Source organism: Typopeltis vanoorti, chromosome 11 (genome assembly GCF_054136105.1).
Source record: "Typopeltis vanoorti isolate ZY-2024b chromosome 11, IOZ_Tvanoo_1.0, whole genome shotgun sequence".
NCBI classification, from domain to species: domain Eukaryota; kingdom Metazoa; phylum Arthropoda; class Arachnida; order Uropygi; family Thelyphonidae; genus Typopeltis; species Typopeltis vanoorti.
Window position 1 is genome coordinate 48,309,321 of NC_143559.1, and position 72,089 is coordinate 48,381,409.

Consider the following 72,089-nt stretch of genomic DNA (forward strand, 5'->3'; position numbering starts at 1 on the left):
CTGCGGGAAAAACTTGCAGTAGATTTTCTGCGTTTCCATCTCAGCTATCACTGATTCCTCCAATTTATAAAGGCTACAAGCACGTCACTCGTTACATGGTACGATGCCCCATGCCCGTGAAGGTGTTTCCTGGTTTCCTGGTATTCTTTCCAAGCAGTGTATATATTACCATATATATACACGAACCGGCCACTGAACTAGAAACCGTTACGCAGATGTAAATAGACGTCACTTACGCAGCATACAGGTAAAATGCTTGGTCACGTGCATAAACGTGTGTTCTAGCCAATTATTTAAAAATACCGCTGGTCAGTAATCGTCAACAATGTTGATCACAATGGGAAAAACCAAGCATCTTTCGAAGTTCGATAACTAGCTTAATGTGTGTGCCCGTCTGGCTGGATTCACAATTTGGAAAACAGCAGAGTACATAGGTTGCTCAGAAGGAGAGATATCTCTGGTGTTTAACCAGAAGTAAAATAGTCCAATTTGCTTGTCACAGATGCATAACTACAGTCCTAAGATGGTCTGACAGGGACAAACTCCCTGTTATCTAAGAGGGCTTGTACGGACAAACAGAACTTCTTGAGCGATGAAACTGACCGCAGCATTTAATGAACGCTGTTTTCGACTCATATCTCACAGAAATATGGGCAACGAAATAAAGACGATCGGTATTGGTAGTCGCATGCCTATACAGAAACCACTGTTGTCTGAGAAGAACTGGAAAGTTTGTCTACAGTGATGTCTGGAATATGGTGGCTGGACAGCAGCAGACTGGAAAAGAGTCATGTTGTCCACACCTTCGGTAAGCAGAGAGTCTGAAACAATAGACCATGAAACAATAAACCGAGCTTGCCTTGTAAACTTAAAGTTCTGAAGGTGGAGTCATGTCCTGTTAGTACGATTTCCCTAATATTGATGAAGATCGAGTATCCTGCAGAGAATATCTGGATATTGTTGCTTATCAAGTCCATCATTCAATGTTCACTTTTTTATTCTTAAGGCGCCAGTTGTTATATGGACAACAATGCTACTGTCCATCGCGCAAGGATAGCTCAGAAGTGATTTCTGCCAAATCTGAGAGCCAGTTAAAAGACAGTTTGGTGAATGCCTGGTATATTGTAGACTTTGATGGAATCCAACACCTTGTGGACTCTATTCTCAAACCGCAGATGTGCTGTAGGGATGAAGACGGTCCAAAACGGTATTAAATAGATGATTCTTATTGAATTGTCAGTGCGTGTGTAGTTCCAGGTTCAAAACTCGTTGAGAAAAGGATTTTCGCCCACAAAAATTCTCTTTCCTATGTATATATTCACAAAAACGGTTTGAAATATGAAATTAGTTTAGATTATCGATGATTTTCTATTGCTTCGTTTTTTTCTAATGAAAAAATGTTTTTGGGAATGCGATAAGAAAATTATAAAAATTTATTCATGATTCGGAAGAATTTATGAAATATATCGTCTGCCATTTCAATGCAAAATTGTGTAAATCAAATTTTTGTTTACATCACAGTTGCCAGAACAGCTTTTATATTCACGGTGTGTTATGTGCGCGCGCAATAGTTTCCCTTTGCGCTTTATCTTTAGCAATTTAGATGTTCTTCCAGGTCACCTTGAAAAGTGTTTGAATCAATAAAACGTGATTAAAATAAGTTATCCTTTTTGTTATAACACTAAAGTTCTTTCGTAAATAATGTAACCAAATTAATAAATATTAATATTAATAAATACATAATATTATTCGATCTCTATGTGAAATTTGTGAGGTTGAAATATATTTAAAAAAAGATCAACATTATGCAAGAAGTCCATCTGATTAGCTAACCATCATTTATAACCAAATAGCCATCTGACATACGTCATATTTTTTAGAAGTTATCTTATATATAATAAATAAACTTCATCGCCCAGTTGTAGAAAGATCCTTTTGTTGATAACACCATGGCTTACATTTTGGACGGAATGGATTTGAAAAGCACAAGCTCATTGAGATTAGCTATCACGTGTTCAGTTCTATTTGTGTATTTCATTCTTCATAGTTTTAATACAAACGCAAAGTACAAAAATATATCACCAGAATCACGTGGTTTGCCCGGTGTTGGTTATTTTCCATTTCTTAGCCGATTTCAACACCGGGATTTTCAGAACATTGCTAAGAAATATGGAAATATATTTTTGTAAGTCAAACCTTTTATTAAATAGTCGATAACAGTTAAACAAAGAAACATCAAGGACTCAAAAGAAAATTAATTACTCTCTCTACTGTTTCATTTTCTTATCAGTTTGTTTAACATTTTTTCAATTTATTAAGATGTTTTATTTCTTTCTCTTTCACATATTTTATTTTTTGTTCCTTTATAATCTAATTTCTTCGATTTCACAATTTTTCGTTCATTTTATAATTTTATGCATGTATTATATAAATAAGGTAAGTAAACAAATTATTTGACCAAAAATAACAAAATCGGCTTCCTTTACCGATGTATGGCAAGTATGGTGCACTAAATTATTTTCGTCGTAGTTCACAAAACAGCTACTATCTTTTGATTTAATACCATTAAGCGTATTATACAAGAGTGAATGTAATAAAGCAATAAATAGCTGTGTTTAGACAATATCATTTGGTATCCAACGCACATATTTGTGTTTTTTTTTGTTTTTTTTTGTATAAATCAGTAACTGTCTGTTAGTCGATGACATGAAATTTAGTACTTACCAAAAACGCATAAAAATTATATATTAAATTAAATTAAATTACATCAGAAAGTTTTATTTTTAACAGAAGAGGTAAGAGATTCTAGCATCAGCATTTTACTGATCAACTAACATCCGGTTTCTTCCAGACAATTTTTCTCACAAACTTATAAAAGTGGAAGATTTATATTTCTTCAATCATTTTAATAACTTCATAAATTTAAGGCAGTAACAATTAAGTAATTGCTTCAACTAAGGATTGCAACCAGAATAATTTAGTAAGAATACAATGAGGAAGGTTCGATCTACTGCGTAGGCAAAATCACACAAGACCAAAACGAATAAAAGCGGGATATAAAGAAAATAGGTTATTTTTAAGCAAATTGAAAACCTGAAATTATAAGCAATAACATAAATGAGATAAAAATAAATTTTATCACTGATTAAATGTATATAATAAACATAAATAAATCCCTTAATGCCTTTCATTCCCTAAAGGGAATAGGTGAGATGGTTTAGCGATAAATAAATTTCGGAATCCGGAGGGCAGGCAGTCTATAATTAGCCAGTCACAAGTAGCCGGGCAAAGACTGTTAATGATTTTAATTGATATCTTGGGAAGAGAGCACCGCTACTGATGCAGACTACATTATTTTTTTTCTGCGAGCAGTCAAAAAGTAGGTCCTCTCGTATAACATCAGCATAGTCTGCGAGGTTAGCCTAGTGGCCATGCGCTTCGCAACCATATGCCTGGAGAAGGAGTGTCTTAGGTTCTATTGCTGTAGACGACGTGAGGCGCTTAAGGATCTTCCTCAGCCATAGCAAAGTTAGCCGGTCTTGGGCATAGACAACAGGTTTTCCCCCAGTTTATCTGGGGTTTTTCGTCTCGCATGCAGGCAAACCGGTCCCGTGAACACACACACACGGATACAGTCAGGAATAGTTACGACAATCCCTCCAACTATAGGTCTAAATTATCAGCTATGCCGGTCCCGAGCCCGGATTAAAATTGGGGGGTGGGAGGAATTGAGGTGGTGCCGTACCTCCCCGTAAAAGAGGCTCACGGCCGTTGAATCACAATATGAAATGAATGAATGAACATCACCATATAACACGGACTCATGGGCCTTTGTTATTAATCGTTTGCGTGTGCCTCTCAGTTCCAGACATAAGCGTGTCTTCCCTTTCCCATTTACTAAATTTAAGGCGCATATAAGATATCATTCGTCTGCGTAACCTCAAATCAAATAAAGCACCACCAAAAATAAATGCGTGCAGTTAGTATTATTGAATGAAAACAGCAGATATGATGGAGATCTGTTTCAGTTTAGCAATGCCAATATGAAAATACCTATAAAAAATAAGCAAATTACTTCAAAAAAATTTAAGGAGAATTTTGATACACCATTCAAAACACATGACAGGACATGACCTCAAGCACGAAGCAGGAGTTGGCTTCCTACTTAACAAAAGAGGTAGAGAGGCACTGTTAGACTACAAACCAGTCAATGAACGAGTCATAACAGCACGATTTCAAGCAAAACCATTTAATGTATCAATAGTCCACATATATGTATCCAATCCACATCTGACAGCACAGATGAAAATTCATCGAAGAAATGTCAAAAGTGCCAAAGAGAAACTTCACCAACAAAAATATTCACGGTAATTTTTCATCCCGCATACATACAAATCGGCCCTTCAGAACACACGCAATTTACAGACAAAAATTACTAGTTGTGGTGGTGTTGGAGGTGGGCGGTAGATGGCGTTGATTCGTAGTAGAGGTAAGGTGTAGGGACAGTTGAAGATGTCCTCCCGCGATGAGTCTTCGGACTCCTTGGAGGTATCAGGAATAATAATAATAATAATAATAATAATACTTTAAAAGATTCCATTAATTAAATATGATTAATAATATATTTTAGAAGAAATCTATAGGTTAATTGCTCTTAGATTGCGTTAACTATAATGAAAATATATTTAAGGAAAAAAGCATAGAAACCCAAGTACTTTACTGTAACTTTTGCTTAAGTAAACCAATCAAACGTTTATAATGAATGATGATACATTCTCCATAAAATGACTTATTTATTTCTTGGTATGGAGGTTCCTCCACGTCCTTATTGGGGAGAGTTGAGCCCCCGGTTTGACTGCTTGCGGGATGAAACTGTTCGCTGGCAGTAGGGTTTTTTCTGCCGGATAAACTGGCAGAAAAAACCCTATTGCCAGCGCCCAAAACCGGCTAACTTGGCTATGGTTGAGGAAAATCCTGAAATTCCTCACGTCTTCGACGGGAATCGAACCTGGGACACTCCTTCCCCAGTCATATGGTTGCAAAGCGCACAGCCATTAGGCTAACCGCGTGGACCTCATACTAAATGACGTGCAATGAATTTTCGCCCGATTTCACCATAACGCACTTGGATCAAAGTTTTTTGTTTACTAATTTTGCATTTCTCTTCCGTATCGCTACCATTTTCTAAACTACGAAAGGTTAGTAATTATACAGAGAACGTTTACTTAACATGGGAACATTTATACATACATGGACTGTATTGCGTCGTATGAACGTAAGTATATATGTACAGCATGTATGGGATGGGGAACATCTAGAAGAACTAGGTTTAGAAATTTTCTGATCTTTATTTTAAAGGAGTAAAAATCTTCTTGAAGGCTGTAAGCACGTGATCACCTGCTGTCTTTTCCAATGTTTAGGGAGGTTATAAGTTGTAAAGGATTGCCTTCTGAGATGAAGAGATGTGGTGAAGAGATGTGGAATGACTGTCCTTTTAGATGTATAAGAGTGTGGAGTTATTCTTTATTCTTATTAGTGCAGACCGCTGCGGGTTGGAGATGGAGTTTCCAGAAACAAGTGAATTATTATATTAATATGTCATTCAAGGTAGATTTGTAGACTGTTCGGTTGCGGTGATACAATATTCCGTTAGTTTGAATGAAATTGTGAAGTATAATATGACATTCAATGAATACTGAGTACACCTTTCTCATGTTAAAGGAGCTGAGTGTCAAAAGGCAGACACTAATTATAAGACATTTCCATTTATTGATATCCTACTGTTGTTTGTCGAATGCCTACTTCTATAAGATATGATTTCAGATAATAGCCACCAGAAAGGCTCATTTCTAAACAGCTCTCTGTTAATTTTCTTTCCATTTTCAAATTTTTGTTAAGATTCGTGAGAACGTGCCATACTAATCTTGGGAATCGGACTCATCCCCCCCCCCTTCTGACTTCACACCACATCTAACGGTGTTATGTCATTACTAATATTTTATAATCAGAAGTCTAAAGCTTAAAATATATTAAATGAATTAAGTTTCTTTTTACTATTTAAAAGGTAATGTGATCGAGTGTTACACAAACAATTTTTAAAAGCTATTTATCTGACTGAAATACTTTTCCTTGATGTTTCTTTTAATGTGAAAGGTAAGAAGTGATTTTGGTATTTTCAGATTTTATTGTGGAATCCAACATCAGGCCTATCTTGTTAGGGGGAACTGAAACCACACGCATATCCATTGCTTGGGCTATTCTACTGCTCTCTGCTTACCAAGATATTCAGAAAAGAATAAGGGAAGAAATACTAATGATTTTTTGAACCTGTACGTTTATCGCCAGAAGAGAAAAATAACATGCTATTTCCGTCCACTACGTCATAAGTGGAAGCTAATTAACATAAAGAAAGAACGGACAAACGAAGCTAATTTGAAGCAACCCCTGTCTTTCATTTTGTACGTGGACCATTCAACATAAAAATATACTTTCGAGGGTTAAATTATCGATGGTTAAAATGTCTGGGAACTCCCCTCCATTTTCGGACGTTGCTACTGATAGGTATACAGCACGATATCCCTCTAAAATCTGAAATAATATATATTTCAGAGTCAGTCTCTTCTGGAGGGTACTTGATTCAGGGTATCTGAATTTTACATTAAAGGAATTATATGATTCGAAACCCTACTAGAATTTGTTACAACACTGGAATTCAATTTTAAAATAAAACGCATACATCAATTATTTACTGAAGTCACAAAACATTGTTAATTTCTTAAAGCATTTGAATTCAATCTCCAAATCACTTCAGTATTTCATAAACGTAATTTTATAGTAAACTTGAAATTTTCTTTATCAATTTTTAATGCTTATTTTTAGTGCTGCGACTGACGTTACTGTTTGTGGATATAACATTCCGAAACACTTGATTGTAATAATGAATTTATGGCAAATATACACTATTCCCGAATACTGGGACAGGCCTAATCAATTCCTACCAGAAAGATTCCTCACTGATGATGGAGGAAAAAAACAGTCATTCCTTCATTTTACATGCCATTCACTGCAGGTAAGATACAACAGTCTTTAGGTAGAAACTTAAAAATGATTATAAAAAGACAATGCTGAGATAAAGATATTGATATATGCAAAATTACTAATCGCAGAAAATATGAAGGTGACAATTCGGTCCTGAAAAGCAGCGACAACAAAAACGAAACCTAAATACCAAGATTTTTTCAACATAGACAATCTAATGGAAAAGATGTTAGCATTTAGTCATGAATTTCCACCACCGCAAGATAACGTAATGCTTACTACATTCTGATTGCTTTATTTGATGGGATATAATTTCAAGAAAGAGATCTGGGAAACCCTAAATGATGGGTACAGAGTCTGATTTCAGCGATACTGAACATCGTTTTAAAGATAAAACTGAAAACTTGAGTGCGCATTCCATGTGCGTGACAGTGGTGCAGAACTCGTTGTCGTACTGAAAGAAGAATAGTCCAAAATATCCGATTCGTAATGTTAAAAACTAGTGAACAGAATGATTAGAAGTACAGAAGGTGCAATAAAGTCCAAAAGAGGTTGAACATACTATTGAGGTGTGTGCAATTTCCTCTAATGTACAACGCTATGTGAGTCAAGAGTTCTTCATCGGGAACTTTAATTATTTACTTACTTATTCGTCTTCTCTCCTGTCTTTTGCATTTCAGAATTTCGTAAGATATGTCCAGTCCATCTCAATAATTCTTTATTGGATATCTTTTCCGGCCATTTTATGTGTACGATTCTTCTTAGACATTTACAAATACTGTATTTTCCTGACTGCTCACTCACGTACTGTTGGTGAGTTAAGGATTTCTTTGTTCTATTTTTATTAAGTTTATATATTTTCGGTATTTTTATTTATTTTTAAGAAACGTGAAACGTTTTGAAGCCACTTCAGGCATCCAATGAGTAAAGCCGTTGTGTCACACCGGGCGATGAAATTCATCTCCAACCTAAAGACAATCAAAAACATTCAAGTCCACGACGGGAATCGAATCCACAGCCTGGTGGTTGGATAGTAGGTACGCTAACCACTCGGCCAAAACATAAACGTTAAATATAGTTTTTTTTTTTAATTCCTTTTTCAGATTTTTCTACTTATATCCACATTTTATCTTAGTTATCCTTAAAAAAGTCTTGAATGAAAAGAACTCAGAAGAATTACAAAGACTACATAACCAACATAGCTCAGGTATATTACGAGGTCTAGCAAATATTCTCGTGAATTTAGATAAGTGAAAGATATTCGCTTCAACACCATCAAGTACAATGAGTCACACACTTGTTACCTTACACTACTGAAGGCGAAAATTAATGTTTAATTTTCGCCTTCAGTAGTGTTCTCTGTTATTGTGTATCAGCCCGGATATTGAACGAAAGATGATAGCCAAAATATGGAATTTAGTAGAATAAATTGTGTTTTATATCTGCTTAAATCACAAACACGTGATACTGTAATAATATCATATCGGATGGAGAGTTTATCTTAAACAATGATGCAGTTGTATTTAGTTCAAGATAATAAAACGAAAATTCCTGGAGAAATTTGGAGACATTCTACCCATAAATCTGACAATTCATTCATTCGATTCTTAAACAAATATTACGCATTTATGATATGTGTGTTATATTATTGTATATTATTATTATATTATATAAATACATATAAACTTGTTATATATGATTATAAAAAAATAAATGTGCTGATTTTAATGTTGTTCATTATAAATTACGTTTCTATTTTAGGAACACGGAAATGTTCTGGAGAACGTCTAGCCAAGATAGCAATATTCTTTTATCCCCTCTCTGCTTCTGAAATACGAAATAGGAATGCCAGACGAGGACATCACATATCACGACCGGACCTTAACGATACGTGATCAAGGTGACCTAGATCTCAGTTATAACTCAAAGAAATTCGAAGTTTGTGTTTTTCCCATAAATGGATAATCTGTAGGCAGTATGGGAAAATAACTAAATATGTTTCCTTGAATTTAAAAACAAAACTTTAAAATATCGCAGAATTTTAATTTTCAGCTTTGAGGAAATGCTTGTCGGAATTTGATCTGGCACATCAAGAATATATTTATACCTGATATAAAAATTCATAGTAACATTTCGAAGAAAAAACATAAAAAGTGAACAAATAAATTTACTGCTTACATAAAACAGATACATCTTCCGAATTCTAATTTTTCTTTTAAGATTACATTTATCGTTTGTTGTTGTTGTTGTTTTTTTTTTTCATTTCAAAATATTTACTTTTATTCTAACAAAATGATTTGAAATGCGAAATTATATTGGAATAACCATTTGTTCCCATTTTCTTAATAACTGAACTTTTCTTTATTAGCAAAGCGATTCAAAATTTCAGGCAAAATTAAGTAAATCAAATTTATGTATACCCTTCACATACCAAAACTGCTCTTATTTTATCAAGGTCACCTTGATATTTTTTTCAAGGTGACCTTGGGGGCTTTCTTTTACGATTAGTTTTATCGTTTTTTTGTTTTTTTCACAATACATCCTTTTATTCTGCCAAAATAATTTTGAAACGAAATTATACTGGAGTAACCAATTGTTCCCATTTTCGCAATAATTGAACTTTTTTTATTAGCAAAGCAATGCAAAATTATAATAAGTCACTAATTCTATCATTTCGATGTAAAATTAAGAATTAAAATTTATGTGTACCCTTCATGTACCGAAAGGACTCTAATATATACTATTAAGGTCATCTTGATATTTTTTGAAGGTGACCTTGGGTACTATTCAAATTATTATAAAGAGATTAAAATGGGTTTTCCTTTCTTTTATAACACAGAGATGGATTCATGAATAGCACAACAAAATTGATAAAAAGAAAATGCAATAGGTTAAAGTATTCGTTTTTTTAATGAAATAGCGAATGTAGAAATATATTTAGAAAAGCATTAAAGATATGAACACAGTATTTTTAACAGCTAATGTTTATCTAACACAATGATATCGTGTTGTCTAAAAGACGTCATGATTATGTGGCAGTCTTAGAAATGTCCAAGTTGTTTTAAGTATGAAAGTTATTATCGCTGTAAACTAAATATACTCTGGTTTTCTGAAATATATAAATATATTTTTATTCTGTATACTATCACTGTATATATTAGAACCTTGACGTTATTATTATAAATTGTCATGTCTAATAATTAAGCGTGAAAATGTGGAATAATCATTTTTACTCCCGTGGAGATTAAGATAATATTTGAGGATGAAGATGGGGTAAGGATAATTTCCTTACTGGGAATTATTCCAAAGTAAAAATATGCGGAATACATTTCTAATACAGAAACTTAGCCTTTGTATTAGAGATATATTGGCTTTAAACAACACAAACGGAGATTCTACGCATGGATATCACCTGAAGTGCAATACAGAACTCAAATTGACTATATACTTGGACAAAGAAGATAGCGAAGTGCAATTCAGTCTGTCAAGTCTTTTCAACGTACAGACTGTGGAATCTACCATGAATTATTAGCGGCTACGATACATGTGAAATTACGGAAATGAAAACAACACAAATGTCAACGAGATATGATCTTCGAAACCTATCGGCCGAATACAATATTAGCATACACTACAGATTCAACACTCTCGATTTGTGTGAAAGCGAGCCAGGTGAACTCTGAGAAGAGATTAAGGATATAATTAAAACAGAAGCAAAGAAGAATATTTTGACAGTTTGAAAGACGTTTAAGTGGCCATCAAAAGATGCCATCAAAGCTTCTCAGGAAAGGAAAAATTGAAGGCCACGGGAAATATTCAGGAAGTAGTACGGCATTTGAATGCACGGTTTCGAAGACAAATCAGAAGAGACAAAGAAAAAGACTTTAACCAGGAATGCCAAATAGAAGACCAAACGAAGAAAGAAAAAAACAATAGATCTTTTCAAAAAGATCAGGGAACTGACAGGGAAGTTCAGCGCCAAGGTGACATTATTGAAAATTAATGTCCAAGGAAGATATAAAGAGTATATAGAATCAATGTATGTCTCTGTACAATGTACGATGCATGTCTCGGTAAATATTTCATCATGGAGTGTTTTAATTATCATAACTATTACTTAATTATTCCACTTCATTCATTTAGAAACATAGGGCCTTGACCACAGATCTTCATCTCTCTCCATCTGTGTCTATTTTTTCTTTCCAGTCCTTCGAAGCACTTGTTCTATCGTTCTTCACCAGCTCATCTTTCGCCAACCACTCCTCCTGGTTTTGTTTTTCATGTTTTCTCCCGGTATGACTTTGGCCGTTACAATAGTCAAACTAAATTTAAAATTTAAAAATATCCAATTTATCAACTCAGCCCTCCATCTCATGCCAGTATTAATTTTATATCTAGCAGAAGAGCGAGTTTTCAACAGAAAAATGATCGTCAGTCTTTAGCTTAAAGATTTTTTTTTAATTCAGTACATGAAACAAATGTATATTTTCATTGTTTCAGATAATTGATACAAGGAGAAGATTCATTTGAATAATTTTTCTGTTACCTTTCATGTGTGACAAATTTTTCAAGTAACTCGTTTTGGATTATGAGCAGAGTTTTTTCAACCATATTTAATTTCATTTTAAAACTTGAGAAAACTTTTCTTAAATTTTGACTGAAAAAAAAAATTAAATGTTCTAGTTTTAATGTTCATTTTGAATTTTATTTCCATTTTAGGAAAACGAAAAGGTCCGGAGAACTTCTAGCCAAGATATATTCTGTTTCGTCACCACCCTGCCTCAGAAGTACGAAATAAAAATGGCAACAAAGCCTACAGATATCGAGACTGGACTTCAACACTCCATAATCAAGGCGAACTTGACCTCGGTTATAAGCTAAAGATATTCGCAGTGTGTTTTGTTCCTAGAAATAATTAAACTGTAAACAGTATGGGACAATCACTCGGGATGTTTTACAGAACCTCAAAACAAAATATCATTAAAGAAATGTGCAAACACAATCTACAATTTTCACTGATGTTACACAGTAATTAATTCTACTCCCTAACATCAGTAAAAATAGACAAATAAATGTGCATTTTTTGTCGGAATATCGTACCTCGTGAACTAATGGAATGTTTCGAGAAACGTCTAACTTCCTTTTAGATTTCTTTGGTCTCTCCTTATGCATATATTAATTTTATTCTGAACGAGATACCATTGAAATTCAGAATTTCAAATATTTATTAAAATTTGCAGAGACACCATTTTTTTTGCCCATTTTAGTGACAAACGTTTGCATAACAATACTAATGATCTTATTAGAGACCAGGAGACCAGACCTGCGTGCAATAGTCCGAGTGATGTCATATCAAGGCCTGTAAACTTGCAAAATGACTTCCTTGTCTTTACTTATTAAGATAACTTTCAGCATTGCAATTACCTTTCGAGTTGTATTTGCAATCTTGGCATCAATACATAAACGACTGGATCACAGAAGACGTATTTCTATAAATTCATGACATGGTATAATTAGAGAAATATAAGCCATCTGAGTCTGATTTTCAGATAATAATATTAACAATGATATTGAATAAATGGAATTTTAGTTAGAGTAATAATCAACTTCATTTCCAAAGCAGCGATTTTTTTTTATATTGTCCTACGAGAGGTTGGTTCGTCAACCTATATGCATTAGTACCGCATATAGGGAGAGAATTAGGAAACGAGGAACTTGTTCGCTTTGGATTTGAAGTCCTGTGAATTGTGTTCCTTGGGAAACACATGGTAAGGAAAACTGTTTCAAAAAACAGCAACTGCAGAAGGAATGAAGTAGGAAGAGAAACTTATTCTGTGAATATGGAGTTTGACTGTGAAGGGATTGTTGCATGGTACTGCACATGTTTCAATGCATTTGTTGAGATTATTGATTATAGTTCTGATAAACATTTACCACGGATATTGCGAATCCCAACCCCATGTCGATTTCGTTTTTCCATGACGCTTACCTAGAGATGTGTAACATAGGTGAGCAGATCCCCTGTTGAACGGAATCAGCGGAATCCACACTGATGGTCGTTTATTAGTTGAGCACTTTCAAGATAGCATAGACGTTAACTGACTTAAGAGAGGACTGAAATGAGAGAGGGGGGGGGCAGTAGGTCAATTCTCAAGGATCTGTCAGCCTTCTTGGGATTAGGTAGGTTGGATATGCTTAATTTCCAGGATCAGGATAGAAGCGTGTGGGAAAAAAAGCATAAAGTGGCGACATAGAATACACGAAAACTGTGGTTCACAAATCTTCATGTCAATTGGCGAAATGCCATCAAAGCCAGGGGACGTTTTAGTAACACATTTGTATCTAAATTTCTATTAGTACCTAATTATTCTCAGGCAGTGCAGTTCATTGAAACGAGGTTTCAATGAACTGCATTCAAACATTGCATTGTTCAGAAAGTACAAATAACTCTACTCACCACAAACAGAGGTCCAACGCCAAACCAGCACCATCCCATCACACCTCTGAATTTCATAGTTGGGGTTCCACACTCTAATGAGAGATGTTCACCTGGTATTCGCCATACACTGACCATCTACTCGGTAGAAGGTGCAGAGCGATTCATCGATCTATAACAAAATTTTCCACGTTTCCACATTAGACCTTCCGTGCACCACTAAAGACAACGCTGCGTGTTGAGGTTCGTGTAATGCGGTGCTTGCATATTACGGTGTCGTACCATGGAAACCCATGTTCTGAGCCACGGTTCTCAATGTTTTTTAACTATTTAAGAATGCCACTTGTCGGTGATCATCAAGAGTGTTGATCATAATAGTAAAAACCAAGGCACTTTCGAAGTGCGATAAATGGCTTATTTTGGGCGCCCGTGTGGCTTGAAAAGCGCGGAGTTCATAGGTTGCTCAGAAGGCAAGATATCCCGAGTGCTTAACCAGTAGTAAAATAGTCCAATTTGCTTGTCTAGGATGCATAACTATGATATGACAGGAACGAGATCCCTGTCGTTTTAACGACAGCGATCTCGACAGACTTGTGTGCGGAACTTGACTGCAGCATTTAATGAACGCTGTTTTCCACTCATATCCCACAGACATATGGGCAAAGAAATAAAGACGATCGGTATTGGCAGCCTATACAGAAACCACTGTTTTCTGCGAAGGACTAAAAAGTCGATCTACAGTGATGTCTGGTATATGGTGACTTGACACCGGCAGACCTGAAAAAAGTCTTGTGGACCGGTACCGACAGTAGGTGGAAAATCCTGCAGAACCCATGAATGATGAACCCAGCTTGCCTTGTAAACGCAACTCAGAGTTCTGAAGGTGATGCCATGTTCTGTTATCACGGAACGAGTTCCCTAATATTTCTGGAGGATCGAGTATCCCGCAGATATCTGAACATTGTTGCTGATCATCAAGTCCATCCTTCAATGTTCACTTTTTATCCAGAAGGTGCCAGTTGTTTCATGGACGACAATGCTACTGTCCATTGCACAACAATTATTCAGCAGTGATCTCTCTCTCAAATCTGAACCAGTTCGAGGACTGTTCGGTTAATGCCTGGTATATTGTGTACTTTGATGGAATCTAACACCTTGTGGAATCTATTCCAAACTGCAGATGTGCTTTAAGAGTGAAGCAAGTCCAACACGGTAATAAATAGAAGTTTCTAGTTCACCTGTCCGTACGTGTGTAGTTGCAGGTTCAAAACTCGTTGAGAAAAGGATTTTTGCTCATAGAAATTCTCTTCCCTATATATTGACAAAAACAATTTGAAATATGAAATTATGTTAGAATTTCGATGATTTTCCATTTTTGTTTTGTTGTTTTGCAATAACAAGAAAATTTGTTGGGAATACGATAATAAAATTATATTAATGATTTGAGAGAATTTATGAAATATGTGTCCATCGTCCTGCTGTTTCAATGCAAAATTATGTAAATCAATTTTTTTTTAAATTTTTTTTGCATGACACGTGCTAGAACAGCTTTTATCTACATGGCGTGTGTAGATAAAATAGTGTAGATCATCAATACTTTCCCTTTGCGCTTTATCTTTAGCAATTTGGATATTATTCGAGGTCACCTTGAATCAATAAAACATTATTAAAATACGTTATCCTTTCTGTTATAACAGTGGACTTTCGTAAATAAGGTTACAAAATTAATTAAATGAAATATATAATATTATTCGATCTTTATTTGAAATCTGTGCGGTTCAAATATATTTAGAAAAAGATCAAGGTTATAATTATGTAATCATTATGTTAACCAAATACCCTTGTATCTAATAGACGTCATTGTTTCAGAAGTTATCTTATATATGATAAATAAACTGCATCAAGCAGTTGTAGAAAAATCCTCGTGTTGGAAACACCATGGCTTACGAACCGGAAGGAATCGATCTGAAAAACACAAGCTCATCGATATTAGCTATCACGTGTATAGTGCTTTTTGTGTATTTCATTCTAAATATTTTTAAAGTGAACGCAAAGAAGTATAAAAATATACCACCAGGACCACGTGGTTTGCCAATTGTTGGTTATTTTCCTTTTCTTAGTCGATTTCAACACCGGGATTTTCAAAGCATTGCCAAGAAATATGGAAATGTATTTTCGTAAGTCAAATCTTTTATCAAATACTTAGTTGAAGAAAGAAACATCAAGGACTTAAAAGAAAATGAATTATTTTACCTACCGTGTCATTTTCCTATCAACTTGGATAACATTTTTTCGACATTTTAAGATGTGTTATTTCTTTCTCTTTTACTTATTTTCTGTTCTTTTATAATCTAATTTCTTCTATTTCACAATTTTTATTTCGTTTTTTTATTTAATTTTATAATTGTATGTATATATTGCATAACTAAGGTAAGTAAAACAATTTTTTTTACCCAGAAATAGCAAAATTGGTTTTCTTTACAGAAGTGCCAATTATGGTGCAATAAATTAGTTTCTTCTTAGTTTATTACACAGCTGCTATCTTTTGATTTAATATAACGTGTTATACAGCAGTGAATGTAATAAAGCTAAATAGCTGTGTTTAGACATTAATCCCATTTGGCATGCAGCACACATATTGTAGGTGTGTTTTTTGTGTTTTTGTTTTGTATAAATCAGTTGCTGTCTGTTGATCGATGACATAAAATTTAGTACTTACCAAAAGCTCATAAAAATTATATATTAAATTAAATTAAATTAAATTATCTCAGAAATTTTTATTTATAAGAGAAGAGGTAGGAGATTCTAGCACCAGCTTTTTTACTGATCAACTAACATCCGACTTCTTCCACCCAATTTTTCTCACAAACTTATAAACTTATAAAAGGGAAAGATTTATATTTCTTCAATCGTTTTAATAACTTCATAAATTTATGACAGTATCAATTAAGTAATCGCTTCAACTAAGGATTACAACCAGAATATTTTAGAAAGAAATACGATGAGGAAGTTACGTTTTACTGCGTAGATAAAATCGCACAAGACCAAAATGATTTTAATGGCGTATATAAACAAGATATGGTATTTTTAAGCAAATTGAAAACTTAAAATCATAAGCAATCAAATAAATGAGATATAAAAATTAATTTTATAACTGATTAAATAATATTATAAACAAATAAATCGCTTAGTGCCTTTGATTCCCTAAAGGGAATAGGTGATGTGGTTTAGTAATAACTAACTTTTGGAAACTGGAGATCAGCCAATCTCTATCCTTAACTAGTCACAAATAGCCGGGCAAAGACTGTCAATGATTTTAATTGACATCCAGGGAAGAGAGCACCGTAGCCATCTCCTATTCCCTTATCTTCATGCATTATATTTTTGTCAGAAACAATGTGATTTCTATAGAGGATTCCAAGCAAAAATAATTAAATTCCATGCGAAATGAAATGTAAAGAGATTTAATTAATTGGTTAACATTATATTATTAGTCAAATATGAAAGACCTTACTAATAAAATAATCACTGTTCAGTGTTACGTATTATAAAAATATTAACCTGTTCTGTTCAGAGAGAATAATAAATATTATAAATACAAATAGTGTAAATGATGTTATTAATATTTAACTCAATGTAAGTTATTATTTAATTATAATTAAACTTTGGGAATGAAATTTTTTCGAATTTGTACTGAAAGTCAAAATTTGATATTTCTGTGGTAGTGAGCAATAATCTTAAGAAAGATAATTAAAAAACCATCGACATTAAAAGGCATGGCTTACTTTTAGGAAAAGCTTAGTAACATGGAAATTTAATATATCAAACAATATTTTAAAATATGAGAAAAAGGCACTTATGAGATATCATTCGTCTATGTAACTGCAAATTAAATAATGCACACAAAAAATTAATTTTATATTTAATCAAATACGTGCAGTTAGTATTATTGAATGAACATTGCTAGGAATGATGATATCAATTTCAGTTGAGCGTGCCAGTGGAAGTGCCTATAAAAAAAATAAATAAATAATAAAAAAAAGAAGAAGAAGAAGAACGAAAAGAAAGAGAAGAAGAAGAAATGACATTAAAAAATTTAAAGTGAATTTTGATACATCATTCAAAACACGAACAGTCTTCTAAGGATGACGAATTTCGGATTTGTACAGAGTCGGAAGCTGGACTGGTGAAAAATAGCGTCTCAATAAGAAATGATACTTCCTAGTTTCATTAGAGTTTGGGAAAGTTATACGTGGGATATATTTCTACGCAGAACAAGTAGAGATAAACGTTAGTCCAAGAAGATCTTGTGAAGGAATCAACAATTCGATTAATTGTAGTTTTTCGATCAACTGCGTTTCGATAAATTGTGTTTCCAATTAACTTCTGATCGGTGAATTGGTTTTTCGGAGAACTGCCTTTCGATTAATTGCTTTTTCGATTAACTGATTTGCGATGAATTGTTTATTCCATTATTTTTTTTTTATATAAATTATCTTTCGGTAAATTGTCGTTCGTTAAATTGTCTTTCGATAAATTATTTTCAGTGAACTCTACGGATACCATCATCATCATCAAAACTGTTGATAGCATTATTGGTCAATGTAAGAGATCCTCGGTTGGAAAGCTCGAAAATAATCGTATATGATCGCACACATACACAGCAAACATGGCCGGAGAGAAAGCAAGCTAACTACCCAATTACAGAAGATGTAAATTAGACCAAAAGATGACAATTTACTAATCTGAGCAGGTGTCGACACAACACGATTAGACCCTGGAAATGGAAAGAATAATAGCCAAGATAAAGTGGTGCAAATTCATAACTGATGGGCTTCGGATGGTCTTTGTATTATTCCTGTATATCGCAATGTTCTGCTGATGAGTTTGCATGTTTTGCTAGATAAAAAAAAAATCAACTTTCTCTGTATAAAACCAATTGAAAAGGTTTACTATCGATCGCCATTAATTTTGGCACCGAGGTGAAGGCGATTGGTGGGTACAATCATAGCAAACTTTGTGCATTTTTTGTGATAGATGGATGGATGTTTGTTAACGTGAGTTGAGATTAGTTCCATCAATAATCTGAAAGCATGGCAGTATTTATCCATTAAAAAAAGTTATCATCCTTAAAGCAATATATAATTTACACTCTTTCGGACTGTCATAATTAGAAGCTCAGACTGTGAATAGTTTTCCATTCAAAAATATTATTCATGTATTACCTTTGCTTATGTAACATTTTAAATCTGCAAAACTGTCAGTCTATAGAACACATACAATTCACAAAAATATTACGTATTTCAGCTTCAAGGCAATTTATTTATATTATTGTTCTGTATTAAAGTTAAATGAAAGTATTTACTAAATACTACAGACGATATTATTCATAAGTTTTATTTTTTCGCTATGAACGGTTTCAGGATTTATCTCGGACAAATGCATACAGTTGTCATTGGTGATTGTAAAGTGGCCAAAGAAGCGTTAAACTGCACTGAACTGCTTGCCAGGCCACCAAACCAAACTTTTAATTTGATACCCGGAAAATTAGGTAAGTAAAACCATTAAAAATGGCTCCAACTACGCTAGCTGTTTGTTCGTCTATATAAATGTCATAAATTACTAGCTAACGTTTATTAATACGTTTTAGTTAGTAATTTGTATGCATATCATATATATAATTTATTTATTATGTAAATAAATATTATGTAAATAAATCTAATGTAAAGAAGTATTTTGTTGGTACGTGTGTGACGTTTCTATGCCTGTGTTGTGCTCTTAGTAGAGTTTTGCTTGTAGAATGCTCCAAATGGGAACGTGCAGTGGCTTCTAGGAATGGAATTGCTCAGAATCATGAGGACGTGACTACTGCCTGTTGTTGGTGCATTTGACGCGAGAATGAATGATGCTTCTTCAGATTCCTCTGAATAAGCATTCATTCCTAGAGGAGCTGAACTAAGGCGCGATGATGTTCTTGGCATTGGTGTCTGTCTATTGTAGTGTCCAGAATGCACTTGAAACAATTTGTCAGTCTGAGGTGGCCCTCATCACCATTGCAGACATGACTTTGTTTGAACTCCAGTGCCTGCACTGTAAATCTTTCATCCTGTTGTTTGTATACATTAACTACTTGTATCTTCTTCCCACTCGTAGTCTTCATGAGTGCACTAATTATATAAAGCCTGTGCTTCCACTGGCTGAAGGTCCTTCAAATTGAATGATTAGACCACTGATGTCGACTTTGTAGTTGTATGATGTGAGCCGTTTTTTATGCTCTGAGCCTCGAACTTTCATAAGGAAGCTCTGATGCTGCTTAGCTCTTAGAAAAACCTGTGAGAAAGACTTGTGTTGTCAGTTTCTTCTTCATCCTATGCGGGCTATTGAGATCCCTGTCTACAGAATGTCTGGAGACAGGTATTCCCTATAGTAACTGCGGTTGTTCGTCTTTAGCTGTTTTTCCGAATTATATCCTTGCTCCCCCTCTTCGTTTTTTTCATGTGATTTTGCTAATTTATCTATTTCCTATTTCCTTTTCTCTAAGATTGTATTTAAGCGATTTACACAAATGATTTCCAAAAGCAGTTTCGTTAGCGGAATTGACTTTTGATTCTCACTATTTGGGTGAACGTTTTGTACGTGAGCTGTTTGCCCTTTCCTGATAGTGTGGCATCTTCATTTGGATTTGATGTCTCGTGTTTCTGTTTTCCTAATCCATTAAGATTGTAGTATCGTTAGCTGGTTTCTCATTCTTCAGTATCGGCATGATTTCTTTCCATGGCCTTCTAAGTGGCACTGAGCAGTAATGTGAAAGTGGAAGGTACTCCGTCTATTTCCGTATTTATTATTTTTGGTATGGCGATTATTGTTTTGTTACCGAAATAACCTAAAGCCGGTCTTCTAAAACTCTTGATGTAAACTAACTCAGGCTTCGTGACCGAGTCCTTCAGCGTTCGGATTTTGCCTGTCTCTGCGCCGTGTTTTGACACTAATCTGGGAAGCATTTGGTGACTTATTTCCGGTGGAACATTGGACAGTGTTACTTTCCTGGACGCACGAAGTTCAGTGAGATGTTCACATGGCATACACCGATGTTTACTCCTTTTCCAATTAATGTCTCGTACAACAATGCATTATTGAAATAGAAGGAGAGATCAAATATCAATAGATCAGATACAAGACAAACGACAAATCAAATCAGTAAAATATGGAAAACAATAAAACAAAGTATCCAATTAACTAAAATGACTGTTATCAATACAATGCTGTATGCAGATAATCAGATTATATTACAATACAACGAAGATGACCTTCAAAAATCAGTTTATTTTTCATCAGGCTATAACTGAATTTATTTATTTGTTTTCTTTTTTTTATACATACTATATACAATTTGTATATAGCATGTATAAAAGTATGTATATGCATATTTTTGTATAAATATATATAGTAAGAGGTCAGCGCAGATTTTCAGTACTCGGTGATGAGATAAATAAACGAGATGTGTAAGCTGCTGAAACCAATACGATTCCAACATTGTTTCTTTGATTTTTATGATGAGACCAATCAATACATTCTAGAATAAAGAGAACTTGTATGTACCCAGAAATTTCACTAGTAGTGTGTGGAATAGGGTGTAGTGTCGTGCGTGTATATTCCGTATAAATAAATTCTTTCGTGTATAATTCTTTATGTTTATTCAGGTCTTGTTTCATATAATGGGAGCTTATGGAGAGAACTGAAACGGGTATTCAGTTATAGCCTGAAGAATGGAACTTTCATGGATGAAGATGAGACACAGGTGAGATTTTTTGTCTTCACGTTTTATTAAAAAATCATATAAATATTTCAAGCCACTTGAAATATTTATTATAATCAATCAGATGGTGAATCTGGTTAAAATTAACGGAGATAAATTTAAAAGATATTTTTCAGGTTAGTTTAATATCACAACTATTTATGGGTGATCTTGAAAAGGCCGATTTAATTCTTCAGTAGGCTACTAGGACGATCTTTACAAGCCACATAAACTCTTTAAATTATTTATGAGAAATCTAAGAGTTAGGATTTGAAACTTTATATAATACATACAATTAAAGTAATTAACTGTGGTGGCTTTTCGTTCTTCTATCTTTTGCTATGAAATGGACTCAATTCAGTTATAATACCAAAACTATCACATCCTTTAGAGTAGAATACTGCTGTTCTAGCGCATGAGACAAAACCACCACTTATACTATTTACGCATTAATATCACGATAAATGAAAATATGTCTGAAAACCAGTAATTGCTTTAAAAGCTCTCCTTTTAAAGAATTTAAGCAGCAGTTATCTGATGTTCGGTATTAGGTTGCCTTTGAAAACAACAATAGTTACACTTTATATTATTATCTGTGATGAGATTAGGATTAGTTTGAGTAGTAATTCCAACCAGATCACGCATACATTTCTCCACAAAGCAGTCCGAATTGCCCATGCTGTATTATATTGTTCAATATAATGACAATGTTATTAGTTTAATGATAATAATGTTAACGTTATTCAGTATAATATCTCTGTTTTCAAGATTGTTAAAATCAAAATATTTTATAGGAAGAAATATCACTGTTTCTGAAGAAAATTGCTGAAACTAAAGGAAATCCCTTTGCGTTCCAAAAGTATCTGTCTAAAAGTATTAATAACATCATCTGGCATGCTACTTGCGGAGAAAGATTTAGTTACTGGGATCCTAAAAGAACAGTTCTCGATGACGGAGTTGCTGCAATGAGCAGAATGACCTACCAAGGAGCAGTGTATGTGTTTATACCAATCTTACTCAAGTTGTCGAAACTTCTCAATTTTGGGACATTTGCGAAATTTACTCCTCCAGTTGCACAACTCAATAAAAAGATTAAGTAAGTGGGTGGACTATCTTTAGAGGTATTCGAATATAAACGTTTTTCAATAATAATATACATATCTGTATCTAATAGATTTTAAAAGTACATAACGAATTACTTTCTTTAAGAGAAAAGGTTGAAGACTTCAAGAACACTTCACTTTTAGGAACAGGAAAATTCATCGAAGAAATGTTGTCAGAAATGCCAAAGAGAAACTTCGCTAATAAAAATATGCACGGTAAGGCTTTGCTCTTAGACTTCATTAATTATAATGAAAATATATTGAAGAAAAAAGAATAGAAACCCAAGTACTTTGCTGTAACTTTTGCAATAAGTAAACCAATCAAAAGATTATAATTAATGATGATACATTATCAATAAAGTGACTAAATGACATGCAATAGATATTCGCTGATTTCACTATAACGCACCTGGATCAGTTTTTTCCTTACTGGTTTGCATTTCTCTTCCGTATCGCTACCATTTTCTAAACTAGAAAAGGTTAGGAATTATACAGAGAACTTTTACTTAACGTGGGAACATTTATACACACATTGGACTGTATTACGTCATATGTATGTGTGTATATGTACAGCATTTACGTGGGGAGGAACATCTAGAAGAACTAGGTTTACAAATTTTCTGCAGTCGATTTTAAAAGGGGAAAAATTTGCTTGAAGGATACAAGGAGGTGGTCACTTGATGTCTTTTCTGTTTTGGGTTATAAGTTGTAAGTGATTGCCTTCACAGTAATGAAGAGATGTGGAACGACTGTCTTTTCAGATGTATAAGAGTGAGGAGGAGTTATTCTTATTAGTGCAGACCTCTGCGGATTAGAGATGGAGTTTCCAGAATTATTATATGAAAGTAGTAGTGGGGTCACTCTGAACAAGATCAAGATCAAGATAAGATAAGGATTCGTGACGTGATTGGCTGATAAGATCATTGATGTCATTGGTGATCTGCTGTATGATATGATGAGTGTGGAATGTTTGGAATTTTTCTGGGGAACATGTGTCATTCACGTGACGTCATGTATTTTTGTTCATGTATGAACTTCTGGGTGATGGTTAGATATAAGATAGAGTATGAAATGTTTGGAATTTCGCTGGGGGACACCTGTCAGTGACTTTAAAATGAGGTTTTTGTTCGAAATTGGCATTCTTGGTAATGATTAGAGATTGTAATTCTGGGGGATATTTGGTCAAGTGTTGGGGTCTTTGGTTCGATTGTGAAAGTGTTGGAAAATATTTGTCTATGGGTGGCAGTACGAACTTTCCAATATAAGTGTGTGGTATTTCGTTCCTCTTATTGACTATGGGAATTTTCAGTTTAGAGTCAAGAGATGGTATCAGCAATTACACATTTTCTAAATAATTAACTACAGGCTATCATTGGTGTCCCCAACCTGGTGTCCCCCCCTCAAACACACACACACACACACACACACACACACACACACACACTTTTTTTTTCTTTCATGTTCACATTTTCTAAAATAATTAACTACTGGAATCTCAGTTTTTACTGCTTCTAGGTCATGTTTAAGATCTTAAAAACTTCATTATTTTTCTAATTAAATGTTACCTTTATTAGACATTTTAAGCAGAATAAATATTCTTAAATATGAAGAATGCATCAGCGACACCTAACTTTGTTCATTTAAGTTTACAAATGCACATTTATTTGACTGAAATATCATTTATAATTATATTCACAATGAAAATTAGAACCTGTAATTATATAGAAATATTTCACAAGATTTGTCTTTTGCAATTTTCCTGAAGAAAGAAAAATTCCAAAGGATTTTGGGTTCGCTCATTTTTTTTTCTACTTTACAGGATACACAAAACAGCACAACACACATGGCCTGAAAGAACGAATTGCAGTAAATAACCTGAAAACGCAGTTGACTCTTGTTCCTTATAGGTTTCTGTCTGTTTCCTTAATATCATTCGCACTGTGGCTCATGGCTATGTTTTTTCCCACGGTTGTGGTTGTTCTCTACTTAGTGACATCTTTCTGAACTTAAAGTCACCGCTATCCTCTTCTGTTAATTTTCACAATGTATTGCGACATATTGCACTAAGACTTGGTAATTAGCAATTGTAATTTTTTTTTTCTTTCATGTTCACATTTTCTAAAATAATTAACTATTTCTTTTGGTTTTTCTATTCTAATCTGTTGGACATATCTAATATAGTAACAAAATTGTCCCTATTTAATTCATTTTGTACTTTATCCATTAAAAAAACACAATTACATTATTTGCTAGGTTCTTTATAGGTTTCTCTCCAAAGTGACATCATTGAATTTAAGCGGAAATGCGACGTTTTTGTCATGAATATGTTTGACTTCCTGTCAGCAGAATTATGGGTGATGGGTAGAGTATGGATTTCTGACAAGTGAGATGAGTTTTTTTTGTTGTTGTTGTTCGCTTGTGGCATTATGGTTTTTTTTTTTCATTCCCATCATTACTTTCACAGTAGTGATATACGTATATATATTTTTCACTCATTTATTATGTTAGGTATTTTTTCTAACACAAATTAATAATTATTAATTCTTATTTCAACTGAATATTAGGTTTGGTACTATAATTTTCAACTTAATTCCTCTGTTACAATTTCCAGATTATACTTTAGACGCCCGTATTTTTCTTTTGCTTTAGTAAGTGTTGACTGAAAGGAAATGAGACAATTGGAAGTAAAGTCACCGATATTCTATTCTGTTCGTTTTCACGCTGTAGTTTGACAGTTGCTCTAAGACTTGCACTGATAATTTTTTTTTTACATTTACATTTTCTTGTATTATGATGTATTATGACCTGTGTTAATGATTCTGTTTAAAGATTTCTTTGTCACCGATTTTTACACATATGGTCTCGTATAGATTTAATTTTCTAGATCTTGTTCATTAGTTTTTCCTAAAGAAATGTTAACTTTTTTTTACAATAATTAAACAGAATTGCATTAAAGTATAAAGTTATGGTTTTATATATCAACTTCTAAAAAGTGAGTAAAAATTTCACTGTGGAAAACACATCAACAACACAAAACTTTTGTTCATTTAAGTTTACAAATGCATATTTTATTTTACTGAAATATTATTTATAAGTATATTCACAGAGAAAAATTCTAACGTGTAACCTAAATCACAAAACATATATTTCACAAAATTCAGTTACACTCTTAACATTTTCTTATGAGTTCAATAAAGAAAATGTTCATTACTCACTGTTTCTTGATTGCATTACATCAATATGCAAAAGAGTCTTAAGATCGGACTTAATAGGAAACACAGCTCCATACATCTGATATCAATAGAATACCCTGAAGACGAGGTACCATATTTAAACATCCTAGAGTACTGTGTGACTATAATTTTTTGTACTCATTGTCTGCAAACTCGCACAATTCCATTTCTTGTTCGTACTTTGTACGAACATTAGGTTAACCTGTGTTTTCATTACCCCAAAATTTGTATTTGTGTTATCTGCAGGGTAATCTTTTTTTTTCTATACCAAACGTTTCAAGAGTTTAAGGCATGTTTTTGGGTTAAATTATCTGCTGTCTCACTGTAAAATCACTGAATTCTTAAAGTCGTACTTTAATTCCAAACTGATGAACAAATACACCAGTCTGTTGGAGACATCTACAGCTATAGCAATAAAATTGTCACTATTTAATTCATTTTATACTTTACTCATTTCAAAAGACACAATACATTATTAGTTGTCACTTCTGTCTTTTTTTGTTCTCCCAATATAATAATATGGGTTGTCAAGTTTTGAAAAAAAAAGTTTAGATTGACAGTCGCATGTTTTTAAACTTGTATCATGTACAAATGTATGAAAAGAAAAGAAAAATGTATCTTTGTCTTTATTTTCGAAAGCAGCATAAACGTTTTCTGCCTTTCTTCTTGTTGCATTGTACGAACATTAATTTATCCTGTCTTCTCACTCCCCAAAATTTGTATTTGTGTTATCTGCACAGTAAATATCTTTTTATTTTCTGCACCAAACGTTTTAAGAGTTTTAGTAACATGATGGGTTAAAATAACTACTGTCTCTCTCTCTCTGTAAAACATCCAATTCTAACAGTCGTACTTAAAGTATGACTGTTATGTTCTAGTCTGGTGTAGGTATCTACAGATATAGTAACAAAATTGTCACTTTTCAGTTCATTTGTATTTTATTCACAAAACCCACAATTACGTTATTTGCTATGGCCTCTGTTTTTAATTGCCCCAGACTAGAATAGTATGGGTGTTAAAGTTGTGAAATAAGTTTGGACTCGCAGTCACTTGATTTTAAACTTTTGCAAACTGCATCGAGAGTTTCTAATATTACTTGCTCTTACAGCCTTTTGATGTTTTGAAGTGTCTAGTTCTGTCACTCATATGTCAAAAATTGTTGGGTTGGGGGAAAAAAAGTTCATAGGAAATACGACATTGGGAAGGGGGGGAAATAGCATTAGATGGTGGAGGGTGACAGATTAGTCGAGAGGGGGGGGTGATGGCAGTCTTCCCTAGAATGACCCCCTCCTCCCTCTCTCCTTCACCCCCCTCCTTCAGAACATAGCTGCTCATTCAAGGGAGATGTGTCACCTCTCCTTTTGCAGATATCTATTAGTGATGTCACTTATCTCATACTGATACTGATAACTTCCGAGCCAAAAACAAAAAAAATCACTACTGTGAAATTAATGCTAGGAACGGGAAAAGAAAAAAAAACCATAATACCGCATGTGAACAAAACAAAATTCATCTCACTTGTCAGAAGTCCATACTCTACCCATCATCCATAATTCTACTGACAGGAAATGAAACATATTCACGAGAAAAAATCGTCGCATTTCCACTTAAATTCAATGATGTCACTTTGGAGAGAAACCTATAAAGAACCTAGCAAATAATGTAATTGTGATTTTTTAATGGATAAAGTACAGAATTAAATAGGGACAATTTTGTTACTATATTAGATGTGGCCAACAGATTAGAATAGAAAAACCAAAAGAAATAGTTAATTATTTTAGAAAATGTGAACATGAAAGGAAAAAGAATTACGATTGCAAATTACCAAGTCTTAGTGCAATATGTCGCAATACATTGTGAAAATTAACAGAAGAGGATAGCGGTGACGTTACTTCCCATGATGTCACTAAATAGAGAACATCCACAACTGTGGGAAAAAACATAGCCACGAGCCACACTGCGAATGATATTAAGGAAATGGACAGAAACCTATAAGGAACAAGAGTCAACTGCATTTTCAGGTTATTTACTGCAATTCGTTCTTTTAGGTCGTGTGTGTGTATGTGTGTTGTGCTGTTCTTTCTTCAGGAAAATAGCCAGACAGACAAATCTAGTGAAATATTTCTAGTAATTATATGTTTTAATTTTTCATTGTGAATATACTTGTAAATAATATTTCGGTCATATAAATGTGTATTTGTAAACTTAAATGAACAAATTTAGGTGTCATTGATGCGTTCTCCATATTTAAGAATATTTATTCTGCTTAGAATTTCTAATAAAGGAAACATTTAATTGGAAATATAATGAAGCTTTTAAGATTCTCAAACATGACATAGAAGCAGTAAAAACTGAGATTAGTTCATTATTTTGAAAATGTGAACATGAAAGAAAAAAATTGGGTGCGTGTTTAAGGGGCAAACTAATGATAGCCTGTAATTAATTATTTAGAAAATGTCTAATTACTAATGCCATCTCTTGACTCTAAACTGAAAATTCCCATATTCAATAACTGAAACGAAATACCACACACTTATATTGGAAAATTCGTACTGCCACCCATAGACAAATATTTTCCAACACTTTCACAATCGAACCAAAGACCCCAACACTTGACCAAATATCCCCCAGAATTACAATCTCTAATCATTACTAAGAATTCCACATTCGAACAAAAATCTCATTTCCCGTCACTGACATGTGTCCCCTAGCGAAAAAATTCCAAGCATTCCCTATTCTATCTTATCTCTAACCTTTCATATGTTCCACGCAAACTCTTTTCCACGGAACACCAGTGTTCCGCGAGTAGTTCTCCTGGAATTTGTCATTTTAGTTTTCTAAGCATTTTTCATGAATAAATATTTTATAGTGGAAATATTCTGAGGAGAATAACATTCATGAATATGTCGAAAAGCTTAGACCGAGGTCACCTAATAACATCTTTGTGGCAAATGTTAGAGACCAAGCCGTCTATTTTTAAACATTGAAGCATTCCTGAATTATCGTTAATTTTCAGAGATCGAAACCTTTCAACATTTGGGAAAGGGAATACCACTGTTTAGGACCGGTCATAAAAATTGCCTGCAAGCAGATTATAACAGTGGGTGGTGTATCCTCTGTTCTCAAAGCTGATGAAAATGACATCTGTGTAGCAAATGTCGGTGACCAAGTGGCATATTTTTAAACATGGAAATATTCATGAATTATCGTTAATTTTCACACATCGAAACCTTTCAGCAATCAGGAAAGAGAATACCTCTGTTTATGACTATCCTAAAAATTGTCTGCAAGCCGATTACAACAATGAAGAAGGGGACGTATCTGCTGTTATCAAAACAGATAGAAATAACATCTATGTTGCAAATGTTAGTGGCCAATCAGCAAGGAAGTATAAAGAAAATTTTTCCCCTAAAATTAAAGATCAAGGTAGTCTGTATCCGGTTCACAAATCTAGTAATACTGAATATTTTCTTCACAAGTTCGTATTGTAGGGTGAAAGTTTTGAAACCATAGTGCCGTAATTTTTTAAAAGTAATAGGCCTGCAGACTTAAAATTTAATATGAATAAGAGACAAGGGACTTTGTTTATTTTTGGTATTAAGAAATCTCTTATTGAAGCTGTTTGTGATGTAACAGATAGTGAGTCATCCAAATTAATTTAATGATGTTTATGTTTAATTGATGTTTAATTAATTATTAATTAATTATAAAAAATCATCTAAATTAACAATTAATTATTAATTAATACTTTACAAAATAACCAAGGTGTTCCATAAAAATTTCAGGATTTGTGCAGTGTTCCATCGTAGGAAAACTTTGGGAAACACTGCCCTATCTTATCTCTAACCATCACCCACAATTCCATATGCCAACAAAAACACATAACGTGACGTCAATGACACATGGGTCCCCAAGCGAAATTACAAGGATTCCATACTCTATCTTATCTCTAACCATCACTCACAATTCCATAAGCAAACTATTATGCAGAAAGCCATACGTGAAAAAAACGTGACGTCAATAACGTCCCCCAGCGAATTCTGAACATTCCATACGCTATCTTATCTCTAACCATAACCCACAATTCCATACGTGAACTAAAACACACGACGTGACGTCAATTACCCTTTTTCCCCCGGGAAATTCCAAACATTCCACCCTCGTGACGTCACACAGCGAATCACACAATGACGTCAATGATCTTATCAGCCAATCACGTCACGAATCCTTATCTTATCTTGATCAGAGTGACCCCACTACTACTACTTATATGTCAGTTCAGGTAGATTTGCACTGTTGGGTTGCGCTGATGTAATTTTTCGTAAGTTAGAATGAAAATTTGTGAAGTATAATAGGACCATACAATTAATAATGAGTACAAGGAATTTCGATTTACTGATATCCTACTGTTGTTTGTCAAATTCCTACTTGTAGACGACATGATTTCAAATAATAGCCACTAGAAAGGATAATTTCTGAACGGCCGTCTGTTAATTTTCTTTCCATATTTCAATTTTTTTTAATATTCGGGAGAAAGTGCCATACTAAACTTGGGAACAGATCACCCGGTGCGAGTTACACCTAACTCTTAAAATATACTAAATGCGTTTAATTTATTTTATTCGTTAACATTAGAAATAATGTTATCGAATGTTACACAAAACAATTTTTAAAAGTTATTTATCTTGACTGAAATACTTTCCGTTAATGTTTCTTTTACTATGAAAGGTAAGAAGTGATTCTGTTGTTTTCAGATTTTATTGTGGAATCCAACATCAGAGCTATTTTGTTAGGAGGAACTGACACCACAAGCACATCGATTGCTTGGGCTATTCTGCTGCTCTCTGCATACCCAGATATTCAGAAACGAATAAGGGAAGAAATACTAACTACAGTGGGCATGAATAGGAAAGTGACTTATTCAGACCGAAAATACTTGCTTTACACGCACGCATTCCTTATGGAGGCTCAGAGATTCACAACGATAATACCAACGGGTGGTTTTAGATAGTAAGTATATACTTTATATTTAAAATTAAATAATTAAATTATATGAAATTCAACAGATTTATATATTTGGGATTCATGCTGCTCTAAACTACATATATCACATCGATCTCATCGACATGGAAGTATTGACTATAATCTGGAAAAATATATAATTCAGAATCAATCTGCTCTCGAGGTTGCTTGATTCGAAACATCTCAATTTTACATCACTAACAAAGGAATATGATTCAGGTTTGGAAGATTCAGGTCACTGAACGAAATCCTACTAGAACATGTTACATACACACACAATGGAATTCCAGTTTTAAAAAAAAATCGCCGTACATCAATTATATACCGAAATCACAAAATATTGTTAATTTCTTAAAGCATTTGAATTCGATCTCCAAATCACTCTAGTATTTCATAATCGTAATTTTATAGTAAACTTGAAATTTTCTTTCTCAATTACTTTTAGTGCAGCAGCTGACGCTACTGTTGGTGGATATGACATTCCGAAAAACTCAACTGTAATACTGAATTTATGGCAAATACACAACGATCCCGAATACTGGGACAGGCCTAATGAATTCCTACCAGAAAGATTCCTCACTGATGATGGAGAAAAACTAGTAATTCCTCCATATTACATGCCATTCACCACAGGTAAGATACGACAGTCTTTAGTTAGAAAGTTAAGAATGATTATAAAAAGATAATGTTGAGATAAAGATATTGATACATGCAAAATTACTATTCGCAGAAAATGTGAGGGTGACAATTCAGTCCTGAAAAGCAGCGACAACAGAAACGAAACCTAAATACCAAGATCTTTTCCACCTAGACAATTCGATGGAAAACATCTTAGCATTTGGCCATGAATTTGGACCGCCACAAGATAATCTAATGCTTGCGACATTCTGATTGCTTTATTTCATGGTTTATAATTTGAAGAAAAATATGTAGAGAAAACCTAAATGGTGGAGTGGGCAAAGTCCGATTTTAACAATACTGAACATCATTTTAAAGATAAAACTGAAACCTTGTGTATGCCTACCATGTGTGCGATAGTGGTGCAGAACTCGTGGTCGTATTGAAAGGGAAGAATAGCCCAAAATATCCGATTCATAATATTAAATCTAGTGGACAGAATTATTAGAAGTACAGAAAGGGCAATAAGGTCCAAAAGAGGTTGAATATACTACTGAGGTGTGTGCAATTTCCTCTAATGTCAATCAAGATTGCAAAATGGGGTATTTTAATTATCATTACTTGCTTATTCCTGTTCTCTCCTTTGGGAGCATAAAGCCTCGACCACTGATCTCGATTTGACTATTTTTTGCCTCGCTGTTAATCTGCGTCTGGTTCTTTAAATTCTTTCAAGCTCTTTATAATCCTCTCCGCTGGCTTATCTTTGGTCTTTCTCTCTTCCTGGTTTGTGATTTTCAGATTTTCGTAAGATATGTCCAGTCCATCTCAATAATTCTTTATTGGATATCTTTCCGGTCATTTCATGTGTACAATTCTTCTTAAACATTTCCAAAGACTTGCAATGAGTCGCACACTTGTGACCCTGCGATTCAATGCTTAATTTTCGCCTTCAGCGGTGTACTCTGTTATTCAGCATTAGCCCGAATATTGAAAGACGGTGATAGGCGAAATATGAAATTTAGTAGGAGAAATTATGTTTAATATCTGTTTAAACACACACACATATGATGCTACAATAACATCATAGTAGGTGGAGAGTTCGTGTTAAACAAGGATCCAGCTATGTTAAAGATACCAAGAAATTTTATAACCTTGGTTTTAATCCTTTTTCCCAAGTAAGCAAACAGACAAATAAGTCAAGTTTATTCCTGAACGTGGTTCAAGACTTATGGTGGTGGTGCAACACCAAGGCAACTTGATGTTGCACCACCACCATAAGAAGTTCATTAGTTCCATTCTTAAACAAATATAACGTATATATATATATATATATATATATATATATATATATATATATATATATATATATGACAAAATGATTTAAATGAAAATTATATTCGAGTAACTTTTGTTCCCTTTTTTTTGCAATAACTGAACTTTTTTTTATTGGTAAAGCGATGTAAAATTATAATAAATCACTAATTCTGTCATTTCTCGTACGTTATATGAATTTCTTATAAATGATTATAAAAAATAAATGTGCTGATTTTAATGCTGTTCATTATATTTCCTGAAATGGAAACCATTTCAGGAAAACGGAAATGCCCTGGAGAACTTCTAGCCAAGATAGTCATATTCTGTTTCATCACCTCCCTGCTTCAGAAATACGAAATAAGAATGTCAGACGAGGACATCCCATACCACAACCGGACTTCAGGGCTACGTGATGAAGGCGAAATCGATCTCAGTTACAAGCCAAAGGAATTCGAAGTGTGTTTTGTTCCCATAAATGGATAAACTGTAGACAGGATGGGGAAATAACTAAAGATGTTTCCCAGAATTTAAAAACAAAACTTTAAAATATCGCAGAATTTTAATTTTCAGCTCGGAGGAAATTCTTGTCGGAATTCTGATATTGTACATCAATAATGTATGTATACCTGATGTAAAAATTCACAGTAACACGTGTTTTGAAGAAAAAACATAAAAGGTGAAGCAATAAATTTACTATTACATAAAACAGATACATCTTCCGAGTTCTACTTTTTCTTTTAAGATTACATTTATCGTATTTTTTTTTTCAAAATATTTCCTTTTATTCTGACAAAATGATTTCATGTGCGAAATTACATTGGAACAACCATTTATTCCCATTTTCGCAATAACTGAACTTTTTTTTATTAACAAAGCGATTCAAATTTATAATTAGTCACTCCTTCTGTCATTTTCAGGCAAAATTAAGTAAATTCAAATTATGTGTAGCCTTCTTTTGACTTTATTATTATAATGTGTCATTTCTATGGAAATGTGGAATAAACATTTTTACACCCGTAATTAAGGTAATACTAGAGGATGAAGATAATGACTCTGTATATATGAAAATTAAAACCTTCCATTAAATTTTAAAAATACGAATTGCATAAAATGTAGCATATATAACAACTCGGTTGGATACTATGGATACCATACACTATACGTGACATCTGAAATTACAAGATCTGTAAGTCAGGATCGGGATCTTTATGCAAGGTCTGTCAACAGACAGACAGATGTGGGGCTGGCTGTAAATAATTCCTTTCCAAATCAAAATACACTATTTGAACAAAAAGATATCAATGTCTTATTCTATCTTATCTTTCTTTTCACTTGAATAACTTTTTAATATATTTCTGTACGTAGGTGTTAATTCCATCTCTTTAATTTATTTGAATAGTTCTTCTTTTATAGTTTCATATACTTTAGATCGCAATAGTATTCATTGTTTTAATTTTTTTTTATTTCCATGCGTATTATGTATATTTTATAAATCGAAGGTGTTCATTGAAATAAAAATATTTTCTGAAATAACAAAATTGTCTTTGTTTCCTGACGTATATCAAATAATATATTCAATTTTTTGTTTAAGGAATACCACAAAGCCACTACACATATTTCTGTTTGTGAATGTGTTTTCTCATATGTATATATATATCTACGGTTGCTGTTTAATATCCTATAATACTGAGCTTACCAAAAGTGAATAAAATATTATTATTAGCGTCATTTCGTTACAAAAATAGCAATACTTATAAATGTATGTAATTAATTTTCCAGTAGGCATTATTAACTGCCTAATTGGCGCGCGGAGCTCTTTGCCGTAGCCCGCAGGCCATTTTGAAAATAACTACTTAACATTAAAACGCCATTAAATAAAACATAATTTCGATGAAACTTGCGGGCCACTAAGCTATACTGCGGCATTTAGAATTGTAAGATGCTTTCCAGATTCACATGGAACGCTATGCATTTGATTCTTTACATAAAATCCTATAAAAATAAATATTAAATAGATATGCTTCTTCAGCCATCTACCAGCGTCAAGCGGTACTAAAAGACTAGTACTAACGTCGCAGGTAGATGGCTGAAGCAGTAGTTCGTTCGAGTGCGCTGTCTAGTGCCTTTCAGGTACATCGCAATGGTTCTCGATACTTTGTTATTTTCATATAAATACAAGAGGATCTCATCCACAATCAGTTAGTCGTGAACAGTGTGATATTCGTGTATAAGCGCACGCAGGTTCGTCGTGTCAGCCATAGCCTATTGTGGTTTTATATTGCCAGACTTTTTTCATTAGTGTGAGACATATTCAGTGGATAATAACCGTTACATGGCCATTTTGGATCATTTTTTGGGTTCACCTTCCATTACTATGAGGTCTACGAGTAAAACGCGTAAATCAAGTGATTCTTGTCGGGTTTATAATGAAAAGTGGACCAATTTGTACTTTTTTGCGCCGGTCGACGATACGCCAGTGTGTTTAATTTGTCGTGATTTAGTGTGAGTATCAAAAAAACAGAATATAAAATGACACTATGAGACAAAAACATGCGTCCAATTTCGATCACCTTCAAGGGTGACTTCGTGTGGACAAAGTGAACCGTGTCCAAATTGATTTAAAATGCCATCAGGGTACGTTTAAAAGGCAGAGGGAAGAGAGAGATGCGTGGGTCAAAGTACGTTATGTAATAGCTGAAAAAATTGTTAAAAAATCAAAAGCCTTCTTGGACGGCGCGTTTGTGAAAGAGTGTCTCATCGCTGCTGGGGACATTCTGTGCCCAAATAATAAGGAAGTGTTTAAAAAAACGAGTTTGTCTGGGGTAACTGTAGCACGACGTGTCGAAGAACTTACCAATGACATTGAAGGAACTAAAAAAAAACGGTCGTCCGAGTTTACGTCATATTCACTTGCTTTAGATGAGAGCATAGTAGTGAATGATACAGCCCAACTGGCTATCTTTGTCCGTAGCATTGATCAACGATTCAATGTGACAGAAGAACTGCTAGCGCTCGTACCTATGAAGGGAACGACGAAAGGCACTGATATTCTTGAAGCCGCCAAGAAAACGCTCCAGCGTTTCGTTCTCAACTTGATCAACCTCGAGGGTGTGGTAACTGATATTGCCCCTGCTATGGTGGAAAGAACGAAGGGGGTTGTTGCGCTGCTACGGAAAGAACCGGAACTAGAAGGAAAAGATTTCGTCCATTACCACTGTTTAATCCAGCAGGAGAATTTGTAAGCGAAAACTATTGGATTTGAGAATGTCATTAAAGTTATTGTAACTGTCGTCAACATTATTAGGGCAAGAGGATTGAATCATCGTCAATTCCAAGAGTTTTTGACCCAAGAGTGCGAAGCGGATCACGGCGATTTGGTTTATTATAGTGATGTGCCTTGGTTGAACAGAGGGAAGGTTCTTAAAAGAGTCTTTATCTTAAGGAGTGAAATACAGCATTCATGCAAACAAAGGGGAATTCGATTGCGGAATTTGACGATCCGAAGTGGATGACAGACTTTGCCTTTGTGGCCGACATCTCGTTGCATATGAATGACCTAAATACGCGGCTACAAACCAGAGATCAACTGGTGCACGCTCTGTCTGAGCACATCAAAGGTTTTGTGGCCAAGCTCAAACTTTGGGAGGCACAATTCGTAAAAAAATTTGTAACTCATTTTCAGCTTCTCGCTGAGTCCAACTGTTCGTCTCTTGATGAACACGCTACAAAATTATCCGTGTTGCGAAGTGAGTTCGATGAGAGATTTTAGTGATTTTCGTAACCAACAGTCTTCTTTAGATTTATTTTCAATGCCATTCAGTGTCAATGCTGCCAAAATACCAGACTTAGTACAAATGGAGCTTCTTGAACTTTAAAACAACTCTTCTTTGAGAGAAAAATTATTCAATGTGCCCTTGCTTACATTTCTGAGGACGCATTCCCTAATCTTTGCCAGCGTGCTTTGAAGATGTGCGCTTTATTAGGAAGCACACACTTATGTGAGCAGTTCTTCTCCAGAATGAAGCATGTGAAGTGCAAGACAAGAACTCAGATTATGGACCAGAATCTCGAGAATACTCTGCGGCATAGCGACTTCCAACATTGATGCCAACATCGACAAGCTGGTCAAGGAAAAGCATTGCCAAGTTTCTCATTGACATTGTAAAAAATGAATATTTTCTTCATTAAATTATCTTTTTTCAAGTATTAATTGTATTTATTTATCATGAATCCGACTCCTACCTACGCTCTTAAAGCTGAGTTTGTTTATTTTTATAGGATTTTATGTAAAAGTATCAAATGCACAGTCTGGAAAGCATCTTACAGTTTTAAATACCGCAGTATAGCCAGTGGTCCGCGGGGGTTCATTGAAATTTTAAAATGCGGCCCGCAGTCTGAAAGGTTGAAGACCCTTGGTAGAGAGGAAGGCGCTTGTATTCTCACCAGACATTTACAAGCATTCCCGAGCATTGATATCATTGATATCTGTGAATGTCTTCACAGGCGAGATGAATTTCATCGTACTGCATGACGATCATCTTGTTCAATGAATGCCGTAAGTTGATGGGAAAATGTCCATCCAGCAGGTTTTCTGGGTTATCTAACCTTGCCTTACCATCTACCCACGATACCAGCACTAATAATAATACCAATAGACGAGGTTTCGAATCATAGTATATTCATAAATAAATTAAAAAAAAAAAAAGAGAAACATCGCACAGGTATAAGGGATATTACACAGACGTGTACTGTGCTACTATGCTGTTTTTCACCTATAGCTTTTTTTTAACTTCTCCGACTAGCCATTCCAAATGCCTGCTGTCATATATTGTTTGCAACCATGACAAGGGCTTATTACATTTAACAAAACATTTTTTACATTTCTAATTTTTTTTTTAATTTTATTGTTTTGCCTTAAATAAAATAAATCAATCCTGTAAAAATGTTTATTCCCAAAAGGGCTTGTTTAGCCCTAACTACCATTCGAAGACAGGTATTCAATCAATCTCAATCTATCATCCATATTGCTCTCATAATCAAACATGAAGCGGTTTCAAGTCACTAAATCTCCAATAAGCAGGTGACCCGATGGGTAACCACCCTGCTAAAAATCTGGGGAGTCACTTATCGGGATAGTTAAATTATTCATCCTTTAAAGACTTTCCTAAACATCAGCCTACGGCGTACCCTGACATTTAGGAAAGGGTTGGTTGGTTGGTTGGCGATTGGTTGGAAACAGAAACAGAAACCCCCCTGCTCCCCATGGGCAAGGTACATCGTGCCAGGCAACGAGACACGTTTTTTGGCCGGTATAAATTGGAGTAATACATAATGATGCTTCCAAGTGAGTGCAATTGTGTCCAAGTGAAATGGATGCGAGAAGGGAATTGACGGCGTTTGAAAGAGGCTTTGTGGATGCCTATCGTTTAACAAATTGGACCATCTCAGGTCAACAATCAGTGATATCATGTTGAGATTGAAGCGCAGGGAATCAACTGCAAGTGCTACCTGCAGTGGACGACTCACCACACTCGCCGAACATGATCTTGGGTTGCCATGAAGGATATCATGTAAAAACTACCATTCATCGGCCGACACGTTGAATGAAGAATTCCGGGCATCGACTAGATTAGTGGTGGCGAACCTTTTTATATGCGCGTGCCATAAATTTACAAATCGAGTTGCTGACGTGCCGGGCAGATTTTAATAGGGGAAAATTAATAGAAAATTAATGTAACTTTATTTATTTATAAATTTATAATATATATATATATATATATATATATATATATATATTTATAATATTTTATAAATAATTATTTATAATTTTATAAATAATATATTTTATTTATAATATTTATATATAAATTTATATTATTCAGTGTAAAATTGATTATTGTATTATTAAATTGCTTTCAATGATGTTGGTTTGAGAAAAATAAATAAATAGTAGTGAGAAAAATATTTATGCATTGTAACTCAGCATAGAAGTCAGCTGAGCAGGAGAAGCAGCAGAAGGATGTCAACTTGTCGGCGAAACACTTACCGTATTTACTCGAATATAACTTGCCTTCGTATAAGTCGCACCCCTGATTTTACTTTAGGAAAAATACATTAAAAAGTGTTGCGTATACCTCGCACACGAAAAATGTTTAAACATGTTCACGTTGAGGCGATAGCAACTCGCTCCCCACGGTTAACAACACTCTCTCTCCCCCCAACAGCCATTATACTGCAGATGCAAGAAAAACCAACTAGTTTTATTGTATCCCTGATTAAGGTACTGAGGCTTTTGCAGTCTGTGTAATATATTTCTCAATAAATAGTGCAATTAGAGACAGCTGGAATAAAAACAGCGCTAGCTGATGAATCACATGTCCCCTCTCACAGAAACTAAGCTGTATAGGCAAGCAAAACCATATAGTGCACTGGAAACACAGTATCGAACTAAAACTCTTGTCCAATTTTTCAATTACATGAAATAAGTTTGTTTGATTGCATTTGAAATTTTCGATGTCATTATGACAGACCACAAAGGCTAACTTCAAATAAAATTCTACCACGAATTGAAGCATGCCATATAATGCGTGTGTGAGTTCGTCTGCCAGTCGAACGAAAAAGAAAAACAGCAATGAAATTCAACCAAGGGTTGAAACTTTGTGTAAGGTGAGCCTGCCAGTATTGAGAAGTTCCGTCCGAACGATAAACGACACCCCGTCGTGAATGCGTTAATACTAAGAAATATATAGCGAATGTTGTTAGGACAGTTTCAGATGTTATGGAATTCCATTGAAGAGAATTAGCTTTTCAACTCAACAAGTGTCGGCTGTCTTTGGGTCACGCGATTTTTGTTAATACCGCACCAATCATATGCACGTCTTCATAGTTGCTCTCTCGTGTAAAACAAAACTTAACTTGTACGTGTTGTGACAATTAAAAAAAGGGGGGAGATTGAATAATTTATAAGCATATAAAAGGATATTACCTGTATATCGTTGATGTGCCAGCAAAATTCTTGGACGTGCTATCTCTGGCACGCGTGCCATAGGAGCTGTGCTATGGAGTAAAACACGCTTCATCGTCTACCTAGAAGATGGATGGGTGTGGAGGATGCCAGGTGAACTTCTCTTTCCAGAAAAATACAAATATATATATATATATATATACTTTCTTTTAATTTTATTTTTCGGATATATATGTGAATGATATTAAAACTATTTGAGAGTGTGCAAGAAATTTTGCCAATGCTACTTTATATTCGTAGACCAAAGAGTATATTATTTTATTATTATTATTATTATTTTGTGAGACCATCACTCTGGTTATTGAAGACAAAATTTTAAAGACGATTTTTCTTCTATCAAGCATGTTTGAAATCTAACCTTTAACTCGACCAAAATATCAGAAGTTTGAGCATGTGAATCCTTCACATAAATTTTTAAAAAAAATAGCTTATAACAATTATCTTTTGCAAGCAAAGTTGTTAAAACGGACTTCAATTTCTTTAACTCTAACACATATTTCAATATTTTAAATCATAATTTATACAATCTTCGTTTCGTTTTTTTTTTTTAATTTAGGTAAAAAAAAGAGGATTTTTTTTGCTTTAATTCCTGATTAGGAAGCTTATAGATACTTGCAATTCTCAACTTCTATACACAGTTTTAACTGAATATAATTAAATTATCCGTAATGTGTGTTTAAAATGTTTATATTGACTATCTTGAAACAGAGCTATCTAGTGCATACATACCAAGGGCAAAGTTATAATCTGATTCAAGTATTTATTGGTTGAACTAAAAAAGGTCGTTGTAGCCAAAATTACACTATCTGTTTACCTCATTGACCTCCAAATAGCTATAATCATGCTGTACTTTGGACACACACACAGTAATTCTCAAGCATTGCAAACTCCAAATCTTTCTCTCATTATCTGCATACGATAATCATCTATTGGTCGGAAAAGAGAAAATTAAGATATTTTCAAGTTGCTTCAGGATAACTTGTGATGCACCAGATTTGAAATAAAAAGAGATTAACACATAATTTTTATTAGAATACAAATGAGTCGCAATTAAGAACTTGTGACGAAAAAATTAAAATGAACCAAAGTCGAGCAGATTTCAGAGATGAACTCGAATATACAAATATTTGGGAGAAAAGTAACGAAGTTTGCAAACGAGAACCTAATCTTATGTGTATTCGTATTGTATTGGCTTAAACCGGATGTTAAGGCATGGGCACTAGTTTGAGCACGTAATTAGGTTTAATGTAATGAATATAGTACAGAGAAAAAATTAAATTCTCCATATAATTAGTAAACAATTCAAACCTTTATGTTCAGCCCACCACCGGATATATGGGTTACCTAAAATTTATAAACCCAATAACCCCCTCCGTTCCACAATAGATGTAACTGACTTCCCTTCTTTTAAACAAGCTAAACGCTAGCTAAATATGTAATCTTCTCCTTGACTCGCCATACTTCATCCCATCTTAAAAATTCCATCCACTTCAAATCTTTTATCCAAAATTGTGTTTTAAGTATTACAGATATCATGGTGAGTTTGGACGTTCTTTTTTCTTTTCCAGTATTCTACCCATGTGACAATTTCTATACGACATTTTGAAAAGAATATCTTTGATGCTGCCATTCTGAAATATTCTATCAGGCTAAGATACAGCGACGATGTGTTTTTCCATTTGCCCCTATTACGTTCCGGCATATTAGACTCCTTGCTCATCTGCCTCCGCATGTAGCTCTCAAGAATCCAGTTCACTATAAGAAAAGAAAATATAAATTTCCTGTCTTTTTTGGAGACTTTAATCTCGCATCTACCCGGCTGCACTCTTTCTCTGTTTACAGAAAACCTACGCATACTGATAAATACTTACATAAATTTCCCATCAACCCCATTCCCTACAATATCGTATTATTAAAACCCTTGTCAGCATCCGTTCAATCTAAGCTTCCCTTACAGCTGAATTCTCCTTTATTCGCCATTCCTTATTGACCAAAAGGATAGAACATCTAATTTTTCACAAATTAGTTGTTCCTCTCATCACCTCGCATCCCTATCAAATAATATAGTAATGCTATTACTATTCCCTATATCCTACTCTCTCTCCTAAAGATCCATTTCCTCCCTTCACTGTTCCAGGCGTTTACAAGTTTCCTTCATCTTTCATTTGTCATAATATGGATAACCAGGGAGATCTGCCAACATTCCCTTCGGAGAACACAAGAAATACATCTGCTACCACAGCTATGACAAGTCAGGTTTAGCTGATCATGCTTTGGAAAGGAAAGAAATAAAGGATAATATGCAGAATTTTAAACTAAAAATTTCAATTCTCTGTTGTTAAGAAATGTTTGTCGAATTTCTGATGTTGAACATTAAAAATGTATTAAAATTGCGAAAAAAAATTCTAACAACAACACATCCTTTAATGGAAAGAAAAGGACTTAAAACAAAGTTTTTGATTCTAAGAACAAATGAAATTTTTGCTACATAAAGACAAGTTTTAATTTTGTTTGCGCTTATCATTTTAGTTCTTTTGATTAGTGAAGTATACACTGCTTGAAAGAAGTCAATGGATACCCTATTGGGCCATCGAATGGAATGAGTCATGAATGATTCGTCAGCTATGCCGGTCGGTATAAATTGGAGGAATATGATGCTCCCAAGTCAGTACAACTGTGTCCAGGTGAACGGCTACCAGAAAGTAACTGGCGGAGTTTGAAAGAAGCGTTGTGATAGGATGCCATGTTGCAGGACTATCTGTCCGGCAAATTGTTGACAAATAAGGTCATCTCAAGTCAACAATTAGTAATACCATACTAATAATAATAATCGTATGATGATACACGGTCGTGAGTCCCCTTTACGGGGGGGGTACGGCACCATCTCAGTCCCCCACCCCCACCCCCAAAAAAAAAAAATTTATCCGGGCTCCGGAACCGGCATAGCTGACGAACCAGACCTATGGCTGGGTCAGTATTCCTGAGTGTAATCCGTGTGTGTTCATTTGACCGAGAGTCCACTCCCAAGACCGGCTAACTTGGCTATAGCTGAAGAAGATCCTTAAGCTCCTCGCGTGGACGATGGGAATCGAATCGAACCTAGGACACTCCCTCCCCAGGCATATGGTTGCGAAGCGCATAGTCACTAGGCTAACCGCGCGGACAATACCATACTGAGATAGAAGGGTAGAAATTCAACCGCTGGTGCTACCCGCAGTGAGCGACTCACCACACTCATTGAACGTGACCGTAGGGTGCTTTGAAGGATAATTTGTAAAAACCACAAACACATTCTCAACTGAGGTGCTCAACATGGGTTGCCATGGTAGGACCGCAACATGCAAGTCCCACATTATCTGAACTAACATGCAGCTCTTCTGCAGTGGTGCAAAGAGGCGTATACGGTGGAATGTGGGAGCTTCGAAAGCTGTATTATGGAGCCACAATGACGATACACCCCTCTACCGAAGAGATGGACGGATGTAGATGTGGCGGATGCCCGGTGAACATGTCTTATAATCCATCAGGGGCGATATTTAATTGTTTGCCTCAGGGCGCGATCTAATCTGGCGACGGCCTTGAGTGCTCCCACGAACGATGAACTCGTAGAGGTATCTAAACATTCCAGACAATGTAATGCAACGCTTTGTGACGTTTCTACGAAACTGACCGTTGTTCTGCTGTAGCTGCGTGGTTTGTAGACACGAACATCACCATACTTGACTGACCTCCAGACAGCCCTGATCTCAACCCTATTGAACATCTATCTGATGAAGTGGAACGTCGATTCCGGTCAAGGGAGGTTAGCCCCACAACAAATCAGGATCTCATTACATGCCTGCAAGAAGAATGGACCAAAATCTCCATTGATCGTACGCTTGTGGAAAATATGCCCCATAGGACTGCTGCAGTGATCGCAGTGAAAGGAGGTCCTACGGAGCTATGGCTGTTTGTTCTCCCTATGGTGTCCTCTGACTTCTTTCCAAGCAGTGTATTGGTAGGGATAAATGTTGGAATGAAATTAGGTCAGATTTTGATGTGCAATACATGCGATGTGATACTTTCTTCTTATAGCTTTTTGATTTAGTTTGAATTTCGGCCAAAGGAACTAAAGCTATGAGATGGATGTTTGGCCAACGCATTCTCTTCATACCCTCGTTTTGGCATCCATTATATTCATACCTTGTCAGTTTCTCTAATGGAACAAACTAAATACTTGTAGGAAGATGAATGTCTGTTTTTGGAATATCTTCACGTGCATACAATTTCATTATTATGTCTTATACATGAACTAATATTTAAATATATTTTTGTGTTAATGTTATTCCGCGTTCATTTTAGAGTCGAAATTTTGTAAAGCGACAATAATATCTTCATTCTAGTGATTGAGCGCGCGCACGTGTTTTTCCTTCAATCTTCAATGTTGGTGGGATTAGCATCTCTACTCCGTATGGGATCGACTAACTCGCCTTTGAATAATAATAATAATAATAAACACCCTGATAAAGATTCTTCGCGTGGTAGACAGGATTCGAACTACCAAGGTCTTTTCAACTCATCTCCGTCAAAACCAACTGAGCTACTTGCTGAGCTCTTGAGAAAGCACACTAACAACAACAACAAGAAAAAATCGATATGGATAAACAGACACTAATCAAGCAACAATCACAGTAAGAAAGCAGTACTAGTAACCTAAAATCCAAGTACCACCTTAACTCTGAACAACTGAAACAGGTCGACCGCAATGGCCATAAGAGAACACTTGAATAATCTCGATCGAAGTGCGACTGATAACTGTAACTCCATAATGTCATCTCTGTAAAAACATTGTTGATACTACTTGAAACTTATGTAATAACGTAAACTGATAAAATGTAAATAGTATATCGCTAAGGTCAAATTCCGATAATTTAATGTCGCTCTTCGCAGAAATCGCGCGATGTATCAATATACGTATACTAGTGTTGAGTGAAACTGAGTATGAAATAGATTATCTTCATCTGTGTTTATTGCATATGGATTCCAATTAAAGAGAGAAAGAGTCGAGTACAATTTAAATGATATTGATCTCATATTTATATGGTATAGAATAGCCTAAGAAGTATACTTTGCAATCTGGGAGGGGGAGGAAAATAACTGTGATTAACACATATGGATTACTGTGCACAGATTTGATCACCTGGTTTTCAAAATGGATGATGAGTTGTTGGAGAAGGTTTAGATGCGATTGACTAACTAGGTTTTCACTGGTGACATACTCGAAAACTCACAGAAAAGATGTTCTTCTCCCAATCTGAAATATGAAATTCTATCAGAATAACAATTATTATCTCATTTTCGAAATAAGCGATTTCTATTGAAAAAAAAATATTCAAAATTATAATAATTCATCCTTGGCTTATTGGAATTTATTAAAATTTGATGTTTGAATCGTCAATAAAATTTGTCCATAATTCGGTCACTTTAGTGCAAAGTTAAACAAATCAAATTTACGGCTACTTTAGATGGGCCAAAACGGTTTTAAATTTAGTTGAAAGTTTTTATTTTATGGCTTTAAATTTCCTTTGTTTTTGTGACTATATGTAATAATTTTTCTTTGTGCATCAGTTAACTTAAATACTATCCAAAGTTACTTTGAAATAAAAATATGAGGTGTCACTCATTTGTAAATTACGTAACAAAATTAATAAAACGAGATACATAATATTATTCAATTTTTGGCTAAAATCTGTGCAACTAATGTACAAGTTACCCGGAAAAGCATCAAGTATAGGGAGAAAGTCCTTTTTAGCAAATGAAGATTATGTAATACAATGACAACGCAGTATCTAGGAGACGTCATCTGTCATCTACGAAGATAAGCATAATCGGTTAGATGCAAAAAGAACCTTGAACAGAAAACATGGAGTACATTTTGGAAGGGATGAGTCTGATGAACGTAAAAGTATTGGCATTAACTACCCGTGTGTGTGTGTGTGTGTGTGTATTCTGCCGTCAATTTAGAAAAAAAAAGTTTCTAGGAGTATGATTTTGCTGGATTTACGTTGAAACAACAACTAAATGAATTCCCACTCTCTCAATTGCAGTGTTTACCTTTTCTGTTGATGTAAGAGATCAACTCTTACATTAACAAATACACGAACAGCAAAACTGTCTTTTGTGTCGCCATCTACTGGGAAATATACGTATGAGTAAAACACTGAAATATAAATGCATGTATTATTAACTTCACTTCAACATTCGTGTCATGCGCTTGTCTTTTATCTGAAAATTACAGATAAAAAACAGCAGCAGGAATTTTAAAAAAAATTCAGTTACAGTCACAATACAAATAGCCCATAATACTTTACATAAATTTCTATGGCGTAAATTGGGCATAATTGGTATAATTTTTTTATAATATAAATCAAATAAATGAAGATCCATCGGGAGATGCACTACAAGAGTTATTAAGCACTCTCGTTAATGAGGAGCATTGTAATTATCTCGAATTAAACCAAACAAATTATTACGTGCATGAAATATTCAGTTTACAGATTACTAAATGAGTTGAAATGTTTTTTTTTTATGTTTAAAAAATTATTGAAATATTGGTATAAAATTAAAAATGTGAGTATATTAAAATTCATTAAGATTTCAAGGGGATGTTGGTAAGGATGAGATTAATCTATCACAAGATAGATGGCGCCACGGTATTACTCATACATTCAGCACGAAGGAGAGCACTACACTACTTGGCGATATTGACTATTAGAGATTGTTTGGCAAAATAACTAGGATATTTTTTAAAAAATAAATTTAAAGAAAAAAGTCAGAAAGTAAGCTGAAACTTAAAGCCAAATATAAACAGTATCTCGAGTAAAAGTTTGTATTTAGAGAGTACACCACTTATCACTAAACATACTGAATTATAAAAATGTTGTCAAATGATAATTAGATGGTAATGGGATTCATTCAATCCAATACCCTTGGAGGGTAATGGATGGCAATGCTGTAGCCAAAGAAGTTCTTACTGTTACCCTCCTGCCATGATCAGAGCTTTAATTGCTCAATAACACCTTATCCCTACACTGTCCTCTACAGATATAACGGGGAATATGAAAAGCATTCTTGCTTCGCCCCTTTAAGCCAGTCCTTATAAGGACTATAAGGATTAGATGGTAATGGATGACAATGCTGTAGCCAATGAAGTTTTAACTGATGCTCGGCTGTTTGCTGTTACCCCCTGGACGCTGAGTTTCGCCTTTTTAAGTTTGCCCCCGTTGAGAGGGGGGGGGGATTGTCTGAGAGAGCATTTTGAGTCTCCGGTGAGGGGCTTTGTCGGTGGATGCTTTTCCCTGCAATATGAGCTGTTCTGCTCGGTGGTGGAGGGGAGCCAACGTTGAGATGGACGGTCTTTCGGCCACTATGGAGTGGTCTAGGGATCGTGCTAATTTTTTAGAGTTGGCTTTACTTAAACATCGTCAATGAAGTTTTAACTGGGGCTCGGCTATTGCTGTTACCCCGCTATGATCAGAGCTCAATAAAACCCCCATCCATTCATTTTCTTCTACATATAACGGGGGATACGGAAAGCATTCTTGCTTGATCCATGTAGCCAAAAAAAAAAAAAAAAAAAGACTAAAAGCCATAATTGGGAGACCGATCTACTTAATATGGGAGGGAGAGAATAAAAAAAATACTCGGCTTACTATATCATCATTGTGGTCCATTGATCTACGTTACATGTAAATGAACTCACGCATACATTGGCTTGTGTATATACACCAGTTTATCTTCTTTTTTCCTTCGTTCCTCAATGGGGTTTGAATAACATGGTTATTTAAAAGCTAGCAAAACACAACTCTGTCTTATTTCCCACCAAAAAGAACCATTTTCTTCCAGTCTTACTTTTGACAGTACTAAAACACATTAAATTCATCTGAACTAGCATTAGTAACTCCCCCCCCGGCTCAAAAATTCAAATTCATAAAACAAATTTCTTTTCTTGATCTTTCATTGCTTCTACTGCTGTCCTGTGGAACAGTTTTCTTATTATTGTTTTCCAAAGATTTTTTTTAATAGCGATATCGGCGCAACACATCTTCATGACCTTACTCAGGTTCTTACTTCGATCAGGATATTAAATAACAAATAAGCATGCTCCTACATACATATGATACATGTTGTACTTTGTACGTTGTAAAGATGCATGATAAACAAACTATAAAAAATAATCTAAATATTTGAAAGCAAGTGTTCATGTTTGTTCATAGATGACGCTACAGTAACTGCGCACATGTATTTGGATGATAAACAGTAAATAGAATTAGTACTACAAAGATAATGCTTTCCAAAGTTCTGCCTTTGTCAATAAATATTTTTGGACAGTTGTTACTCTTTATAAAAATGCGAAAAATGTGTTTAAAATAAATTGATTGGTGTAAACAGACAGGATAAATTTGCTGTTATGTAGAAGACAACAGCCGATCTTTTAAAGTATTTTATGCGTCACCAAGTTGGTATATTTATGTTACCTTCCACCAGACGTTTCCTTTTCTATCTTTAGCAGAAATATTAACTCAACTGCCCGCCTATGGAGGAAGCTTCCGCTATTCAGTTTAAAGATTTTTTTTTTTTTTTCCGCTTATGGCATTACTTGATAAGGCTAGAGGTTGTGACTGTTTGTATTCATAACATCCGCAATCTTAGCTGGCTTTTATATGCACACCCTAACCACGGCTCGAGCAAACACAAATGGCCATTGGAGAGGGCTGAACAAACATACCTCACTGTAACCCAGGAGACAGAAGCGTGAATCTACGCCAAACGTAAACAAACGCGTACCAGGCGTTTCCCCCGTGAGCAATATCCACACGTGCGAATTTTGTCACCAATAAGTAGGGGGTTGCGTGCAACCACGTGCTCAACACTTGCTTGGTTGGCGCGTTTGAATCCGATTCGTGCACCGATCGACTGTGAAGGGTTGTAGAGGGGGGGGGGGAGGATTGAAAGCATTTCTGGGGGGAAAACATAGAAGGTTTTTTTTTATCATTTATTTCCTTCACATCCCCTCATCTGTCCCTCAACTCCCCACCCCCGTCCTTTGGTCCCTCTACTGGTAGCAGCTGCAGAGCGTAGCAACCTTCTTCAGCATCCATTACAAGAGACAACTGGATCTATTGAATTGTTCGACTTTGGTTGTTGACTTGGGGGGGGGGGAGGGCTTTCCTAATGTAAATATTTGGGTTTCATCCTGGATTTTAAGTTGCTTTGGTAGGATTCGTACTATGGAGATGCAACCGAGAAGAACCATTGGGGTATTAACTGCGAGTATGTTGTTATTTTAAGCTACAGACTTCTTTAATAGAGAAATTGATATCTTCCTGTGTAGACAATAATCAACTCCGACCCTCGCTTTCAATTCGTGCCTGTCTAAAGCGATTTGTGTGCATTCGTATAGATTAAAGAAGAGATCCAAATGAACTGAATGAAGATGCAAACAGATATTGAAAAAAAACTGAACTCAGAACTAAAGAATAAAAACACCAGAAATAAAAAAAAATCAAAAAAGAGTGAGTCCCAGGAGAGAGAGAAAATATATATACATAAAGAAGAAAGTTTTTTTTTACATGCTTTATATTTTTTTGAAAAAATAAACTACCTTTTCTATTCCAGTGTCATTTTCCATAGGGATGTCCCCATTCAGCAACTCTTTTTAATATTTACCTAAATGAAATAATAATAAAATGGAATAAAAATTTCCATCAAGGTATTCAACTTTCTCCTACTGTGAACTTAAACACTCTCCTTTTTGCCGATGACCAAATAATAATTACAAATTCTGAAGATAATTTACAGAAAGATATTTTAGATCTAAATGAGATAGCCAAAGATTATGGAATGATAATATCGAGAAAAATAAAATTCTTTAAAGGACAAGATCAGTAAGAACTAAATTAGTATTAGATAACAAGATTTTAGAACAGGTGAATTCATTTAACTACCTAGGATGTATCATTACATATTAAAATGAAAAAGATATAAACTTAAAAATTGCAAAATATTTAAAAATAACAGGTGTAATTAACTCTATATTTAAACCAAACCTAGTTTAAAAACAAACCAGGCTAAAAGTATACAATACATTAGCCCTACCGGTCTTAATGTATGGAAGCGAAATCTGGACAATAAAACAAAAAGACAAACAAAGATTAATAACAGCAGAAATGAAGTTTATGAGGAAAAAAAAACCGCAAAGTATACCCTATTTGATCACAAAAGAAATTATGAAAGAATCAAATAAGGAATCAGGAATAGAAAAAATTAAAAAACTACAAACACAAATAGATGAACCTGTTGAAAGAATGAAAACAGAAAGATTACCAAAACAAGCCTTAAATTACAAACCATTAGGAAAAAGAAAAGCTGAACGTCATCTAAAGAGATTCAAAGACTACTTCAAAGGCCGGAACAGGCCACGCTAGGCCTAAATCCTTGATAAGAGTGATGATGATGATAAAAAAAAAACTATACCGAAATTCATGGTAGACGACATGAATTCAACAAACACCCAAATGTTATTCTAGACTTAATTAATCTGAGGTGTATATTGTATCAAATGTGTTCAAATATACGTTTTTTAAACATGTTTTAATAATGATTAGAATGTATTAACATTAGTAAAACACAGGGAAAATATATTGTGGTATAATATATAGCATACTGCATCACTACCAGGGGGTGGGGGTACGAATTAAATAATCCGAAAACCCAGCTCTAAAGACAAAACCATGATAGTCTTGCAAGCTACTTCAATATTAGCGGGAGGTAGTCTCATACATCTGAAAATTCATAAACATCCCCGCTCACGAGTCACAACCTGTTGGTTGGAGATTGGATACGCTATCGACTCGGTTAACAGACTGCCGATGGGTTCAAATAAACAAAAACAAACATTTGGAAGAAAACAAACAACAAAAGAAAATTGGCTTAAAGAAACATTATAAAGATGTTTTAATACAGTATAGATAAAAACACAGTTATCTTCGAGTTTTGAATGTTGTGATGTAACAATCAGTGATTCTTATAAATAAATGACAAAAATATTTCACGTAGAATACCTCAAGGATGTATGACAAATGGCGGTATGAGAGAGAGAGATCTTGATTCATTACAAAGATGTTCAGATTGTCCAAAAAGAAATTAAGAGTACATTTATTTTAATTCCTCTTCTTTACTCTTTGAGTAGCCTAAGCATTTACAGAGCAGGCCCTATTATGATTGAGAACAGAGTGTACTCATCAACATATATCTGATAATCTCCCTGCATTTCTATTTCTCTACCGATTCTAAACGGAGTGTCTGATAGTAGCTAACAAAAAATTCCTTCAGTTATGTTGATAAAATGTTTATTATTATTACTCCAATTTTTTGTACCCCTAATTTATGGTAAAACTGGGTCTGTCTCTGATTTGCAACGTCTATAATAAGATTCGTTTGATAATTATTTAATCAGTAATTAGCGACGCAATCAGAGGCGAGTGCATTTAATTAGATGTGTAGTTTACTCCATCAGCTACTAGACTAATGAGTTCTGTGGTCATGACGTAGATTCTCAATGTTTAATCTCACAAACGAGAAAGAACTAGCGATCGTTCAGGGTGTTGTCAACAAGGAGACTCATGACAAAGTTCAAAGTGATCATTTTATGTGAAGATATGTTTTAAAAAAATACTGTCAAACACATTGACCTCTAACCTCCGATAATTTAACTTAAACACTCTTTATTGATTGAGACTTGAAAAGTTGTGAATTTCATGTGGACGACTCTTTCGCTCACAGTCGATAGAGGCTTGTCACTAGAAAGCATCAACCCCCCCCCCCCCATCCCACTTCCCTTGTGTCTCTAGCGTGACGAACGGTAGTATAGTGGAAGAACTGCGCGGTGGGAGGTCTGATCCGAACAGTGTGTTTTTTCGGGATCTGCCATGGTCAATTGTTAATGGTATGTTTAATGTACGAAACACGATCCCTTTAAGCATCTTCTTCTTCATCATTCACTCTAATCTCCCCACATATTTTACATTCTAAATCCTTGGGTTGTTCTCCTATACCGTACACATGTGCTGTAGGTAGCAGTGCCACACAAACGCTTTTTTTTTTTTTAAATGTCTGTCTATATGTAAGAAAACAAATGGCTGATGATTTCATTCAGTTCTCTGGTGCCAAATAAATCTGACAGTAATGAATTTGCTTGATATCGATGTTAATGTGATATTAATAGATCCTTACTTAGTGGCCGGTGATGCATTTAATGCGGACAGATGATAATGAATACTTGCATTGTTCATACATATTAAACACTCAATAGGCACAGCAAAACTGTAATGTAAACATTCGCACACGTTTCAATTCGGAATGGTTAATAACACAAAGCATGTGACCACGTGATGTCCGAAATATGGAAATCGACGATTTGTGATTTATAAACGGTTCATTGCTCAAAGGGTAATATCAATATCAATATGGTCACCAATGTTCGTTTTGATGAATTTGTCATTTTAGAGTAAACTCTCATTGCCCTCCATCCCACTTGGTTTACGAAATATATTCTGCCGAGTACCCTGAGCAGTTAAAAAAATCGCATTAAAATGCCTGGATCTTATGTCCAGGCATTAAATTAAAAAGGAAATATATGGACAGCTTTAGGTCAACTGATCAACATTAAGCACGGCAAGCATCCAGCTAACACGCAGTATTTTGATTACCACACCAAGCAATGATCCATCATATACCACCAGTTAGTGATACGCTTCATCATTTAAATTGTAATATTATGATATAAAACTTTTAAAGGTGTATAATATATTTCTTAAAATGTTTTTAATAAATTAAATTATTTGTAATATTTTCTTAAATTTTAATTAAAATATAAGCTTTATATTCTGATTAAATAAAAAATAAAATAAATTTTGTTCATATATCAAATAAAATACAAAAAAACTAGTTCCATGTATGTCACAGTCTCGCAAAATGCCTTTTATGTCAAATATTGTATTCTTAAATATATTACTTTATATATATGCTCATCATTACATTTGCAATGTTAGGAGCTTCGTTTAAAATTGCCGTGCTTGATGTTGATCAGTTGACCTAAAGCTGTCCATATATTTCCTTTTTAATTTAATAATAGATTAATAAGGTTATATTTAATTGTTAGTAGTTTAATGTCATATCTAAAAGCGAAATCCTCTCCCAAAGAAAATTTAAATATAGAATATGCATAAATAACTGCAGAATGTTCTGTTTCATGGTGATCAAATAATTCATAGAAAAATGCTCTACTATTATAACCGAACACTTACCTGTTTTACAGACACTTGAATAAGTAAAGCACTTGATAAGGTAAACCAAAGCATCTCTTTCTTAATAACTTTATTAACATAAGTGGCCTGTTTTTAGGTGAACAGTCCCTTATGTACTAATAGTTAACGTCGTCTATTTAAAGGATTATGTGATCTATTAGAGTGAACTCTTTGTTAGTTTATCACGAGTGTATGCAAAACTGATTTCGCTCAACTGAATGTTTTAAAGTTCAAAGTGTATTGAGATTAAAAATACTGATAGTGACTAAAATGCTGACCCATTTCTTTTAGTGGTTTACGTATACAGATAACAAGTTTTCGCTTTTTTTTTTTTTCGCTTTTTTTTTCTGCAAATCGGCAGTCTTTGCGGTAGACCAACAGTGAAATTTGACAGTAAAAAAAAAAAGAAAAGAAAGAAAAAAAAAAAAGAAGAAGAAAAAAAAAAAATCCAAAGAATCCCGGAACACATTTTCAATAAAATCCAACCATCTAGAATCCAGGAATAAATTGATTGTATACAGAAGGACAAAAAATAATTTAATAAATGCTTAAGCATCTTGGTAAAAGGCACCTAATAATTGAGCATAGAGATAGCCGTTTGCGGCTTTATGTGTTCTTAAACACATAATTTTCATTTTGACAAATTTTCCCATTAAAATAATCGGAATAAAAACTAAATTAAGATCACTGTGAAGTATCTTGTGATTTTCATTTAGCTACACCAGTTTTATGCTTTAATAAGCTGACTTAAGTATTTTAAGAAATCTTATATTTAAAAAAAAAAAAAAAAAAAAACTGGAAAGAAATGAAGATGTAGAATCTCCAGCCCTCGTTTATGGTAATATGCTTTAGAATTGTAGTTTTTAATACTATATCATGAAATTAACGTTATATAATTAATAAAATTTATATTAATAAAATTACTTGGAAAAATATGAAGATATTATCAAAGATCGCTGAAGAACCCATACAAGGATAATCCCTTAACCGGTAGTTTGAAGAGAGTGTGCGCATGCTCAGATTTACCGGAAACGGCATAAACTCAGCTAAATTTCTACCCATCCAAACACGAAAGATTGTAAAACTATCGCACATTTTAGTACTGTGGGTGAGCTAAGGATTACACAACGTTGCATATCAGTGTAAGATTATATATTAATAAAAGTTTGGGGAAAAATTATAGTTGTAGCGAAGATTTGTTGAAAACATCTACACGTGAAAAATATTTTACGTGATGCTCAGTAAACGCAGTGGATTTCAAATCATCAATGATTAGCTTTTTTTGCGAAGGCTAATAGTTAAGTTGTTCCTAAGAGTTCTTTTAGAGTTATAACTAGCGCCATCTATAGAGGAGGAAAAAAGTAGTCGATTAAAATGCTTTTATTTAAAACTACTGTTTTTTTTTTGTTTGTTTGTTTGTATTAAACCTACATAGATTCGTTCTGCCACTCTGGCTGGCAACTTAGTCCAACTGTGACGAAAGCGTCAAAGAACTTTAAATAACATACGAAATAACTACATTCCGAATGAGGTTCCTTGTCTTATAACTGCCTACTATTTGCTGACTTCGTTGCAGGAGTGGTTGGCATCTCAGCTCTCCAACCAGGCTGCGGGTTCAAACTCCGCGGTTAGGATGTATGCCTGTGATTGTCTCTTCAGGCAGAAGATGAATTTCATTGCCAGGTGTAAACCCATCAATCCCGCTTATTAGACCCGAAGTGGCTATTTACAAAATTAACATTTACAAAAAAAAATACATCATATTTTGATATGTTATTTTATAAAAGGTGTTTCATATATTTTTAGAATATTAAACTTATTATTTAATAAATTTAAAATTTTGAATAAATATTTTAAGTAAAGTATAAGTTACATTCATATCTCTTAGAAGAATAAAATAATTTCTAGAAAAATTTACCGTTTTTATAGATATGTCATATCAAGTTGATATGAAATTTCTATCACATATGACAGTAATATCAAGCTGTCAAACCAATTAATGAATGCTGGTATCAATATCAAAAGTTTCCTTCTTTTCCAAATAAAGCCAAATATTTTGTCTTGATACAACACGATCTTGCATCTTTATAAACTGTCAGCTATTTTTCCACTCGATATCCCACCATTTCATCATTTTTCCCACAGCATCCCTTGGACTTAATATTCACCACGATCTATTCGTATGGTTCAAACATCGGTCAACAGGGATTAAAACGAGAAGTCAGAAAGGCACGTCACCCCTCCCCCCCCCATCCACCCATCATTACTAACACACACATCTCCGCACAGCCTCCTGATGTGTATATTTGTCCCCTCCCAGTGGCGTAACATCGTTTTTCTTTCTCTCTATCCCGCATTTTGTCCCACATATGGTTCCCATTAACACGCAAGAGCACCTGGGGAGAAGGGAAGGCAACGACCTACTTCCGACATCCCCTATCGAAAGGGGGGGGAAGAGAAATGTATTCTAGAATCCTGAAAAAACAAACGGGTCCTGATTTCTTTAGTAATTGAGTGAAGAAGAGAACCAAAAAAGGGGAGGAGTGGAGATGTCCTAGTCGCGAGTGTGCGTTGATAACAAGATGTCGGACTCAGACAGGAAGAAACGATCTGGGAAACTTACTATAGTTCTTTTTTTTAAAAAAAAAACTAATTAGCAGACTTGCTTTAAGGGATCCGAAAGAAACGATACACGTGCCTAAGCTTGTCACCCAGCTCTGGCCCTCGCACTAGGTTTCAAATCCCGTTCGTCATTCTCATATGACATTTTGGCAGCGATGCCATTCTTAATGACACACTCTTAATGTCTATACACAAATAGAAACCATTTCTTAATGGTTTTGGAGAGTGTGATGGCTTCTATCTTCATTCACTACTGATGGGATCATAATTAGCATGGTTTGCTTGTTTTACACAATATAATATTGTATTGTTGCGTAACTATAAGTTAAAATTAACAATCGACAGTCGACAACTATTAACAGCAGGCCTTACAACAATTCCTTTCACTTATTGTGACGTCACAATTCATATAATTGGAGTAAACACTACTGGTGGTGGATTTGTGTTAGCGAAAAATACTAATTGTGACAATTTTACAACTCGCAAAAATAGACAACTAGCGATGCAGAGAACTTTCCCACGATAGCTTTTCATGGCTACCAATTAAATTGCATCTCACATATGATCTACGGAAGGGAGGGGTCAAGAGTGGTGAGTAATTGTGTCTCAATCTTAGAAATTCTGTACTGTCTCCTGCATTCTTAGAAAAGTTAGCATCTAAGAACAGTCTGAATGTCTAATCAATTACCTCATCCAAATAATCAGTCACTTTTAGTTTATCTGAGCCTTCATCTAAATGGAAACTCAAAACAGCTAATGAAGCTGTCTTTTAAATATGACCGGAAGTTAAGTAAAAGACTCGTGTGTCACCAATGAAACTGTTATATTCCATAGGGCATGGTGAAATGCACGTAGGATCCATTTTCAAACAGGACGTAACTGGACATCTGATAGGATCTCTCTCTCTCTTTGCTGTTTATTTTTCATTCTTTTGATTTACATTCGATGGCAACCAGAATCTGCTTATAGTTTATTTTACAAGGCATAACTTTGCGATCCATCAAGGAGACGTGTGAGCTGTCTAACGGCTAACAAAGAGATGGATGAACATACTTTTCCCACAAGAATAAATGTAATAGCATCTCATGAGTGCCTAGACTAAACAGATATCGGCATTTAAAAGTATTGCAGTGAAGCGCATATCGCAGGAGCTTTCTACTCACACTATAATATGAATAAACACTGTCACAGTTAACAGAGAAAAAAATAATTAGTGGATAGTAGATAGAATTGGCTGCCGGACAGTGATGTAGACAGAAAGGGGATTAAGCAGTATATAACGACAGTATGTGGTGGAGAGTACCCTCCGGTAATGAGTTCTTGACTCCTTACAGATGTTACGTAATAATAATATGTGCACAAATGTTTGTTAGATGATTTTTGTACACTAACAACGAACAAGTGTTTAAAAGTAGCAAAAATAAAAGAGGAATAGTGTTACGTCACAATAGCCTAAACTGGATACAGTTATATTGTTTAAGAATGCATTTTTGTATTGTTTTAGCATTTCATGAAGAATTATCATTATGCTATTTTGTCGCGCTTGGTACCTATCCTAAATTAAAACTAAAGATATTGAAAAAAATCAGCAAGACATCTTTTCTGCTTTGATATTCGCAATGCACCGTAGTGAGCATGTCTATTAGCGTCCGTGCAACACGTGGAATTTAAAAACACTCATGACCATCAGTTAAAGTAGTTTATTGTAACTACGAACTATGTAGTCTGTAGTTACCATAAATGAATTATTTAGTTTATAGCAATCTACAAACTACGTACGTTGTATCACGAGAGTATGTATGTTCGGTTGCCCTTGTTACAAAGATTCATACAGCACGTGAAAGACAAACCCACTGCCGATGAAATGGGTGAATTTTCAATTCAAGCATTCAAATGTTCGATTTGTATGCTGAAGGGGTTCTAAGCTGGCACGTCATAAGCAGTTTAAGACGTTTTTTCGTTCGTTTTTATTGTGGTTCCCTATTTCTTTTGATGATATTAATTGCCTAAATGTAAACACGGAGAGAACTGAGGATCCATAGAAACGTGTGTTTAAGCCTGAGGCATTTCATAACACAGTATTAAAATATAGCAACGGAACAACCACCTTCTATAAGCTATATATATAAATTGGTCGTGTGATCCCAATCGATTTGGTGTTGACGCTCTTCAAGATTAGAGTTGGTGGAGAAAAGAACATGACGCTCGCTCGGGTTTTTTTTTTTTTTTTTTTTTTTTTTTTTTTTTTTTTTTTTGTAGGAGATGTCACGTCTCTCAAGACGTAGTGAAATAGATTTATCTGTCTGACCGAAATAAGGTCTACCACAGTCGCAAACAACTTTATAAACACCTGGAAAATTCAGCTGGTTGTGTTTTAGTTTTGGGCGGCTCGGGAAGGAACGAAGTTTTGGGCGGCTCGGGTTGGAATCCTCTTCTTGTCTCGAGGTTGTTGACGTTGTCTCAAACGTTTAGTGATGTTACGAGAAGAATATCCATTATTTAAGAAGGTACGTTTCAGGAAGTTGAGTTCTGTTCGAAGGTCTTCTTCGGTAGAAGTAAGATATCTTGCTCGATGGGCGAGAGCGGAGATGATGCCAAGTTTCTGTGGAGGAAAGCGATAAAAAGAGGTCAGTATCTATCAGTGTGGGTGGTTTTTCGAAAGATAGAAAATTTAAGACAGTCAGGCAATCTATTGATCTTAAGATCCAAGAAGGGAAGAACGCCGTTAATCTCAAGTTCAGATAACATCAACACCATAACATCAAATTTACATCAGATGTAAATTTGATGTTATGGTGTTGGTTATTTAAATGTTCTAGGAAGTTTTGAAGTTCCTCTAAACCATGTTCCCAGATCAGGAAGACGTCAAACTTTTCAGTTTGACGGCTTCCTGATCTTCATGACCTGTTTGACGTCTTCCTTTTGTGTTAAACTGTAAAGCCCATGTTTAGTTTTTGTAAGTTTTTAGTTATTTCTTATTCACCTGAAGAAGTCGGAACTCTGATGAAACTAGTGATTCATTAAAGTTTTTTTATTATACTCCTCGGGTTCTAGTCAGTATAATTATTAATTCTAAATGTATACATCCCGAGTCAACTCTAGTAACAACATATATATATATATATATATATATATATATATATATATATATATATATATATATATATATATATATATATATATATATATATATATATATATATATATATATATATATATATATATATATATATGATAATGATGTCTTATCACTTGCCTTAGTATGTATCCCATAATGCAAAGCACACCCCGTTTCAGGTGTGTGTATAATGCAATGTATAATAGGAAGGGTCACTACCCAGACCGGTTTCGACCTTTCCTGAGGTCTCATCAATGGGAGCCAGATCCGAGAGAGATACCAAGGTTGAAGTAATGCAGAAGACATTGCCCGAATGGGGGGGGGGAGCTTGCATTATGGGATACATAATAAGGCAAGTGATACGAAGTCATTAGCCTCTATATACAAGTAGTTTAGACGTGAATCTATTTCACGAGCAAAATATTGTTTTGTTTCATTGGGGAAAGGATTAAATCCAAGTATAAATTGTTTTGGTATCTTTAACATATAATACACCCAAGGTAAATACTTTCCACACATATATATATATATATATATATATATATATATATATATATATCAACTTCTATCATACTAACTTATCAAGTTTGTTTCGTGGGCTACTCGCAATCAACAGGTTGGCTAACGCTTCGAATGACAAGCTAATTATACCCAATGCTAAACTTTATAAATACAATCAAATACACGGTCGGTTGTGGGCATTTAGCGAAACATAAAAATAAAACCACTTGAAATAGAGTTACTGTGGGTATAATCATAGGTGGACTACTATTTCTAACGAAAAGTTGAATATAAGCAACATCTTGCTTTATTGTACTTATCACTATTCAGAGGCAATAAAATGGGATATTTGGGAGCCGTGAAGAGATCTATAAGACAGTTGTTCCATCTACGGTTATTTGGTGGGAGGGGCGTAGAGTGGAAAAGCAGGAATTACTAGGAGGAAGCAAAGTAGTGCATATGTAGAACCCCCCCCCCCACTATCTAAAATGCCATCTTTAGTGATTGATCTGAGTGTAGCAAGTTGTTCTCTCTACAGGGAGGGTAGTGTCTAAACAAGATGGTGACGATAACCTTTTTGACTCCCATCATTACGACATGGGTACGGTGTAATTAACGTCAAATCCTATTTGGTTCCAGACATCTCCGTAATTCGTAAATTAGTTCAAATATTCCGCGAGTGTTAAGCCACACAGCTAACTCTCCCTGCAGTGGGAGATATTAAAACAGATATGGACACAGAATGGTGGTCTGAACACGTAAAAATCACCATAGTAACCGTGGCTATAGTAATGAGTCACACGAAGAGCAACAGAGCGTAATTGGCAGTCGTAGGGTTCCGTCCGAGGTTGGGAGGGATCCCAGCGTACGTCAGTATGCGGACTAGCATAGACCATATGGCACGCTATTAATGGTGCATGTGGAACGCTTATGGCAGAATTGTGGTAGTTAGGCGCGTTTTAATTACCCCACGTGCTAAGAGAAGCTCTTAAAATATGGTTTGGACTGTTGGTGTGGCGCAACTGGAAACTTTGTAATTATTTAGGTGACGGACAGCATCCTCTGTGAACACCCCTTGATATGAGTGTTATAATCTCTCTCTCTCTTTTCTAATCTTGTTTCTTTCCCTTAATCTTTCTTTCTTTCTTTCTTTTTTTTTTTTTTAATTATCAATGGTAGAGAAGTGAACGTTAGGAAAAGGCATGTCCCATAAGCCTTGGGCTCACGCTTAGGAACCATCGATTTGCTATTAAAAGTTATTTTTTTACTTTTGAAATTTGGAATTTACAGTCCCGTTTGTTACACTTTTCGGTGTATGTTTGTTCGGGTCAACTATTAATAGCTACAAAGGAATGCGATGTCATTTACATATTGCTCCCACAAGTGAAAATAAATCCACACGAATTTAATCCGATTATGAGGGCAATGGATGAAGTTGGATCACTTTCTCTCATCCTTCAAAGGTAAGGCATCGTTCAAAAATAAAAAAATAAAAAAATCACAATGTCGTTATGGAAAAACAGTGGAACAACATCCTATATAATAGCATATTAGGAACATATTCTTAAAAGATTTCAGTTAGAAACCATAACCATGATTAATCAAGGTATGTAATGCCAGTAAACAGAGCCTCCGTAGCTCAGTCGGTATAGACGAAGCTCTTTGATCGGAAAGAACTGGGTTCGATTCCTATCAGTGACCTGAGGCGTGAGGAACGACTAAATGTGAGTTAGCCAGTCTCATATGGAGGTAGGGGGTTTTTTCACCCGGAAACTGGGGTTTATCGTCCCCCCTCCCCCAGAACAGGCAAACTGGTGCCGTGAACACACACACACTCACACGGATTACAGTCAAGAATACTTAAGACCCAGCCATAGGCCTGACTCGTCAGTTATGTCGGTCCCGAGCCCGGATAAAATTAGGGGATTGAGATAGTACCGAACTTCCTGTAAAAGGCCCTCACGGCCGTTGTATCATCATACTCTAAATAAATAATGCCAGTAAATGCAAACCCTTGAAAAAGGAAATCCTCCAGGAGTGTGTCGTGGTACATACCGCACACTTTATAATTGTTCCTCACTTGATATCCCACTTAATGATTTTTTCATTGGTTCAAATCTCGCAAAGAATCTTTTATAAGGGTTTTTTTACTGAAAAGTAACTCAGTGTTGATTTATTTATTCTGCGAGATGAAAGACGACTTGATCACCGAAAACAATTCTGTTTATCATTGGGCACTTTAAAGAATTGGAAAAGTCTCCAGTCATTCAAACAAAATTTGTAGCTCCTTATGTCCAGCTATCGCTTTTGCCAACAACATTCTCTTAAATGATGACCTTTCGACTATAAACTCAGAGGTCGTTTAGTCTCTCAACTTTCCGTGAATCGCCTGTAAATGGGTATCAAATGAGCTCATCTGTTTCCACAGTCCGACTTCATTTGTTTTTGTGTTTACAGTAAAACAATTGTTCGTGCGTAAACGATTCTCGACAAACACGAGCGGATGGTTGAATCGGTGGATTATTTTGGAGTTCTTGACGGAAATTATTGTGGAAGAGTTACTATGAACTTGGTGAAATGACAAGATAAAAAAAAAAACAAAGGTCCTGTTTACTCCCAGTGTGGCTTGGCTAGAATTATGATTAAAGAAAGCAAGGCTATGAGCCAAGCGTATCTGTCTATTAATCGCATATATTGTGTATTAGTACCAGTAGAATTTAACCACGCTACCGGCCAAGACGTCTATAGACGTTCACTTTATCATGGATGCGAAGTGCTTATTAAAATTGTAATACCATTGTTATAACAATGAAATATATGATGGATACGAAGCGTATGCGGTTGCGTATTTGATCCACAACGTCCGGTAAGGTGGTTAATCCCATTATATGAATTGTGACGTCACAATAAGTGAAAGGAATTGTAAGTAAGGCTTGTTATTAATAGTTGTGAACTCTCAGTTGTCAATTTCAACATATAGTTGCGCAACAATACAATATCGTATTGTGTAAAACAAGCAAACAATGCTAATTTACGTGAAGGAAGACGAGAGAAAGGCAGGGTTTTCCTCCTGAATGTTTGTGTAAGAGCAACCAACTCATCTTCTGTTTAAAACTTCTTAAAAAAAGGTTTATCGTTGTCCTAAGACATCATTCGACTTCATGTCATTGCAATCGTCGCGCACGTACCTCTATTATAAATTACAATGAGAATGCTAATCAAGTCTGAAATACTTTCACAGATATGTGAAATGGAATAAAGCTAACAGAAACGAATTAAGCCTAACAGGCTGCTTTCATTTAGCTTCAGTGGAGAAGAATTTAATAATTGAGGAGTGTGTGTAACCACCGTTGCTAGTTAGAAGAGCAATACTGCTTAAGAAATGAAATTTATTTAATGATTTCATGCGGGAAGAGAAAACTTCACATATTTTAAATGATTTGGTAATTAATAAGATTGGAGATAGGAATAATTTTGTTCAATGAGATTCTCCCGAATCTCATTGAACAAATTTCCAACAACTTGGTTGGAAATATAGTTATTTCAATTAATAAGGATAGTTCATCGCACAATGTGGAGAAATACAAACCAGTAGGTGTTTTTAATGTTACAGATAACGTAAAGGGAAAAATAAATCAGGAATTATTAATAAGACAGCATTATTTCGTTAGGGAGAGGTTGCTTATGACTGATTGCTTGCTTTTTATGAACCGAGGCTAAATCCAGCAAGCAAGTGGTTAGGATGCGATTTATTTTGGATATTAGCAAAGCTTCTAAATAGTGTTCCATACAGGGGCGGCTCGTGCAAGGAACTACAGCACCCCCAATTTTTCTCGATATATAAATATATTTATTAATTTATTTATATTTGCTTGTAATATTTAATTTTATCATCAACAATCCTATACAATTCTCTTATTTTGGTATAAAAAATGATAAAAATCCATCTGTAGCACTTAGGAGGGCGAAGGACGCTAGCAGCGCTGTTTACCACAGTGTCATATTGCTACGCGCGCAAGCATATGCATGTCATAGTGAGATACGAGCTATTAGCGTGATGCGGCACTGTCCGTCGCGCAGTTCCACTGTTGTTTATATGCAGTTTGCGCCGGTAGTAGAGTGTTCGTAGTGCTTATCGTGTTTACTCCGTCTCTTTAAATAATTAGAGATTACAATTAAAGTCATAACATTTGTTATAGTTTTTATTTAAGAACATTATTGGGGTTATGATAATGGCTTTTATTTTAAAGTAATTTTGAATTATACTAAACTGTATAATTTTATCGATAATAAACAATATTTTTTCATGAAACAAAACAAGAATATATTTTATTTTTAGATAAATTTGAATTATACCAAACTGTATATTTTATCGATAATAATAATATTTTTTCATGTTTAATTATTTTTTTTACCATAATCTTGATATTTTATCCAAACACGTATATACACTGCACTTACAGTGTGTATGTATATTTCGAAAGTTGCACCACCCCCCACGATTTCAAGCCACGAGCCACCACTCGCTCCATATAAGAAGTTTGTGGTTAAAGAGGTGCTGATAATTACTTAATGTGATAAAGTAGTCATACATGATTTAGGTTCATATTTTAGGAGTGTTGATGATGCGAAGCTGGTTGGAATACTAGTCCTCTGCTTGGAAAACCAAAGTTCTTTAGACGATTTTCTTAGAAGATTGAATGAGCAGAAGGGTTAAGCATTGTTTAAACTTTAATTTAGCGAAATGGAAATATGCAGTATTTAATTTGCTAAGAAGATAATATTGAGTAGATATTGGATGAATGGGCAGGCTCTGGAAAGAGTTAATCAATTTGTGGATTTCCTCATCTTAGTTGATACGAAATGTAATTTCAGGACTTATATGGGTAAGCCAACTAGTAAAGCACAGAAGATTGCAGACTTTATTAAATGAAGTTGCATTATGGGAGAAAGGAAGTTATAATACTGCTATACAAGACTCTAATCAGACCAGCATTAGAGTATGGCACATAACTTTCCCATATTTTAAAGGGATGTCATGAGAATTTAATGAATTCAGAAAAGAGTGCGTGCGTATTTAGAGAGGTGGTGTTATGAGAGTTGGTTCGTTAATTGTAATCGGACGAATTTACTAACATAAGGTGGTGAAAATATTTAAATTAAGTTTGTGAGTTAGTATCGCTCTTGCAATTTTCATTTATAATATTCATAGTTTATTTAATTAAATGTTTCGATTATCATTGGTCTGCCAAAATTCATTTCATAACTATTAGTGAATCAAAAGTATAAAATTCATGTTTATAGAATATAAACCGATTTTTTATATTTAACACAATCCTCTGAAAAAATATGTCCTTGTATTTTCCATACGTGTCACCACTTCGTTCAATTATGCCACTGTATTATATTTATTAATTGCGTGTGTTCTCTGACTGGTTTGCCTCTTTTGCGAGATGATTAAACAGCGATTTACAAAAACATTTTTTTTTTTATTTATTTATTGTAGCAATCCAGAATTTTATAATGATCTAACTAAAAATCCAACGCATCTTTAGGATTTTCAATTTTGAATTAAATTTGCATTATAATTAAATAATTTCTATAAAATATTAAGAAAATTTATATGATAAAACAATCTGTTTTTAATTATATTCATTTTCTTAAATTTTTTGAATAAAAAGTGAGTTTTTGAAATACACCTTTTATTTTTTAATATAATAAGATAATGTTAGAATTGAAATAACGTTTAGTTAACAATTGAACTGTAACCCCTCTCGTTGCAGCTAACTATGTGACAGTAATGAAAGGGACTTTCTGTATCGTATTCCTACGTTTCTGAGGAAAGCTATAAATTTGAGGCATTTTTAAAGGATCGTTAAAACTCGTATAGCAGAGCACCACAGTGTCACTAATCTAACGTGACATGTGACCTAATGTCCTTTACATTAAGGTGGGTTTCGGCTCAAAGGAGCCCTTCTTAAAACACAGAGCTTGTTTGTAAAACGCTAATAAATCAAAGTTAAAGAATACAAAAATGTTTTCATTGATTTCCGTCTGCACTTTATCTTTCTGCTACTGAGCGGACGTTGAGGGCTGCTGTACAACCTCACGCCTATCCGTACGTAGCATACTTTCTCGCTGTTCGAGTGCTGAAAAACGCCAGCGAGTCATGTTCATGCTATTAAGGGACGTAAAGTATTGGGGGGGGGAATGAGTTTTCTTAAAATAATTACCAACCAAGGAAAAGACATAATTAGAATTTAGAACTTATTTTCGAATATCTTTTTCTTTCGGTTCTTCTCACCAACTTAATTTCTCTTTCTGTCGTTCACCTGCCAACGTTTGTGGAGATTTATAGAAGTCGTTATATTAAACGTATGTCACCTAAAAGATGTCTTTGTATGCTCGTGCCAATGCATGAATCTTGGCACCACCCATTAATGATTGCCGTCACTGTAATTAAAAGCTGAATTTTGTGTCCGTTTAAAAGTTAAATATTTCCTTGCAAAACTTGTTACACACGTCATATACTTCCGGCTACTTGATCCCGTAGTGTGTGTGTGTGCTGCTACGGGAACGTGAAATATAAGAGTAATAACTTACCTGCTTTGACCACGTCACAGTCGTTTACATGTGGCGTGTGGAAATGTGCTGTCGGGTCTTAGATTAAGGGGCCGTTGTCGGTAGCGGATGATGTCCTGACATAAATTTTCCACGGATGTTGGAGACAAGATGTCAAAATATGCTTCCAGATGGTGAGAGCTGCTTTCCAGCCCTTGCTTAAAATTTAGTTTGGAAAAATGAAAACACTCCCATGTTAGACGTTAAAAATTCCATCATATTCGATCTCTGTGTAACTAAAAAATCTTGAATAACAAGAATGAAAATAGAATAATAATAATAAATCTAAATTTTGATTTCAGAATACTGAAATCAACACTTTAAAGAGCTTTATCACGTGATCCAAAAAAAAAAAAAAAAACAGAAACCCTAGTTGCATTGTTGAAGCCTATTGTTTTGATACATAACAGCTGTTTACGTGCTTTCTCATGTGCGCAAACGTTAATTGACGAGAACATACTAATACTAATCCCTAATATCCATTTTCAAAACGAAAAGCATGTCGCATTGTCAAACTAACAATGAAGTACATTTAGCAGGTCACGTAATAGTGGTTATAATTTATTAAGCAGACGTCGGCTTCAGCCGTAGTCGTACTACAAACTTCGTTTTACACTTAACATCACTCATGCTCGTTAATTATTAACAATTTATTCCAGCCAAAGGAAGAAGTGAAAACTGTGTCGTTGAAAACTAGTCGAATAATAACTAAGGTGCACCAATTTATTACTGTTTTTTGTCAAATAGCAGTGTAATTAAGTTCAAGAAAGATTGGGAGATAACGATATTACTTTTTACACTATTTTATTAATGAGGTTTTATTTTTGTTTTATAAATAGTATGTTAATTTATATTTCATTTCAAAATTAAAATTTATAATTTAGTTATTTCTAAATTAATTTTAAAATTTTTGAAATCTTAAGATACACTTTTAAATTTTTTATATCATTATATTACTGTAGAAATTTTTCGGAGTACGAAATCGTTGGGATACTGAATCAATCGACCGTGAGATGCGGTGATTGATTCATTAATGCCCTTGGGGGTAACGGATGGCAACAATGCAATGCTGTACCAATGAAGTTTAACTGAGGTTCAGCTGTTGCTGTTACCCCCTTGGGCGATGAGTTTTTGAGTTCGCTCTCTTAAGGTTTTTGCCTTAAGGGAGCACTTTGAGTCTCCGGGGAGGGTGTTCTCCGGCACGGCCCGCTGAGGGGCTGTGTCGGTGAATTATTTTCCTCGGAATTTGAGCGGTTCTGCTCAGTGGTCGGGGAGCCCGTCACTGAGTGGAACCAACGCTGAGATTAGGACGGTCTTTCGCCCACTATGGAGTGGCCTAGAGATCGTCCGTATTTTTGAGATTTCACCTTTACTTACATAGTCGGTGATTGATTCATTAATGCCTTTGGGGGTAACGGATAGCAACAATGCAATGCTGTACCAATGAAGTTTAACTGAGGTTCGGCTGTTGCTGTTACCCCCTTGGGCGATGAGTTTTTGAGTTCGCTCTCTTAGGGTTTTTGCCTTAAGGGAGCACTTTGAGTCTCCGTGGAAGGTGTTCTCCGGCACGGCCCGCTGAGGGGCTTTGTCGGTGAATTATTTTCCTCGGAATTTGAGCGGTTCTGCTCGGTGGTCGGGGAGCCCGTCACTGAGTGGAACCAACGCTGAGATTAGGACGGTCTTTCGCCCACTATGGAGTGGCCTAGAGATCGTCCGTATTTTTGAGATTTCACCTTTACTTACATAGTCGGTGATTGATTCATTCAATCCAATACCCTTGGAGGGTAACGGATGGCAATGCTGTAGCCAATGAAGTTCTAACTGAGGCTCGGCTATTGCTGTTACCCTCCTGCCATGATCAGAGCTTTAATTGCTCAATAACACCTTATCCTACACTGTCCTCTACAGATAACGGGGAAGATGAAAAGCATTCTTGCTTCGCCCCTTTAAGCCAGTCCTTATAAGGATAAGGACAAAATCGTTGAGATTGAGATATGTGATTTCAATTTCTAAATTTCTATCTCAACAATTCCAAATTTCTTTTTCTATCTATTCCAAATTTCTGTTTCTATTTATCTATTCCAAATCTCTATTCCACATTTCTATTTCTATCTATTCCAAATTTGTTTCAGTGTCCATTTTATCTATTCCAAATTTGTTTCAGTGTCCATTTTAATTTGCTTTCTGAATCTCTGTACCACTTTTATTCTCTTTAAGGCTAATGATGAGAGAGAATAGTACTGTGTGATAATATTCTCTTTAAGGATAATGATCAGAGAGAGTATTACTGTGTGATAATATGTTTATACCCGTATTTTATTAAAATTCTCTTTAAGGCTAATGATGAAAGAGAATATTACTGTGTGATAATATGTTTATACCAGTATTTTATTAAAATCTGACTGCAAAATTTGAGACCAATGTGGCATCAAGCATAGTTTTATATGGTTTACTACGCTAATTAATTTTGTCTGTAAAATAATAAGATAATAATAAATATTCTTTTGCACATATATATATATATATATATATATATATATATATAACCTAGAATTCAACAATTTAAATAGCTTAATTATTTTTCCAAAAGAAAATGCCACATTATCTTAAACCATTTAAAGATAATGTGACACCTTCGTAATATTAAAATTATATAAATGCAGCAATATTTTCTCAATGCATCACTAATAATGTACAGTGAAATCAAAAATATCTTCGGTGGCAGACAAGTTGAACAAATAGAGGAACTCCATTCAAACTCTAGTTATAATTATCTTGAAAGCCTGATGTTGGAATAAATAAGAATTATATAATTCCTTCAAAGGAATATAATGTACTTTGTCTTCGTAAATGTTATTTGCATTGCTTACGATTGTTTTAAATACTCATCAAGCAACGCACCGACTGAACTGAAAATAACTAGGCTTTTATAGTAATTTAGATGGCTCTTGTTTCTAGCCTACAGTTCTTAAAAGAACTGGGCGATGGACTGAGTCCTTGACTCTTTATCCCGTCATCTGAATGAAGAAAATCTGTATGGATGGGGTGTTATTGAGCTAAAAAGCCCTAGTCATGGCTGGGTAACGGCAATAGCCGAGCCTCAGTTAAAACTTCATTGGCTGCAGCATTGCCATTCGTTACCCTGGAAGTCCTGATTAGTAAGTAAAGGGTAAAAATCTCAAAAAATCGGACGATCTCTAGGCCACTCCATAGTGGGCGAAAGACCGTCCATATCTCAGCGTTGGTTCCCCTCAGTGACGGGCTCCCCGACCACTGAGCAGAACCGCTCAAATTCCGAGGAAAATAATTCACCGACAAGAACCCCTCAGCGGGCCGTGCCGGAGAACACCTTCCCCGGAGACTCAAAGTGCTCCCTTAAGGCAAAAACCCTAAGGGAGCGAAGCGAACTCAAAAACTCACACCCAGGATAACAGCAACAGCCGAATCTCAGTTAACTTCCTCGGTTCAGGATTGCTAATTGTTACCCTGGAAGTCCTAAAAAGGACTTTTTCGGGATCCACCCTCCTATCATTCTCTAGCCTACAGGCCAAAAATGAATACATTTTCTAATTCAAATATATTATATTACAAAGGGTGTTCCACGTTCATCATTATTTCCAGTCTCATACTATTTTCGAATTGACTACTTTCAAAAATATCCAAGTGTATCTAATTACCACTCTTTTTAAATATAATAATTTTAATAATTTTAACTATTAATATTTAACCTATGCGGTGGAATACAGGGCCATCTATATTACCATAATGCCTTGTAATTTTTAATTAGCAGTATTTGAATTTCACAGTAATTTTTTTGTACCACTAGTAAAGATTCTAGAATTTAACAGACGAAATTTTATATAGTGTATCAACTTAACACATTCTTGAAAAGTTGAGTTGAAAAGCGAAGGCTTTTTTCCCCAAGGTATTACTTTTAACACTTCATATAAAACAAAACACAGACAGAACTGTTGTGTTATAGATTTTCTCTTTTGCGTGAGATTGATAACTTTGTCACAGTATTATCCTATATGAAATCATTGTTTAAACACGAGATTAAATATAAATCTTTATTTCTATATCCGGTACCTCACTTATTCATCTTAACCATAAAGTATTATCTTAAGCTTTGTATCATTACAAACTTATATTTTTTTAAAAAAAAAATAATGAAGTAGTGAAACTACAAATATTTTAAAAATTATTTTTTATTAATTTTATTAATTAATATTTTAAAGAAATTAATATTCCTTTTACCTAAACTATTTTATTAATTAATATTTTAAGTAAAAGGAATCGGTTAAAATATGTAATTAATAATCCTTAACGGCTTACATAAACAAGTCTGAATAAAGTTTCCTTTGAACAGCTTCTGCAAAACAAGCCAGAACGTCTACCTTGTTTTCTCACTAAATGATTAGTGCACTTCTCTGCCACTAGAGGGCGAACACTTACTTTTATAATTATGCTTAGCTTAAGCGATAGGTTGTGAACTCCTACCTTCTCTGCAAGAGATCGCATTACTCGGCGATACTGGAATATCCCAGTGCATAACAATACGATTTGTCATACGGCCATGATGGATGTGTCTGTTGCAATGCCCACTGTCTTACAATCACGATTACCTCGCTTTCGCTATGTTCGGACCCTGAAGTTTCCACATGGCGGTGTTATCTGTTGACCTGCAGGTGTTGTTGCAGTACACGCTCGGAGATTAGGATATATGCATCGGTCTCGCACGCTGTCCACCACCATGTTATAGGCCTAATTGGCAGAGTAAACCTGGTTATCATTGCATACTTTCTCTGGGGAATTTCTAGATGCGGTCCGGTGCTTGGTGTTATTGTAACGCCATCTATGTGTTTACCTGCTTGTGGTGGTCAGTGTTGTGAGTGACATCGACCCATTTAATGCTCTTTCGTATTATAATAATGCAGATAATTGTTAAGTTGTCTAGTTGTGTCCTACAGCTTCAAATGACTTGCTTTTATCGTGTTTAAGAGAGTTTATCCAACTAGCAAGAGCCAGTGTGTATGTGTTAGCGATGTAGAACATCTTCCATAAACAAAGTTTGTTATTATGGTCTCCATTCAATCAATAGTTTATCGTTAACTGTCGGTTGGGCTTTTATCGAATAACTATTTTAAGGGGTACAGATTCTCTGTCGCTTGCCTTTAGTGCTGATTGTGCGTAATAACGTGCATGCTAGCGTGTAACAACTATTTGCATACCGATAGGAGTTGAATATCTGTATTTGTGGCAGCAGGTGTGGATAATGTGCTTTGCTAAATGAGTGAAAGAACCGTGATTCGAATCCGATCATAAACTCGCACGAAAATTATTCAGCTTCCCTCCGTTTTTTATTAGTAATTGATCACAAAATGTTGAAGATGTGTAGACTGGCTAATATCCATGCGATCCTTGGTTAATGTGGAGAAAAGACAGTAATTGACAGAAGTTTTGTCAGGATCATCATAAAACAAAAAACGTTACGCGATATGGGATTGTCATTTTTTCGATTAGGGTCAAAGAAATTAAGGCTATGAATACAATGCATTTTGTTAGGTAGTTGAGTGTGTTCTATGGTCGATTTGCATCGTATGAGAGATTATAAATATGAGTACAGCAATATTCGGCCACATCCGTGCGAGAAAACGGTAGCTGAATTTTAGTTGAAAATTACTTATGTTGAGAAGATATCGTAGAAAAAATAAATGTTTCAAAGGTGTCGCATTCAACGCAATTTTAAGACTAATTAACAAAAAGGCTACAAACTCCTACAAGAGGAAGTAACAAAAGAAATACAAAATCCTACGGAAGAAATTAAGAACAAAAATTACAAAATCCTACAACAGAAACTGTCCGCGCGGTTAATCTAGTGGCTATGCGCTTTGCAAATCCTGGGAAAGAGTGTCCTAGGTTCGATTCCCGTCGACGTGAGGAGCTTAAGGATCTTTCTCAGCCATAGCCAAGTGAGCCGGTCTTGGGCGTGGACAGCAAGGTCCCCCCCCCCTCAGTTTATCTAGAGTTTTATCATCCCGCAAGGTTTTCTACCAGCCCCGTGAACACACACAAGCTACAGTCATAGGATATATAGTACCGCAAGGGGGAACCACCTTGCTCCTAGTCATTTTTCGAGATGGTGGCGTATATAGCTGCCCCTAAATAGTTGAAAGGCTATAACTACAAGAGGAACTAACAAAAGAAATGCAAAATCCAACGGAGAAATTAATGACAAAAATCTTACACGATTGCAAGATTACTACAAATTAGCAAAGATAATACAAAATCCTACAAA

The 72,089-nt window shown here is 34.8% G+C and overlaps 1 protein-coding gene across 1 annotated transcript; it reads left to right on the forward strand.

Moving 5' to 3' along the window:
* The first annotated feature begins 15,414 nt into the window (after positions 1 to 15,414).
* On the forward strand, positions 15,415 to 34,024 carry LOC150101558 (cytochrome P450 2J4-like). The gene is made up of 8 exons (XM_090400679.1): positions 15,415 to 15,651; positions 18,898 to 19,025; positions 21,175 to 21,272; positions 22,064 to 22,365; positions 22,479 to 22,588; positions 30,360 to 30,615; positions 31,073 to 31,260; positions 32,837 to 34,024. The coding sequence occupies exons 2-8, from the start codon at positions 18,914 to 18,916 to the stop codon at positions 33,040 to 33,042; spliced, it is 1,272 nt and encodes a 423-aa protein (XP_090256805.1). The 5' UTR covers positions 15,415 to 15,651; positions 18,898 to 18,913; the 3' UTR covers positions 33,043 to 34,024.
* Positions 34,025 to 72,089: the final 38,065 nt, after the last annotated feature.

Coding starts and splice junctions, on each gene's coding strand:
- LOC150101558 (XM_090400679.1), top strand. CDS start 18,914: ATGCATACAGTTGTCATTGGTGATTGTAAAGTGGCCAAAGAAGCGTTA. Junction 21,273..22,063: donor TGGATGAAGATGAGACACAG/GTGAGATTTTTT, acceptor AATATTTTATAG/GAAGAAATATCACTGTTTCT. Junction 31,261..32,836: donor TTACATGCCATTCACCACAG/GTAAGATACGAC, acceptor AAACCATTTCAG/GAAAACGGAAATGCCCTGGA.